Below are 72089 nucleotides of genomic sequence, written 5' to 3' on the forward strand. Positions count from 1 at the left end.
TGTGACCAACTCCCCATTACCACTATCTAGGGGTCCTACATGTTCAGACCTTGGCTTTTTAGCATTTATACACTTAAAGAATTTTTTGGGATTTGTTTTACTATCCTTGGCCACCTGCCTTTCATTTTGTATTTTTGCTAATTTTATTACATTTTTACAGATTTTATTAAGCTCTTTATATTTTACAAAGGCTACAGCTGTGCCCTCAGATTTGTATTTTTTAAATGCCCTTTTTTTGTCATGTATTGCCCCTTTCACAGAAGGTGTAAGCCATGTGGGGTTTAATTTGAGTCGTTTATACTTGTTACCTATAGGAATAAATTTTGCACTATAATAACTCAAAGTAGATTTGAAAATCTCCCATTTATCATTTGTCCCATTATTTGACATTAGTTCTTCCCAGTCTATACCCTGAATTGCAGCCTTCATCCTGGGGAATTTGGCTTTCTTAAAATTAAATGTTTTTGCCCTCCCAGCCTGCGTTTGTTTTTTACAGTATAGGTAAAATTTAACTATATTATGATCACTGTTACCGAGGATTTCACGAACATTGACGTTCCCAACAAGATCTGCATTATTAGAAATGACCAGATCCAACAGAGCTTCACCTCTAGTCGGGTCTTCCACAAACTGGCCGATAAAATTTTCCTGCAACAGGTTGAGGAAATGTCTCCCCTTTGCAGTTGAAGCTGAACCATGACACCAATTAATATCCCGGAAATTAAAATTTCCCATTATCACGACAGTACCCGCCTGTGCAGCCCGCTCCATCTGTTTATATAGCTGACCTTCCATCTCCTCAGTTATATTGGGGGGTCTATAGATTACACCAAAAGTAATTTTTTCAGTGTTTACCTCCCTTTCTAGTTCCACCCACAAGGTTTCAACCTCCTCACAATCTTCACCCACTATTGTCTCTTTCACACTCGCCTTCATATCATTTCTCACATACAGACAAACACCACCGCCTTTCCTATTTGTCCTGTCTTTCCGAAACAGTGTAAAACCCTGTAGATTTACAGCCCAGTCATGTGAAGAGTCCAGCCATGTTTCAGCAACACCAACTATATCTATATTTTCTTACAGTATCAAGGCCTCCAGCTCCCCCATTTTGCTTGCTAGACTTCTGGCATTTGTGAACATACACTTTAACTTGCCTGTCAGTTTTTCACTTTTATCAGAAATGTGATTTGACATTATTTGGGCATTTTTTTTTACACTGCTGTTCTGTAACGAAAGGATCTCCTTATCTTGTTGCCTAGTGCTCTCCCCACATTCTGTTTCTCCCCCCACCAATATAGTCTGACCCCTCTCTAACCTGGCTACCCCTTTTTTTTCTACATTGACCTCGCTCCTCATCCCTAGTTGAAATACTCCGCCACCCCAGCTAGAATTCTCTCCCCCAGCACAGCGGACCCCCTTCCATTTAGGTGCAGTGTGACTCTCAGGGCTGATTCAGACGAACGTGGCGTTTTTGCGCACGCAAAACACGCAGCTTTTTGCCTGCGCAAAAGCCACTTGACAGCTCCGTGTGGCAGCAGCATATGATGCGCGGCTGCGTGGTTTTCGCGCAGCCGCCATCATTATGACACGCCTTTTGGATGTTTGTAAACAGAAAACGTGGTGCTTTTCTGTTTACATTCATCCTTTTGACAGCTGTTGCGCAAAACAGCCAGTTCGCACGGAAGTGCTTCCGTGCGGCATGCGTGGTTTTCACGCACCCATTGATTTAAAAAATAACATGTACCCTAAAATGGTACCAATCAAAACTACAGATTGTTCCACAACAAATAAGCCCTCGCACGGCTCCAGTGGAGAAAAAATAAAAAAGTTCTGGCTCTCAGAATATAGCGACAGAAATTGTGCAGTGTCCAAAAGCGGATAAGATCGGGCGCCATTTATCAGTGCAACATCGGCCACATATCTGTGGATTATTTATTTACCGAATTATTATACTCTCTTATTATGTCCTGATGTACTCCACACAGATTACATATGCCCCCACATTATAAATTGAAATACCAGCAAAACCTCAAACAGAACAGCTACCAAGTAAAATCTGCGCTCCAAAAGCCAAATGGCGTTCCCTCCCTTCTGAGCCCCACAGCGTGCCCAAACACCAGCTTACGTCCGCATGTATGATATTTTATATCCGGGAGAACCTGCCAACATTGTATGAGGTATTTGTCTTCAGTCGCACAAACTGGGCACAACATATTGAGCAATAAAATGGCATATCATTTGAAAATGTTAATTTTCACTTTGAACCATCCGCTGCGCATTAACGCATTCGCGCACCACGACTTAATAGCATGTCGTGGTGCGGGGGGTTATATATGGAGCGGGATCATGTGCTGTGCCCGCTCCATATTCTGAAACCTACAGGGTGTGGGGTTCAATTAACACATAACAATGTTTTTTAGAAAAAATACAAACTTTATTCACAAAATGTAACAAAATTGATTAAAAGATGAGTCATGCAAAGCATGAACAAGGCGTCACTCATTGCAGGAAATGTGTATTGACAAACTATATAACACATGGGCGTGAGTAAAGCACAAGGTGCAGAGTGTTATATGCCAGCAACTGGTCATGAACTATATCAGCTGCTAGTAGCAAATGCAGAGTACAACTGTGCCTGGATATATCAAATATAATAGCATAACATACCCATGTGATTTGTCCTGCAGGAGAGAGACGCCAGGCTTTGCATGACTCATCTTTTAATCAATTTTGTTACATTTTGTGAATAAAGTTTGTATTTTTTCTAAAAAACATTGTTATGTGTTAATTGAACCCCACACCCTGTAGGTTTCATGTTCATTGGTAGGGTCAATGCACCAAGGTTACTTGGCTTACAAATTGTTCTTGTCAATACATGATTTACATATCGATTTTACATGTATTTTGACAGGATTCTCCTGAATGTACCAATAGGTCTGTACCGCTCCATATTCTGCAGGTGTCCGCTGTGTATTACAGATGACACCCGGTACTAATGGACAGGAACAGCGTTCGCGAAATTGTATTATACTGCAATACATTAGTATTGCAGTGTATTGTACCAGCGACCTAATGATCGCTCGTTACAGTCCCCTAAAGGGACTTTTGGGAGGTTTCCACTGTTTTGGTACCTATGGGGCTTTGCAAATGCGACATGACACCCGAAAACCATTCCAGCTAAATTTGAGCTCCAAAAGCCAAATATTGTTCATTCCCTTCTGAGCCCTGCCGTGGGTCCAAACAGCAGTTTATTACAACATATGGCGTATTGCTGTAATCAGGAAAAATTGCTTTACAAATTTTGGGGTGACTTTTCTCCTTTATTCATTGTAAAAATTAAACATTTCTATGTTTTTTCATTTTCACTGCCTAATTCCACTAAATTCAGCAAAAAAAACTGTAGGGTCAAAATGCTAACTGTACCCCTAGAAAATAGCTTGAGGGGTATAGTCTTAAAAACGGGGTCACTTTTGGGGGGTTTCCACTGTCTTGCTCCCTCCAGGGCGTTGCAAACGCGGCATGGCACCTAAAACTAATCCAGCAAAATCTGCGCTTCAAAATCCAAATGGCGCTCCTTCACTTCTGAGCTCTGCCGTGGGTCCAAACAGTAGTTTAGTACCACATATTGGGTATTGCCGTAATCGGGAAAAGTAGCTTTATACGTTTTGGGGTGCTTTTTATTATTTATTCCTTGCAAATATAATTTTTTTTAATATTTACCATAAAAAAAGTAGATTTTCACTTTCACAGACAAACTCCAATAAATATAGCAAAAGACCTGTGGGGTCAAGATGCTAACTGTACCCCTAGATAAATTACTTAGGTGTGTAGTTTCCAAAACCGTGTCACTTTTGGGGGATTTCCACTGTTTTGGCACTACAAGACCTCTTCAAACCTGACATGGTGCCTAAAATATATTCTAAAAAAAAGGAGGCCCCAAAATCCACTAGGTGCTCCTTTGCTTCTGAGGGTATGTTCACACGGCAACGTCCGTAACGGCTGAAATTACGGGGCTGTTTTCAGGAGAAAACAGCTCCGTAATTTCAGCCGTCATGGCATGTTAAGGCGCTTTTCGCTGCGTCAATTACGGACGTAAATGGAGCTGTTTTTCCATGGAGTCAATGGAAAACGTCTCCATTGACGCCTGAAGAAGTGACAGGCACTTCTTTGATGTGGGCGTCTATTTACGCGCCGTCTTTTGACAGCGACGCGTAAATTTACGCCTCGTGGGAACAGACCAATGTAAAACCCATTGCTTTCAATGGGCAGATGTTTGCCGACGCTATCGAGCCGCATTTTCGGACGTAAATCGAGGCGTAAAACGCCCGAATTACGTCCGTAAAGAAGCTGTGTGAACATACCCTGAGGCCAGTGTTTCAGTCCATTATCACATTAGAGCCACATGTGGGATATTTCTAAAAACTGCAGAATCTGGGCAATAAATATTGAGTAACATTTCTCTGGTAAAACCTTCTGTGTTACAGAAAAAAATGTATTACAAATGAATTTCAGCAAAAAAAATAAAATTTGTCAATTTCCCCTCTATTTTGCTTTAATTCCTGTGAAGCGCCTAAAGGGTTAAGAAACTTTCTGAATGCTGTTTTAAATACTTTGAGGGGTGCAGTTTTTTATATGGGATGAGTTATGGGGTCTATCTAGTACATAAGGCCCTCAAAGCCGCTTCAGAACTGAACTGGTCCCTGTAAAAATAGCCTTTTGAAATTTTATTGAAAATGTGAGAAATTGCTGCTAAAGTTCTAAGCCTTGTAACGTCCTACAAAAATAAAATAATGTTCAAAAAACTATGCAAATATAAAGTAGACATATGGAATATGTGAAATAGTAACTATTTTGTGTGGTATTACTATCTGTTTTACAAGCAGATACATTTAAAATTAGAAAAATCATAATTTTTGCAAATTTTCTCTACATTTTGGTGTTTTTCACAAATAAGCAATGAATTTATTGACCACATTTTTCCACTAACATAAAGTACAATATGTCACGAGAAAACAATCTCAGAATCGCTTGGATAGGCAAAAGCATTCCAGAGTTATTACCACATAAATTGACACGTCAGATTTTAAAAAATGGGGCTGGTCCTGAAAGGGTTAAAAAAAAAGTTACAAAAAAATGACCGGAGTTATTTTTCGTTTTAGTTCGTATTTGTAAAATCCCCCAATGTGGCCAGGGGGGCTTTCACAGCTGAGGAAGCATATGAAATGCTCTGCTCCGATATGAACAGCGCAAGCAAAGGTAAAGTGCAATTCGTGCTCTCATCTTCCTAGTATCCAGCGACTCTGAGTCTGCACCCCCATGTCCTGACATGGGTAGCTGCGGATAATTATGCCCCCCAGGTGCCTGAATTTACAGCCACCTCAGGCATTCAAGTTGATAATCTATGGGGTTGAACCCCATACTATTTTAAAAACGTTTATTTTTAAAATATCCTATCTCAAAATCGATTGCGGCATTGTTTTCGTATTGAAAAGAGCTTTTTAAACGATCCCCCACTCTACCCCCCCCCCCCGTGCCAAGGGAGTGGGGGTGTTTTTTTTTTGGCATTAACTGGTAGATTTTATGACCCCATTAAATCCCACCAAATTTCAACCCTCTACAGCGAGCCGTTAATTTTGGTGGGCACTGTATATACACACTGTCACCCTGGACGCTGTGAGCAAAAGAGGGCTATAAGGCTATATTCACACGACGTGGGAAAAAAAGGGCAGTTAACAATGGATCAACTGTCAGTTTTTCAGGGCTGTTTTGCATCAGTTGTGTCTCAAAATTCGAATCCATTTCCCGACCGTCTTTCACCGACATTTGCCATCCATTTTTTATAGACATTAAAAAAATGGATGAATTTTATGGATTAAGGTTTTCTTTGTGGCAGCCACCTGAAAACACCACAGTGCCCATGTAGATAGTGACGCAATACCACTGTAGATAGTGCCACATTGCCCACTGTAGATAGTGCCAGTGCCCACATAGATAGTGCCCACTGTAGGTAGTGCCCATATAATGCCACAGTGCACAAGTAAATAGTGCCACACCCCCTGTATATAGCACCTCCTGTAGACAGCACCACACCCCCTCTAGATAGTGCCACTCCCCCTGTAGATAGAAACATCCCCTCTGTAGATAGCAACATCGCCTGCAGATAGCGCTGTGGCCGGGGATTCCGCACCAGGAGTAGCCTCTGACGTCACTGTCAATATATTGATAGTGACACCAGGGGCTTCTCCAGTAGCGGAATCCCCGGCACAGAGCGATCTGACACCAGGGATTCCGCTCCTAGAGAAAGCCGCTGACGTCACTGTCCATATATGGATAGTGATGCCAGGGGCTCCTCCAGTAGCGGAATCCCAGGTCAGAGTGTCGGCCAGGCATTCCGCTCCTAGAGAGAGAGCCCCTGACGGTGGACAGTGATGTCAGTGGCTCTCTCTAGAAGCGGAATCCCTGACACAGAGCGATCTGACACTGGGAATTTCGCTCCTAGTGGGAGATTTGATGGCTCTATCTACAGGGGGGGTTGGTATCTACAGCAGGGATGGAGGAACGTCGGGGGCTCTCTCTAGGAGGGGAATCCACAGCCAGAGAGCTGGCCGGGGATTCCGCTCCTAGAGGGAGCTTAGGTAGCGCTATCTGCAGTGGGTTGTGGGTGGCACGATCTACAGTGGGGGATGTAGTCCGGGGCTCTTAAAGCCCCGGCAGACATGAGAGTGCAGCGCTGCTCACACTGAAGCAGCACTGCCCTCATTAAGCCTCGTTCAAGGCTGTCATCGTTTATATGCGTGGCAACTGCACGGCGCATCAGCAGTTGGAACATTTATGCCGTGAAGGGGTTAATAGTCCAGCATACCAAACTATATGCAAGTCAGTTCATATCCCAAAACCCTGACTAGTTTCACGCGAGATGCAAAAATTGGGTCCCCACAAATGCAGTGGAATTAGGGAAATTTTGGGGCCTAATTTAAGCTTTGGTCTCGTCAAAAAGCCAAGTATTAGAGACTATTGGTCCCCTGATATTTTAGATAATACCCCCTGTACCGCACAATTATGAGCAGGACACGATTTGAAGCTATCCTGAAGTTCCTGCACTACAACGACAACAGTCACTGACCATCCCCACAGGACCCAAGTTTTGATAGGCTCTATATAATTAGACCATTAATTGCCCACTACTCCCAAAGTTTTCCCCAAGTTTATACCGCCAACAAAACATTGCAGTAGATGAACACCTAGTGAGCTTCATGGGTAGACTGCATTTCAGGCAGTATCTACCCAATAAAAGAGCCCGGTACGGCATTAAACTTTATAAGTTATGTGAAAGTGCCACCGGTTACACCCACTCTTTTAGAGTTTATGAGGGGAAAGACTCCCATATAGATCCCACAGAATGCCCTCCCCCTAGGGATTAGTGGAAAGATCGTATGGGATCTTGTTCAACCTTTGCTCGGCAAAGGATATCATTGATATCTGGACAACTTTTACAACAGTGTCCCATTGTTAAAAGTTCTCTCGTCCAGATCCACATTGGCATGCGGAACAATCTGCAAAAATCAGAATGGCCTCCCCAAAACTTTGCTGGGTAAAATATTAAAGTTAGGAGAGAGCAGAGCTGTCTGCAGCAACGATCTGCTGCTCCTGAAATTTAAGGATAAAAGGGATGTCCTTATATTGACCAGCATTCATGACAGCAGCTGCAGTCTTGTCCCTGTACGCGGATCCACCACCCAAGCCCCCAAACCATTTTGCGTACAGGAGTACAATAAATATATGGGTGGAGTTGACCTGTCTGACCAGGTCATAAAACCATACAGTGCCATGTGCAAGAGAAAGGTGTGGTATAAAAAGCTTTCTGTCCATCTTACACAGATGGCTTTATACAACGTCTTAGTCCACTGCAGATATGCTGGCTGTAGGGACAAGTTCCTGCAATTTCAGGAAAAAGTCATTAAGGTCCTGATATTTGCTGACCAGGAAGGTGAGGGCAGCTCATTTGGTCCTTCCAACAGCAGGATAATTCCCAGCCAGCATTTCCCACAGAAATCCCTAAAAACAGAAGCCCCCCAAAAAAATGTTGCGTGTGCTCCAAGTGAGGTACCACAAGGATACCACATACCAATGTGAGACGTGTCCCACAATGCCCAACCTGTGCATGAAATAATGGTTCAAAATATATCACACCTCCTTGGATTTTTAATTCTATTTATTCTTTATCCAGCTTTTCTGCCGCCCTTACTGGCCATGACAAATAATAATAATTTTTTTTTTACTGATCAGCCCCATTGCTCATTTAAAATTTGTAAAAAAAAAACAAAACTAAAAATTCTCACTGTACCAAGAACACGAGTGAGTGTAAATGCAGATGAGATTGGTTGCCTTTGATTTATTTTTTGGGTTGGATTTTATGGAAAGGTGGGTAGGTTGGTAGTGGGACCTGCCACTCCTTCTCCCTCCATTGCGGGTTTTCCAGGTTGTCCTCGGTTACTGCACAAATTAAAAATTCTTACTATACACCTAAATGAATACCTAAAGGAGTAACACTTCACAAATTAAAAATTCTCACTATATCCTTAGACAAATAAAAAATTTTTGCTGTACCCCTAGATGAATACCTTGAAGGGTGTTACTTTTCAGTGGCCCCGTTGCCACACAGCGCTGACCGCGCTGGTCTCGGTTCCAACTGAATCTGCGTCCGCAGGATGCACATTCAGTTGGGTTCAATGCTGGAGCCTTGCTCCAGCATTCACTGTGCCCCGAGCGGCTCGGCGCAGGCGCGATGTAGTGACATCATCGCGCCTGTCTGCGCCGAGTCACAGTGAAGAGAAGGATCCTCCACTGGGGATAGGTAAGTAACTATGTTGTTTTTCTATTAGGTACATACATGTGGGGGCATTATACTGGGTATGGGAGGGGAGGCTCATATGGTAGCTGCTGAGGGGGCATTATACTGGGTATGGGGCAGCTAAGGGGGGCATTATACTGTATGGGACAGCTATGGGGCATTATACTGTATGGGACAGCTATGGGGGGCCTTATACTGCGTGGGGGGGCATTATACTGTATGGGACAGAAATGGAGGGCATTATACTGTATGGGGGCATTATACTGCATGGGGCAGCTATGGGGGCATTATACTGTATGGGGCATAGTGTATGAGGCAGCTACGGGGGCATTATACTGTATGGGGCAGCTATGGGGTATTCTACTGTATGGGGCATTATTTTGTATGGGGCAGCTATGAGGGGCAAAATACTATGAGGGCAGCTATGGGGGCATTATACTGTGTGGGGGGGAGCTAAGTTGATAATTTTGTACGGCCCACGAATGAAGTTATAAATATCCAAATGGCCCTTGGCAGAAAAAAGGTTCCCCACCCCTGCCCTAGACCCTGTTTTCATGACACAGAAATATCACCATAGTAGGCCTCAAATGTTGTATATAGCCCTGCCATATACTCAAACAGCCGTTTACGACCACATATGGGGTATTGTTTTACTCGGGAGAAATTGCTTTACAAATGTTGTGGTGTTTTTTTTTCTCCTTTAGTCCTTGTGGAAATGAAAAAATTTGCTAAACCTACATTTTCTTTGAAAAAAATTTAGATTTTCATTTTCACGGCCTACTTCCAATAATTTCTGCGAAAAACCTCTGGGGTCACAAGGTTCACTATACCCCTAGATAATTTCCTCAACGGGTGTAGTTCCCAAAATGGGGTCACTTGTGGGGGGGTTTGCACTGTTTTGTTCCCTCAGGGGCTTTGCAAATGCGGCATGGCCTCCGCAAACCATTCCTGCTAACTTTTACAAATGTTGTGGTGCTTTTTCTCCTTTAATCCTTGTGGAAATTAATTTTTTTTTTACATATATTACATATATTACATATATTACAGCCGACACCCCGCTGTAACGACCAGGACTGGAGTTAGCCTCCGATCCGGCCGATTAAACCCTTAGGCTGGATTCACACGAGCATGTTCGGTCTGTAAAGGACGGAACGTATTTCGGCCGCAAGTCCCGGACCCAACACACTGCAGGGAGCCGTGCTCCTAGCATCATAGTTATGTACGACGCTACGAGTCCCTGCCTCTCCGTGGAACTACTGTCCCGTAGTGTAATCATGTTTTCAGTACGGGACAGTAGTTCCACGGAGAGGCAGGGACTCCTAGCGTCGTTCAGTACGGGACATGCGGCCGAAATACGTTCCGTCCTTTACGGAACGAACATGCTTGTGTGAATCCAGCCTTAGATCACCGCGTCCGTAATGACTAATTATAAAAATATCATGGTGAACACGGTACAAAAATAAAATAAAAAACAATTCCAGAATCGCTGTTTTTTGGTCACTACCACTTCCAAAATAGAATTAAAAAAGTGATCTAAAAGTTGCACGTACCCCAAGATTAAACCATTAAAAAACTACAGCCCGTCCTGCAAAAAACAAGCCCTCATAGTTTTGACAGAAAAATACAAGTTATCAGAATATGGCGACACAAAACGTAAATAATTTGAAACAAAAGTGATTTTATTGTGCAGATGCCGCAAACCATAAAAAAAAGATATACATATGGTATCGCCGTAATCGTATCGACCCACAGAATAAAGTCAAATTGTCGTTTATAGTGCACGGTGAACGCTGTTAAAAAAAAAAAAAGAATGAAACATCAGAATTGCTGGTTTTTGGTCACCTTGCTTGTAAAAAAACAAAATAAAAAAGTGATCAAAAAGATCGCATGTACCCCAAAATGGTACCAATGAAAACTACAGATTGTCCCGCAACAAATAAGACCTCACACAGCTCCGGTGGTGAAAAAATAAAAAAAGTTCTGGCTCTCAGAATATGACCACGAAAAATGTGCAGATTGTTCCAAAAGCGGGTAAGATTGGGCGCCATTTATCAGTGCCACACTGGCCACATATCTTCGGATTATTTAATGCATTATTATATCCTATTATGCCCTTATTTCCTCCGCACAGCTTACATATACCCCCACATTATAAACTGAAATTCCAGCAAAACCCCAAACAGAACTACTACCAAGCAAAATCTACGCTTCAAAAGCCAAAATAGCGCTCCCTCCCTTCTGAGCCCTACAGCGTGCCCAAACAGCAGTTTACGTCCACATATATGGCATCGCCATGCCCGAGAGAACCCGCTTAACAATTTAAGGTATTTTTCTTCAGTGGCATGAACTGGACAAAACATATTGTGCGCTAAAATGGCATATCTGTGGAAAATTGCAATTTTCACTCTGCACCATGCACTGAGCGTTCATTTCTAATAAAAAGCAAATAAGCTGTGGGGTCAAAATGCTCACTACACCCCTTAAAAAATGCCTTGAGGGGTGCAGTTTCCAAATGGGGGGGGTCACTACTTGGGGTTTGTTTTACTATTTGAGCCCAGAGCCCTGCCATTATGGGCAAATGCAGCGAAAATCACCAAAATGGGCCTCAAATCCGCATTTGCTCATTCACTCCTCGGCCCGGTGATATGTCCAGGCAAATGATAAATGCCTTGAGGGGTGTAGTTTATAAAATAGGGTCAATTTTCAGAGTTTTCCATTCTATTCTGATACCCATGGAGCTCTGCAAATGTGACATGGCGCCCATACGCCAGTCCAGCAAAATCTGCGCTCTAAATGCCAAATGCCGCTCCTTCCATTTTGAGCTCTGCCATGTGCTCAAACAGCAGTTCAGGGCCACACACAGGGTATTGCCGTACTCTGGAGAAATTGGATAACAAATTGTGTGGTGTTTTTTTCTCCTATAATCCCTTGTGGGAAAAAAAAATTGGGAGCAAATACGACATAATTTAGAATTTTTTATTTTTTTTTCATTTTTACTACATAAGGCCCCATGCACAAGAACGTGCTTTTGCTGCCGCAATTCCCTCGAACATCCACGGGAGAATTGCGGCCAGATTCATTTTTTTGGGCCCATGCACACGACCGTGGTTTCCACGGTCCGTGCATGGCCCAGGAGCCTGGACTGCAGAAAGAACGGACATATCTTATTACGGCCGTGTTCTGCGGTCCAGGCTCATGGGAAATAATGGACGAGGCCTAATTCTAATAAAATCTATGAAACACCTGTGGGATCAAAATGCTCACTGCACCCCTAGATGAATGCCCTGAGGGGTATAGTTTCCAAAATGGTGTCACTTCTCAGGGGTTTCTACTGTACTGGTGCCTCAGGGGGTCTGCAAATGTGACATGGCGCCCAAAAAACAATCAAGCAAAATCTGCATGCCAAGTAGCATTCCTGCCATTCTGGGCCCTGCAGTGTATCCGAACAGCAGTTTACGACCACATATGGGGTATTGCCGTACTCAGGAGAAATTGCTTTACAAGTGTTGGGGTGCTTTTTCTCCTTTATTCCTTTTAAAAAAGTAGATTTTCATTTTTACAAACTAATCCCAATAAGTTTAGCAAAAAACCTGGGGGGTCAAAATTCAAACTTTACCCCTAGATAAATTTGAGGGGTGTAGTTTCCAAAATGGGGTCACTTTTGGGGTGTTTCCATGGTTTTGTCACCACAAGACCTCTTCAAACATGACATGTGCATAAAATATATTCTTAAAAAAATGAGGCCCCAAAATCCACTAGTTGCTCCTTTGCTTCTGAGGCCTGTGCTTCAGTCTATTACCGCACTAAAGCCACATGCGGGATATTTCTAAAAACTGCAGAATCTGGGCAATAAATATTAAGTTGCGTTTCTCTGGTAAAACCTTCTGTGTTACAGAAAAAAAAAAAGTGTATTACAAATGAATAACGGCAAAAAAAAATAATTTGTAAATTTCACATTGCTTTATTTCCTGTGAAATGCCTAAAGGGTTAAGAAACGTTCTGAATGATGTTTTAAATACATTGAGGGGTGCAGTTTTTAAAATGAGTTGATATATGGGGACTTTCTAATATATATATAGGCCCCTCAAAGCCACTTCAGAATTCAACTCGTCCCTAAAGAAAAATAGCCTTTTGAAATTTTCTCGAAAATGTGAGAAATTGCTGCTAAAGTTCTAAGCCTTCTAACGTCATAGAAAAATAAAAGGAAGTTCAAAAAATGATGCAAAGTAGACATATGGGAAATGTTAACTAGTAACTATTTTGTGTGGTATTACTATCTGTTTTGCAAGCAGATAAGTTTAAATTTAGAAAAATTTAATTTTTTTTGCAAATTTTCTCAAAATTTTGGTGCTTTTCACAAATAGTTAATTTATCGACCAAAATTTTTTCACTAATAAAGTACAGTATGTCACGAGAAAACAATCTCAGAATCGTTTGGATAGTTAAAAGCATTCCAAAGTTATTACCACATAAAATGACACGCCAAATTTGGAAAAAAATCGGCTGTGTCCACAAGACCAAAACAGCCTGCGTCCTAAAGGGGTTAAAAGCTATGTAAACCTTTGAAATAAAGTGTAGTTGGTGCAACTTTCTAAATACTTTGTATTAAAAATTATTTGTACTTTTTGAGATACAGCTGGTTTGTATCCTGTATACAGAGAAGCTATGTCTTGCTCGGAGACCTAAAACCGTCAGGTCAGTGGCACTGATGGGTTCAGTGTCAGCGGGTCCTGCATTTCTCTAACATGCAGAATCGAGCTATTACCGATCACATCTAAGTTATGCTGCACAACTACTGGAACACATGAACATACACTAAGATGATGATTACTACACACGTAACAAAATTAGAGAACTAATATATATTTTTTATTTTTAACATAATCACTAAAACAATATTTCTCAATCAACAAAATAAAAAATATATTTTTATTAAGAAAGAATGATTAACAAACTTATTCCAGATCTATTCCAGAAAACGCAGAGCTATATTAGAACATATCCTCACACTACTAGAAGAGAGCTCTCCTAAATCAAGCCTGGATCGTGCGGTATCATTCTCACTTCAGTAACCCTTCCTTCCACGAAAACGTGCTCTGTTGTCCAACTATGAAGAATAGATAAAAATAAAAAAAACAGTCAGTCTGAAACATAAAAGGAACATACTACCCAAAAAGAAAATCTGAAGCACAGAATTTCCTTCATGTGCGGTCTAGGATCGAGCATTGCTCCGAGGGTGGATTCACCCGCAACCGATTTTGTTGCAGGTGAATAAAACTGATTTTCAGTCACAAAAAAAGTCTACAACAAAATCTGCCATGTGTGACTACACCCTGAAATACACTGTGGGCTGAATTAAACAAAAAAAAAAAAAGATTACCATTGGTCCTACATATAGAGGTGCAAGCACTACATGAAGGACATGCTGCACTGGTAAATGGAAAAGTTATGAGACGGACGTCTTACCTAAAGAATCCCATTACTTGATCAAGGTGAATTTTAGGCAGAATAACATACACACAGTTTGGTGCAGTTTTTTGAGCCAAACCAGAAGAGATTCCAAAACAAAGGAAAGGTATAAAGAAAAGACTAATGTATCCCTTTCCTTTTGTGTCAATTTGTGTGTTTGCCTAAAAATAATGAGCTAAAAACGGCATCAAAACGGTTTATGTGATCCAGGATTAAGAAAAACAATCAATAAGGGTTCCAGGACGTAGGAGACACTTACTATTGATCTTTTACACTCAAAGAAGGTGACCTGTAGCGCCCTGCAGTGGCCCTCCCTCAGACACTCCTTAGGGGTCTTTCCTTCCTGCACAAGACAACATTTATCACGATAAGAAAAGTTCCGTACCTGGAACTCAGTGGACCAATCTGCATCTTAAATATAATATATTAGAAGTGTTTTATTTTCTAAAATTGTGGTAACCGCAAAGACCTTCATAAAAGACTGTGGATTAAATAACTCTCACATAGCAATAAAATGGCTACATTTTCTTTCTGGGGTACACAAGCCCCACAAAAAGTGGCAAGTAAATATAAAACAAAATGTAAGGCATCCTTAGTGTGGTTATCCCATCCAGCCAACCCTGTTAGAATTTGTCGCTCCCCCCGGACGATGAGCTTATCACAAAGAACACCTCTGCTGGAACCATCGGGGAAGCAGTCATCACCTGCACATTTCCCCTGCAATGACACTGCAGGTGAGATGTTGTATTACACAGAGCCCATTGAAATCAAAGGGCAACCATGCCATAAATGGCTGCATCACATCTTCCAGGACCAGACCTTGCCTTTGCAGTGGCTCTCCGCTCTGGCTAATACAACGGTCCCAACTCTCTCTATTACAGTTATATGGATCATCGTGATGGGACAACCTGTTTAAAGAAGCACTCCCACAAATCGTTGTTGTCCCCCCCCCCCCCCATTTGTAATCGCTTACCTGATATTGCGGATAAAAATATTTACGGAGCAATTCATCTTCTATTTTCAGCCTCTGTTCAGTCCCCCGCTCTGAATCTTACGGCATCTGCTGTGTGGACCAGACTTAATTCTCTCTGTTTTTATTCCTATGAGAGCCTTGTTGTGAGTCTCATAGGAATAAATAGAGAAACTGACTTCCTGTCCACACCGCAGACGTCGTAAGATTCAGTCAGATCGAGGGTTATGTGGTCCAACGGAGGAATCGAATGGAGGCTGAAAAAGAAGATGAAGCGGTAAGTATTTGGAACCACAGTAATGAAAGTTTTTTTTAAAAAAACCTACAAATATTTGTGGGAACATTTAAGTTTGGGTTTGCATTTCTGGTGCAAATATGGCAGGGTATAATTTAAAGAAACTATCTAAGAACTGCATTGGCAGGATTGTGTGTAAGATGTTTTGTAAGGCTAAAAAGTGCAATAAAATTGAACATCTAGAAAATATTGGGAATTTAAAAACTGCTTCAACGTGTTAAATTTGCTAAGTTTTTATTTACGAACACGGCACATTTTGCCTTTGAGATAACCCCCCCCCCCCCCAAGACAACAGGATCAAAACAAAAAAATGCACCGTGTAAACTTTTTTCCCCTATTTTTTGGACAAAAAGGTCGTTTGCATAAATGACTTCTGTCATTTTTTTTATTGTGCTGAGCCACGTGGAGATTTCCGGGACACCAGAATAGCTTAACCCCTTCCTGCCGCAGCCACTTTTGGACCAAATGACAGTCTCATTTTTAAAATCTGACGTGTCACTTTATGTGGTAGTAACTTTGGAATGCTTTTACCTATACAAGCGATTCTGAAATAGTTGTCTTGTGACATATTGTACTTTGTTTGAGCACATGGCAGGGCTCAGAAGATAAAGAGCACCATGCAACATTTAAGAACTACTATGGTGGGGGCGTGGCCAGCTGCTGATGTGAGAGGACGTGTGTGGCGATAGCTCCGGGCCAGCATCCTGTCTAGAATCCTCCTGACGGTGCTGTAATCCTTGAAATTAGCCAAAATTCCTTACCAGCTGCGTAGGAAGGGAAGGATATCTTCCAGGAAAAAGATGAGCCCGCCTAAAGCGATGGACGCGGCGGAAAAGCTGAAATCATATGCCCGCGTGGTGATCCAAGATGGCGCCGGCGGGAGTTCTTCTGTGCAGACCGCAGCTGTGGCTGGGACATCCAACCATGCTCCCTCGGAACAGGATGCAGGAATCACGCTGCAAGAGGCATCGGATAAGCTGCTAACAGCCATCCTCAAGACACGGACAACTCTGACGGCTAAGATTGATGAGGTGAGAGTGGACGTGGGCCTATTGAGACAGGATTTGCAAAATGTGCGGGAGAGAGTCACGGAGACGGAGGGCATGATATCCACCTTGGAAGATCTTACTGCTACCATGCCGGCGGCTATTCAAGATTTGCACCGTAAAGTCGATCTGTGGCGCCAGAAAGCCGACGATTTGGAAAATAGATCGCGCCGCAACAATCTCCGCATTGTGGGATTGCCGGAGAGGGCAGAGGGGCAGAGGCCTGGAGAATTTGTGGAAAGATGGCTGAAGGAGATGTTTCCAGCTGCCTCCTACTCGTTAGCATATGCGGTGGAAAGGGCGCACAGGGTTCCAGCACGGTTACCAGTTCAAGGTGCTCCCCCAAGACCACTGCTTGCCCGGATGTTGAATTGCAAAGATCGGGACACGGTTCTGTTGGAAGCTCGGAAGGCCGGAGGGATTAATTTGAAAATGCATCTGTGTCCATATATCCGGACCTTTCTCCTGATTTGCAGCGACAAAGGGCGTCATATGTCCCTATCAAGCGCCGACTCCGGGACCTGCAGATTCCATATTCGATGGCCTATCCGGCTAGATTGCGGGTGGTGGATGGAGATCGAGCCATATTTTTTACGGATCCAGCTGAGGCGGAAGAGTGGCTTACGAGCAAGCATAGGCGATCTCCTCGACGCTGATCGTTGTGATTGTGCAGGCTGGGAGGCCATTGTCGATATATGGAACTCATGGATACCCCATATTGTGTGTCGCACAGAAGTTCCAGGGGAAAGTATCCTTATGAGATAATGATGTGATGCTGTAACATGTTATTTGCAACCTGCTATGGGGGGCCTGAGGTCCGTGTTGGAAGCTGGACATTTTAGTCCTTATAATCTCCTCCTTATGTGTTCTGAATAAGAGAGATGGCGGACCGTTAATACAAGTCAGGCTTTAAAATGTTTTATAATATTTGGTGGATGGGATGCTGGTCGGGGGAAACGCTGTACCTATATAGATAGTGTGTGTGCGGCAGAAATACGCTAGCCGTAGACAGTACCCCATTGAGTATTGGCTACAAAGGTTTGTTCCTGTTGAGCAATGTATGTTTTTGATGTTGTTATGGAGAATATTGAGTCAACTCACACTACCGCAGAAACTGGCATAAATATTGTACACCTACGAGACATAGAGGGAACTGCAGATGGGGTTGGGATAATTGTCACTCAGGAGCTTGTGGATGGGATCCTGGGCTACAGCGCTCCAACATGTGTTAACAGTACGAAATGGCAGGATTACGGTTAATGTCCTGGAATGTCCGGGGAATGGGGGCTCCTGAAAAGAGGCATATGATATTTGCGGCTGTGCAGAGACAGCGTCCACATTTAACGTGTCTACAGGAAACACACATGACACCTGATACTATGAGGAGTTTGAGTAAGCCCTGGGTGCAGTGGGTGGGACATGCCTCACACACCTCGTACTCTAGAGGGGTGGCCATCTTAGTGCATGTGGAGCTCCGTTGGAAATTGCTACAATCCAACATGGACCCAGAGGGGCGGTACATTTTTCTACATGCGGTTCTTGATGAATGTCCATATGTGATCTTGGGGGTGTATAATCCTCCACCAGCTTCAATTGCAATAATGCAGGGAGCCGTCCGATTTGTGTCAGCATACCCGGGGGCCCGGGTGATAATGATGGGAGATTTCAACATGGTCATGGACTCTGGAATTGATAGATTTCAGGGGAATGGGAGTAGAGGTCCTGGAAGCCCCTCACAGTTAAGTCTCCTTGTACAGGAAATGGGATGGATTGATTTGTGGAGAGCGACACATAGAGGGATCAGAGAGTACACATGTCACACCCCACAATACAATGCACTGTCCAGAATTGATTATATATTTGGATCGCCTGCGGTTTTCCAGGAGGTAGACTCTGTGGATCATTTACCGAGGGGGATTTCGGATCACAGTCCGGTCTTACTGACATTTAAAAGGCCACAGGTAGGCAGAAGGGGTATGGGTAAAATTCACCCGTTTTGGCTTCAGCTAGTTCAACAAAACGATCGTATACCGGATCAGCTATCAATATTTATAGAAGCACATGCGCAGATGGAAAATCGGTCGCTGGTGTGGGATACCCTCAAAGCCTATTTGAGGGGATGTCTCCGATCCTCCATATCCTATGTAAAACGTGCTTCCGCCCTGCATGAAGAGGAATTAGCATATAAATGTTCACAGGCGGAAGGGGCATTTGTTCAGGATCCCACACCAGCTAACCGAAATGCTTGGCTGGACTTGGGTAGACAGTATCTACAAGTCCTGAGGGATAAGACTTCGCGTAGTCTATTCTTTAGTAAACAATCTCATTTTGAATTGGGCAATCAATCGGGTAAAATTCTGGCTCATATGGTGCGGAACAGTTCAAGATCCCCCCCGGTGATGGGTATAGTGGGGCCTGGCGATAGAATCTACACTTCCTCGAGGGATGTTCTCGAACAATTCACACAGTTCTATGATCAGTTGTATGCTTCAAAAATAGATTATAGGAGGGAGGAGATGGAGAAGTATTTAGATGGAATATCGTTTCCTACGTTGTCAGCCGAGCGGGTGGCAATGCTTGATGCTCCATTTACGGTAGACGAGATCTTGGAGGGAATGGCGTCTATGGCCAAGGGGAAAGCCTCAGGGCCGGATGGTATCCCCCTTGAGGTATATCTACAGTATGGGGAGCTGCTAGCCCCCCAATTGCTGGCCCTGTTTGAGCATAGCTATCGGAGCTCTACTCTTCCGGAATCCATGTGTGACGCCACCATTATTGTACTGCTGAAACCAGGCAAAAATCCAGATGAATGTGGGTCATATAGACCGATATCACTACTGACAGTGGATTACAAAATTTTGACTAAAATGCTAGCCAATAGGTTATGTAATGTGATAAAGGAGATCATTCACCCAGACCAGTGTGGCTTTATACCCGGCAAGTCCACCTCAGAGAATATTCGACGGGTACAGGTGGTGGCGCAGATTGGATGGGAGGAGCAGTAGGACTGGGCTGTGGCATCTTTGGATGCGGCCAAGGCATTTGACTCGGTAGAATGGCCTTATTTGCTGGCAGTGCTGCGAAGATTTGGGTTTGGGGATAGATTCATTAATTGGGTCTCCTTGTTATATAAATCTCCGCGAGCGCAGGTGTTGGTGAACGGGGTCCTGTCCCCTTCCTTTGGCCTCCATAGGGGCACAAGGCAGGGGTACCCACTTTCGCCACTTCTTTTCGCATTGGCCATTGAACCACTGGCTCTGAACATTAGGAGGGATCATGCATATATGGGAATTAGAATAGGGGACAGAGAGGACCGGATAGGATTATATGCGGATGACATGGCGTTGTTTATGGCAAACCCCAATGCCACACTTCCCAGGGCCATATCCCTCATTAATGCTTTTGGAAGGTATTCCGGGTTACTAATTAATTGGGCCAAATCGTATTTGATGCCTTTGAGGCAGGATAACTGTGGATGGGACACCCAGTTCCGCAGACTGTCAGTACAACCAGAGTTCAAATATTTGGGAATTAATATTGCTAGGGATAGTTCTAGATCGTATGGGTTAAATGTAGCGCCCTTGGTTGCGTACCTAAGGGATAAAATTCAGGTGTGGAAAGGTCTGCCTCTGTCAGTGGCAGGACGCGTGAATCTATTAAAAATGATAGTACTGCCGAAGTTTTTGTATGTGTTGGAGCATGTGGATGTGTTGGTGCCTAAAAGGTTCTTTAAAATAATAAACTCTCTATTCGCGCCGTTTGTATGGGGGGGGGGGGGAGATCTAAACTCAAGCTGTCGATTCTACAGTGGTCTAAAGATGAGGCCGGAGCTGCGTTACCGGATGTTTTTCTATATTATTTGGCGGGTCAGCTCAGATACTTGACTTCTTGGGTCTCCCCCCCCCCCCCTAACGACCAATGCTGAGTGTCATCTAGCCAGGGTGTTGGGCTTAAAAAACCTTTGGCCGATATTGGAGCCGCATGATTTTAGACACCGCTCCCTGTTACCCTTGCATAAGTTGGCCAGACGAGTTTGGCAACAGGCTAAAGAGCTCTTGGGGGTTGTGGCGGTGGTGGGGGAGAACCCGCTGTGGGACAATCCAAGTTTTTCACATTTGCACGGGATGGTGGGAAAACGTTACTGGTCCTCTAGAGGGGTAGTTGCTCTGTCACAGTTACTAACGGAAGACGGGATGGTCATGACGGTGAGTGAGATTCGGGCAGCATTCAATATACCACCGGGGAATGAATTATATTGCATACAACTCCATCATGCTCTATTAGCACAATTTCCACTGAACTCCGTGACGTATTCTAGCTGTGATTTGGTGGTGAGGTTGAACACGCCGTCTACACGTGGAGCCATTTCTCAAATGTATTCTTTTCTACTGGAGGCTAAAATGCGAGTGGAGCCCCTGGGGGCGGAGGATAAGTGGCGTGCACGAATTCCTCAACTCACAGCGGAGGAATGGAGAGAGGCTCAGGGTTCCCATTTGCTGGTTTCACAAGCGGCAAACAATAAATTAGTGCAACTGTTCATTATCCACCAATGTTATTTGACACCCATAAGACTACATCGTATGGGAAGAATGGCGTCCTCACAATGTCATAGGTGCGGAGAGACACGGGCTGATTTTATTCACCTAATATGGGGTTGTCACTGGATTCTTAGCTTTTGGGAGGAGGTGGTTGCATTATTGACAGCAGTATTGGGGAGGACGATACCTTGCAGGCCAGAGGTGTGTCTGCTGGGACTGCTCAATGAGGAACAATGGTCGATATATGAGAGAACTTTCTTTAGAGAAACACTATTCATGGCAAGAAAGGCGGTGGCCATGAGATGGATGGCAGATAGGGCCCCGACAGTAGCGCAATGGCGTAAATTAGTCAATTACATACTTCCATTTGAGAAAATAGTGTATAAACACCGGGGGAAACCGGCTAAATTTGATTTGATCTGGAATGGGTGGTGCTCATCGAACCTCACTCACTGTACAGTCCAAGGGCTATCAGCTGCTCTGATTCAAGCTGGGGGCGGGAGCGGGTAAAGAGGTCGGGAGGAGGACACTTCCAGGTGCTTCGTTTTAGGCCATACAAGGAGGATGGGCGCGTTAGGGTAGAATATCGAACTGGGGGCATATTCATACTATTGTGATGTACAAGATTAAAAGTTTTGATAGAATGTTTGATTGATCTGTATTATGTATATGTGGTCTGCGAATCACGGTTTAACACCATGGGTACCTGCGAGTATCCCTTATGTATGTAATGATGTTTCTGACATATGTACTATTGAGTGTATAATGTTATCCTGATGTATGTGATGGTTTGACTCTGACAGTTACTTTTAATAAAACGAGTTTAAAAAAAAAAAAGAACTACTATGGTGTCATTTACTGCCCTGTGTCATGAAAACAGGCGCTCTGGGGGGGGCTAAATATTAGAAACCTCATTACAGTGACCCCATTTTGGAAACAAAACCAATCAAAGCATTCATCTAGCGGTATAGTGAGAAATTTTAGATTGTAATGTAACACCTTTCAAGGTGATCGTCTAGGGGTATAGTGAGAATTTTTAGATTGTAATGTAACACCTTTTAAGGTATTCATCTAGGGGTATAGTGATAATTTTTAATTTGTGAAGTGACACCCCTCTAGGTATTCATCTAGGGGGTATAGTAAGATTATTTTAAATTACTTTAATTTAAGTAACGGAGGACAACCTGGAAAATCCGAAATGGGGGGGAGAGGGAATGGCAGGTCCCAAAACCAATCTACCCACCATTCCATAAAAATCCAGCCCAAAAAATTAAACAAAGGCCTTAGCACAAAAGATTTGCGGACACAACCAATCTCATGTGGATTTATTCTTCTCACCCAGATTTGCAACCTAGGTGAGATAGACACTCCCTCAAGATCTTGGTATAATGAGAATTTTTAGCTTTGTTTTAAGTTTTTTTTACAAATTTTAAATGAGCAAATTTTAAATGGGGCTGGTCAGTAAAAAAAAAAACAAAAACAATTGTCATGGCCAATATGGGAGACACAGGCTGGGTTTTGTGGGTCACGTCTCATATTGGTATGTGGTGTCCTTACGAATGCACACCTGACACCTTTTTTGGGGTTTCTGTGGAGAAATGTTGACCGGGAATTATCCTGCTGACGGAAGGACGAGATGAACTGCCCTCTCCTACCTGGTCAGCAAATATCAGGGTCTCAATTACTTTTTCCCTGATATTGCAGTAAAGTGTCCCTACAGCCAGCATATCTGCAGAGGACAAAGGCGTTGTATGAAGCAATCTGTGTAAGATGGACAGAAAGCTTTTTATACCACACCTTTGTCTTGCGCATGGTGCTGTATGGTTTTATGACCTGGTCAGACAGGTCAACGCCACCCATATATTTATTGTACTCCTGTACACAAAATGGTTTGGGGACTTGGGTGGTTGATCCGCGTACAGGGACAAGGCTGCCTCTGCTGTCGTGAATGCTGGTCAGTATAAGGATGTCCCTTTTATCCCTATATTTGAGGAGCAGCAGATTGCCGCTGCAGACAGCTCTGCGCTCTCCTAATTTTAGTGTCTGACCCAGCAAAATTTTTGGGAGGCCCTTCTGATTTTTGTGGATTGTACCACATGCCAATGTGGATCTGGACGACAGATCTTTTAGCAGTGGGACACTGTTATAAAAGTTGTCCAGATAAAGATGATATCCTTTGCAAAACAAAATATGTTGAAGGAAAAAAAGGACCAAAAACGGCGCTGCTACTCAATAAAAGTAAATATGATGATCAATGATAATGATGTTTTATTACAATCCAGGCTACGTGTTTCAATGCCGCACCGGCATCTTCATCAGGCCATATAAAATAACTGTACAGACACCAATGTTTAAATACACCACGCAGTAAGAAAAAAACCGCCAATGTGATCGGGGTCAAAGTACCCTGGTGACGTCATCACAGGTCAAAGTTTAAGAGCTAAAATGTAATTATCAGTCAAAAGGGTAAAATAAATAAAAAACTATACTTTGACCCCGATTTGGTCCTTTTTTCCTTCAACATATATTGTCTCTATTGCGGTGGCCAATTGGCCTCACCGGTTGGGATCTCGGCAGCAGCACTCACTCCATACAGCAATTTCAAAGCGAATATCCTTCTGCCCTGTGGTGAGCATTCACTTGTATTTACTGACTGCTACTCTTGGGATTTACTTACACTATGTGGCGCCGTGCTCTTTTTCTGGATTTCTATATTCTTTGCAAAACAAAGGATCAACAAGATCCCATACAATCTCTCCACTAATCCCAAGGAAGGGGGGGGGGGCATTCTGGGGGATCTATATGGGAGTCTTTACCCTCATAAACAATAAGAGTAGGTGTAACCGGTGGCACTTTCATATAGTTTATACATTTTAATGCCGTACTGGGCCCTTTTATTGGGTAGATACTGCCTGAAGTGCAGTCTACCTTTGAAGCTCACTAATGAATAATCCAGCGCAATGTTTTGTTGGGATTATAAACTTGGGAAAAACTTTGGGAGAAGTGGGCAATTAATGGTCTAATTTTATAGAACCAAAACTTGGGTCCTGTGGAGTTGGGCAGTGACTATTGTCATTATAGCGCAGGAACTTTATGATAGCTTCAAATCGCATCCTTGTCATAACTGTGCGATAAATAGTCTCTAATGCTTGGCTTTTTGAGGAGACCAAAGCTTAAATATAAGCCCCAAAACTTTCCTAATTCCACCGCATTTGTGGGGGTCAAATTTTGGCCATAAAACTGGTCAACTGATCAACTGGTCCACATATATGTTGGTCTGCTGGACCATTAACCCCTTCCCGACATCTGCCGTATATATATATGGCGCTGTCGGGCAGAGATTCCCGCAAAGTGTAGTACCATTACGTCGCGGTGATAGTGCAGGTTCAGGAGTGGAGCCCGCACAATCACCGCCTGGTGGCACCCCGCCAGGACAGGAGCTAGGATCCGATCTGGACAATTAACCCCTTAGATGATGCGTTCAATAGAGATCAAAGCATGAGGGGTTTTTAGCCACCGGCACCCCAGCAACATGATCGCTGGGTTGCCAATGGCTGCAATGGTAACCGGAGGCCTAATACTGGCCTCCCGTTCTGCCAGCAACGGAAGCCTCCTATGCCCCGCTCGGAGGCGGGGCCGAAAAGGCTCCTGGTACCATCTGCAAGATGGCGCCGGCTCAGCCTCCAGCTCAGAAGCCGAGCCGGCGTCATCGGCAGTGGGTGTCCGCTGTATGTTACAGCGGGGACACCCTGCTGTAACGGCAGAAGCCGGAGCAAGCTCCGATTCCTGCCATTAACCCCTTAGATGCAGCGATCGCTGCATCTTAGTGGTTTGTAGCAAACGGGCAGCCCTGCTATTATGGCAACAGGAGGCCTAACAATGGCCTCCTGTCTGCCATTACGGAAGCCGATTAGGCACCGACCGAAGGCGGAGCCTGATCAGCTTGCTGTCAGTGAACAACTGACAGTTCTAATATATTGCACCACATAGGTAGTGCAATGTATTAGGACATCAAACAAACAGTTGGACCTTCAAGTCCCCTAGTGGGTCTAAAGTGTTAAAAAACAAAAAATAAAACCTAAAAATAAAAGTTGTAAAAAAAAAAAAAAGTTTCAAGTAATAAATTAAAACTCAATTGCCTTTTTACCCTTATCAAGTCATTTATTATTGAAAAAAAATAAAACCATACATATTTGGTATCGCCGCGTCCGTAACAGCCTAAACTATAAAAATATTGTTATTTGTCCCGCGCAGTGAACGCCTTTAAGAAAACAAAAAATTACTTTGAATTCCAAAAATTTAAATAGTGATCAAAAAGTCGGACACATCCAAAAATGGTACCTATAACCATGGCTCGTCTCGCAAAAAAACAAGCCCTCATACAGCTCCATCGATGAAAAAATTAAAACGTTATGGCTCTTACAACATGGTGACAGAAAAAATACATTCTTTTTACAAAAGTAATTTTATTTTGCAAAAGTTGTAAAACATAAAAAAGTGCTATAAGTTTGGTATCGCCGGAATCTCACTGACCCGCAGAATAAAGTTAACATGCAATTTATAAAGCGTGATGAACGCTATATAAAAAAACTATACCAGAATTGCTGTTTTCTGGTTACCTGGCCTCCAAAAAAAACAAAAAAGGATAAAAAGTGATCAAAAAGTCGCATGTACCCCAAAATGGTACCAATAATAACTATAGCTCGTCCCGCAAAAAAAACAACCACTACGTCTATGAAAAAATAAAATTAGTTAAGGTTCCAATAAGTCAGGAAATAAAAAATATGCAGTTGTGCAGGCCCAAGGGGAACATTTCTTATCAAGGTCCTAAATTTAGGGAACCAGAAAGGGGAGGGCCCAAACATATCTGCTGGAAGTGAGGGTGCCCGTATTATACCGTTGCAACACTTCACAGCAAAACTCCCCAAACTGCAAAGGTGCGGAGTGTGGACCTAAAGGGGCATAAGAAAAGATGCCATATATCAGTGCGACACCGGCCTGTCCAGAAAGGATTGCTTCACAGCATAACACACATCTATGGATTATTTTATTTACCCCATTATTATACCACCTGACTATGCCCCACCATACTCCACCCAGCTTACATGTACCCCCACATTATAAACTGAAATACCAGTAATACTCAAAACACTACTACCAAGCAAAATCCATGCTCCAAAAGCCAAATGGCGCTCCCTCCCTTCTGAGCAATACAGTGTGCCAAAACAGCAGTTTACTTCCACATATATGGCATCGCCAAACCCGGGAGAACCCTTTTAACAATTTTTTGGGTGTGTGTCTCCAGTGGCATAAGCTGGGTACGACATATTTCCCACTGAAATGTCACATCTAGGGAAAAATTAAAATGTTTACTTTGCACCATCCGCAGCGCAATCATTTATGGAAAAGACCTGTGGTGTGAAAATGCTCACTACACTCCTTAATAAATGCCTTGAGGGCTGTAGTTTCCAAAATGGAGTCACTTCTCAGGGGTTTCTTTTATTATATCACATCAGAGCCTCTGCAATTGTGAACCAATACTTTGTAAATTGCCAAATTGGGCCTCAACTTCGAATGGTATTCTTTCACTCCTGAGCCCGGTCGATAGTCCAGGCAAAAGATTAGGGCCACATGTAGGGTGTTTCTAAAACCGAGAAACACAGAATAATAATTAGAGAGCTGTCTTGTTATGGTGGCACAAGCTGGGCACCACATATTGGCATATCTATGGAAAAAATCCCATTTTCACTCTGCAACATCGAGTGCACACTAATTTCTGCAAAACACCTGCGGGGTTAACATGCTCACTACAACCCTAGGTGAATACCTTGAGGGGTGTAATTTGCAAAATGGGGTCACTTCTGGGAGGTTTCTACTGTTTTTCCAAAAGCAAAATGCCACTCCTTCCCTTCTGAGCCCTGCCGTGTGCCCAAGCAGCAGTTTATAGCCACATATGGGGTATTGCCGTACTCAGTAGAAATTGCTTTACAAATGTTGGGGTTCTTTTTTTTCTTTTATTTGTTGAGAAAATGAACAATTTTGAGCTAAAGCTACGTCTTATTGAAGAAAAGGGATTGTTTTTATTTTCACTGCCCAATTCTAATAAAATCTATGAAACACCTGTGGGGGTCAAAATGCTCACTACACCCCTAGATGAATTCCTCAAGGGGTGTAGTTTTCTAAAACGGAGTCATTTTTTGGCCGTTTTCTCTGTTTTGGTCCTTCAGGGGCTTTTCAAATGCGACATTGCCTCCACAAATCATTCCTGCTAAATTTGAGCTCTAAAAGCAAAATGGCGCTCTTTCCCTTCTAAGCACTGCTGTGTGTCCAAACAGCCGTTTCTGATCACATGTGGGGTATTGTTTTACTCGGGAGAAATTTCTTTACAAATGTTGTGGTTCTTTTTTTATTTTAGTCCTTGTAGAAATGAGAAAAAATTAGATCAAACCTAAATTTTCTTTGAAAGCATGTAGAATTTCATTTTCACGGCCTACTTCCAATAATTTCTGCAAAAAACCTGTGGGGTCAAAATGCTCACTATACACCTAAATAATATCTTCAAGGGGTGTTTCAAAAATGGGGTCACTTGTGGAGGGTTTCCACTACTTTGTCCCTTTGGGCGCTTTGCAAATGCGATATGGCCTCTGCAAATCATTCCTGCTAAATTTGAGCTCCAAAAGCCAAATGGCGCTCTTTCCCTTCTAAGCCCTGCCGTCAATGTTCCCTCTAAGTCTTGGCAGCTCCTGAGTGGGGCAGTTAGGTAGCAGGGCGAGTCTCCATCAATGGTGAGCGATCTGATGACCAAAAGTAATACCCCCAGTAAACGCTAATATAGGCGACTAAATAAGAGAATAAGAAAACTTATTTTAAATTAGTTTTAAATGACTTTAACCCCTTCCCTCTTTGGCCGCTTTTGACCTTCCTGACAGAGCCTCATTTTTCAAATCTGACATGTTTCACTTTATGTGGTAATAACTCCGGAATGCTTTTACCTATCCAAGTGATTCTGAGACTGTTTTCTCGTGACACATTGGACTTTATGTTACTGGCAAAATTTGCCCGATACATTCAGTATTTAATTGTGAAAAACACCAAAATTTAGCAAAAAATTGCAAAAATTTGCATTTTTCTCAATTTAAATGTATCTGCTTGTAAGACAGGCAGTTATACCACACAAAAATGTTGCTAACTAACATCCCCCATTTGTCTACTTTAGATTGGCATCGTTTTTTGAACATCATTTTATTTTTCTAGGACGTTACAAGGCTTAGAACTTTAGCAGCAATTTCTCACATTTTCAAGAAAATTTCAAAATGCTATTTTTACAGGGGCCAGTTCAGTTGTGAAGTGGCTTTGAGGTCCTTAGATATTAGAAACCCCCAATAAGTCACCCCATTTTAAAAACAGCATTTAGAAAGTTTCTTAACCCTTTAGACATTGCGCAGGAATTAATGCAAAGTAGAGGTGAAATTTAAAAAGTTCATTATTTTTTTCCAGAAATTCATTTTGAATCCATTTTTTTGTACCACAGAATGTTTTACCCAAGAAATGCAACTCAATATTTATTGCCCAGGTTCTGCAGTTTTAGGAAATATCCCACATGTGGCTTTAGTGTGCTACTGGACAGAAGCACCGGCCTCAGAAGCAAAGGAGCACCTGGTGGATTTTGGGCCTCCTTATTATTAGAATATATTTTAGGCACCATGTCAGCTTTGAACAGGTCTTGTGGAACTAAAACAGTGGAAACCCCCTAAAAGTGACCCCATTTGCGAAACTACACCCCTCGAGGAATTTATCTAGGGGTGTAGCAAGCATTTTGACCGGCCAGTTTTTTTGCAAAAATTTTTGGAACTAGGCCATGAAAATGTAAATCTAAATTTTTTCAAATAAAATGTAGGTTTAGCTAATTTTTTTTCATTTCCAAAAGAACTAAAGTAGAAAAAGCACCACAACATTTGTAGAGCAATTTCTCCCGAGTAAAACAATACCCCACATGTGGTAATAAATGGATATTTGGACACACGGCAGGGTTTAGAATGGAAAGAGCGCCATTTGGCTCTTGGAGCTCAAATTTAGCAGGAATGGTTTGCGGAGGCCATGTCGCATTTGCAAAGCCCCCTAGGGGACAAAACAGTGGAAACCCCCAACAAGTGACCCCATTTTGGAAACTATACCCTTCAAGGAATTTATCTAGGGGTGTAGCAAGCATTTTGACCGGCCAGTTTTTTTGCAAAAATTTTTGGAACTAGGCCATGAAAATGAAAATCTACATTTTTTTCAAATAAAATGTAGGTTTAGCTCATTTTTTTTCATTTCCAAAAGAACTAAAGTAGAAAAAGCACCACAACATTTGTAGAGCAATTTCACCCGAGTAAAACAATACCCCACATGTGGTAATAAACGGTTGTTTGGACACACGGCAGGGCTTAGAAGGGAAAGAGCGCCATTTGGCTCTTGGAACTCAAATTTAGCAGGAATGGTTTGCGGAGGCCATGTCGCATTTGCAAAGCTCCTGAGGGGACAAAACAGTGGAAACCCCCAACAAGTGACCCCATTTTGGAAACTACACCCCATGAGGAAATTATCTTGGGGTACAGTGAGCAGTTTGACCCCACAGGTGTCTTACAGAACTTATTGGAAGTAGGCCGTAAAAATGAAAATCTACATTTTTTCAAAGAAAATGTAGGTTTAGGTATTTTTTTTTCATTTCCACAAGGACTGAAGGAGAAAAAGCACCGCAAAATTTGTAAAGCAACTTCTCCCGAGTAAAACAATACCCCACATGTGGTCACAAACATCTGTTTGGACACACGGTAGGGCTCAGAATGGAATAAGCACCATTTGGATTTTGGAATGGTTTCTGGGCGCCATGTCTCATTTGCTGAGCCCCTGTAGTACTAGTACAAGGCAAAACACCCCAAAATTGACTCCATTTGGGAAACTGCACCCCCTGAGGAATCATCTAGGGGTATAGTGAAAATTTTGATCCCAAAGGTTTTTTGCTGAATTAATTAGAATTAAGCCATGAAAATGAAAAAAATTTTTTTTTTCCAACAAGATGTCGTTTTAGATACACATTTTTCATTTTTACAAGGAATAGAGAAGAAAAAGCACCCCAACATTTGTAAAGTAATTTCTCCCGAGTACGGTAACACCCCATATGTGGTTATAATCAGCTGTTTACGTATATGGGAGCATTCAGAAGAAAAGGAGCGGTATTTATCTTTTGGAGCGTAGATTTTTCTGGAATGGTTTGCGGACGCCATGTTGCATTTGCAAAACCCCTGATGTACCAAACAAAAGTGACCCCGTTTTAGAAACTACACCCCTAAAGGCATTTATCAAGGGGTGTAGTGAGAATTTAGACTCCACAGGTGTTTTTCAGAAATGAATACGCAGTGGATTGTGCAAAGTGAAAATTGCAATTTCTCCACTGATCTGCCCATTCACCGCACAAGATGTTGTGCCTCTAGAGAATCTTACCCCATAAATTGTTAAGCGGGTTCTCCCGGGTATGGTAATGCCTTACTTGTGGCCATAAATTTCTGTTTGGGCACACTCTAGGGCTAAGAAGGGAAAGACCGCCATTTTGAGCATGGATTTTTCTTGGTAGTAGTTCTGTTTGGGGTATTGCTGGTATTTCAGTTTATAATGTGGGGGTATACGTAATCTGTGCGGAGAACATCAGGGCATAATAAGAGGGTATAATCATGGGGTAAATAATACAATTATCCATAGATGTGTGTTACGATGTGAAGCGATCCGTTATGCACAGGCCAGTATCACACTGATAAACGGTTTTCTTTCTTATCCCCCTTTTGTAACGCTCTGCACCTTTTGGGGACTTTTTCTCCTTCGTAGTTTGGGAAATTTTGCTGGGAAAGTTTTGCGCTGGTATAATACGGCCACTCTCGCTTCCAGCGGATGTGCTATGTTCCTTCCCTTTTCTAGTTCCTAAATACTATGGCCCTGAAACTGAAGGAATGCTCCCCTCCGGCCTGCGCATTGAGATGTTTTTTCATCACCGCATTACTAGTGCCATAACTTTTTTATTTTTCAGTTGATTGAGCGGTGTGCGGGCTTGTTTTTTGCGAGACGGGCTGTAGATTTTATTGATACCATTTTAGAACACATACGACTTTTTTATCACTTTTTATTTCATTTTTTGGTAAAGGAAATTACCAAAAACAAGCAATTCTGGAATAGTTTTTTATTGTTTTTTTTATCGGCATCCACAGTGCACCCTAAATTACATTAGCTTTATTCTGCGGGTCGATACGATTACGGCGATACCAAATTTATATAGTTTTTTTTATGTATTGCAGCTTTTGCACAATAAAATCACTTTTTTTATAAAATCATTTGTTTTCTGTCGCCAAATTCTAAGACCCATAACTTTTTTATTTTTGCGTGCACAAAGCGGTGTCAGGGATTATTTTTTGCGGGACGGATTGTCGTTTTTATTAGTACTATTTTGGAGTAAATGTGACTTTTTGATCACTTTTTATAGCATTTTTTGGAAGGAGATGTGACCTAAAAACAAAGATTCTGGCGTTGTTTTTCATGTTTTGTTTTTTTACGGCGTTCACCGTGCGGGATAAATTACATAATAGTTTTGTAGTTTGGGTCGTTACGGACGCGGCGATACCAATTATGTATAGTTTTTTTACATTTTTACGGTTTTTCCTATAATAAAAGACTTACTATGGGAAAAAAGTCAGTTTAGCTTTATTTTTATTTGAAATGTGTGTGTTTTTATTGTTTTACCACATTTTTATTATCTTTTTTTTACTTTTCTGACTTGTCCCACTAGGGGACATGAGGGCCTGATGCCCCGATCGCTACTCTAATACACTGCACTACATAGTAGTGCAGTGTATTAGCGCTGTCAGTTATTCACTGACAGCAAGCCTATGAGGACACGCCGCAGGCGGGTCCTCATCGGCTCCCGTACAAGGCAGACTCAGACGCCATCTTCTGGCATCCGATTGCCACAGCAACCCAGCGATTGCATCACTGGGTTGCCGGTCGGGTGAAAAACCTATCAGATGCTGCGCTCTATTGAGCGCAGCATCTGAGGGGTTAATCTGCCGGATCGGAGAATAGCTCCGGTCCTGGCAGTTACAGGAGGGTGCCAGCTGTATAATACAGCTGTCACCCCGCGGTGATGGTGTCGGCTCTGCTTCTGAGCCCGCACCATCACTGCGCCGTACATATACGGCGCTTTGCGGGAAGCACCTCCCGACAGCGCCGTACATGTACGGCGGATGTCGGGAAGGGGTTAAATACTATAATATTACAAGTACAGCAGTAAAATAGACGACAGTCATAAACACCAATTATAGGCATCAATGAAAGAATCCTTTATTACACCACTGCGCCTATAGATAGCGCCACACATACTGCCTGTAGATAGCGACTCACACACACACACGCCCTGTAGATAGTGCCACAGACCCTATGTAGATAGTACCACACAGCCCCTGTAGATAGCGCTACACACATCTCCCTGTAGAAAGCTTCACCCCCCCCCCCCTGTAGATAGCGGCACACACAGCCCCCCCTGTAGATAGCGTCACATGCATCACACGCAGCCCCCTGCAAATCGTGCCAAACTAATCCACCTGCAGATCACGTCACACACAAAGCCCCCTGTAGATAGTGCCACACAGACCCCCCCCTGTAGACAGTGCCACACAGACCCACCTGTAGACAGTGCCACACAGACCCCCCATGTAGACAGTGCCACACAGACCCCCCATGTAGACAGTGCCACACAGACCCCCCATGTAGATAGCACTACACAGTCCCCCTCCCCCTGTATATACTGCCCCACAGTCCCTTAAAAAAATATATATATATATTGTAATTACCTTGTCCTGTTCCAGTGACAGACAGAGCGCTACACTGCCTCTGCGGCGGGACGCTTGCTCAGACCGGCGTGATGATGTGACGTCATCACCCCGGCCTGCGAGACTCCTAGCGCCTTATAGGCTGCAGGCCTAACGTGACCTGCAGCCCATAGTATTCATTTGTATGTGCGTCCCGAGGACGCAGATACAAGTGAATGTGGCTGTCGCTAGCACCGGAGCCCCCTCCAGTGCTAGCGACGCCACTGCATCCGCCCGCCGCCTGTTGGTGAGCGGGCCTTAAAGATTAGTGAGCGCGTGTGTCCAAACAGCCATCTAGGACCATATGTGGGGTATTGTTTAAAGCCCCATGCACACGGCAGTATTTTCATCTAGCCCGAAATACTGTCCGTAAATACGGCTCCGTAGGCTCTATAATATTTTCAGCACGGACACCCATCAGTAAAAATACTGAAAGGTGTCCGTGGCCAATAGTATTTTTCATCAGTAATTACTGACAATAATTACGGACCCATTCATTTCTGTTACGTGCATGGCCCTCCACGTGGGGGGGGGGGTCGGCATTTGCCGTAGCAGCAGTTTGTGTGTGTGGGGGGGTGTTTGTTTGTGTGTGGGGGCCTGTGCGTGTGGCACGGTTGCATGTGTGTGTGTGGGGGGGGGGTGCTCGCTGCTGCTCGATGGAGCAGTGGTGGCACACACAAACATGTAGGTAAGGTGTGGTGTGTGTGGTTTTCTGTGTGGGGGTCTGTGTGTGGCGCGGTTGTATGTTTCGGGTGTGTGTGTGCACGCCGCTGTTACTTCAAAACAGCTGACTGGCGGCAGTTTTGAAGGATCAGTGGCGAGCAACGCTGCTCTGTCATTCCTTGCCCCTTCTGTGTACCGCCGTGTAACTACATGGCGATTCACAGTAGAAGGAATGAAAAAGCAGCGGCATATTACTAACTTTTATTTTTTTTGTTTTGCAGGTTCCACTGGACCGTTTGGACTACGTCGTAGATTCGTTGGACGACTTCGATGATCTACTTTTTTTTCTTTTAAATAAAACGATGAGAGGGTTATATGAGGGAGTTTTTATTTCAATAAACATTATTTTCTTATGTCTGTTTTTTTAATACTTTATTACCACCGCAGTAATGGCAGTCGTCTGTTTGATGACGTCCATTACTAAGGTGGGGCTTAGTGTTAGCCAGTAAAAAAGCTATCACTAACCCCCTATTATTACCTCGGTACCCACCATAACCAGCCAGATACAATAAAACAGCCGCAGCCTAGCATTACTAGTGTGGGAAGGGTCACAGTTTTTGGCCCTTCCCAGCCTCATAATACCAGCCTGCGGCTGCCCCACTGCCCGACCATCACTACAGATGGTCGAGTATTGAAACGTTCCCGGCTCTTCCCGATATCCCTGGTGGCGGTGGGTACCGGGGTAATAATGGGAGGTTAGTTGGAGCCTTTTTACTGCCTAAGACTAAGCCCGGCCTTAGTAATAGAGTCGTCAAACACACAACTGCCATTACTGAAGTGGTAATATAGTATTAAAAAACAGAGATATAACTCCCTCTTCACACAGAGCTTGCTGGCGCTGATTTTGATGCGTAAATCACATCGGAATCAGCACCATAAAACCCACGAAATCTCCCCGCATTGATTTCAATGGGAGGCAGAGGCAGTAGTTTTTTCCAGGGTGGCCTCTGACCTCTGAAATCTTTTTGGAGGCATTTTTCATGGCATTTTTGCCCATTGTTCCTGCATTAGCTTCAATGGCCGCAGACTAAAACTGCCACGAAACCAGCGGAAAAAAAGTGCAAGAAGTTTAAAATCGGCTTCAAAATTCCTGAAGGAATTCTGAGGCACATTTTTTTTTCTACCTGCAAAAAAACTCTGTGTGAACAGGGCCTAAGGGTGTATTCACACAGTGCAGTTTTGGCCGAAAACCACAATGAATAGCGCATGCGTTTTAAATCACAATTTGTTCAATGCGGTTTTCAGCTGCGTGGCAAAATACAATCTAAGAAAATATTTTTTTATTCAAATAAAAACTCCCTTGCACAACCCTCGTTAACCGTTTTATTTTTAAAAAAACAAAACGTAGATCGAAGTAGTCCAACGTATCTACGACTTAGTCCAAACGGTCAAGCAGAACCTGCAAAATTAAAAAATAAAGTTAGTAATATAAAAAATAAAAATCTTTTCACCTACAGCGACTTCTGTCTTCTCCCTGCACCGCAATAGAAACTACAGGCCAATGAAAAAGAATTCTCTTGGGGCATGTTCACATACCGCTCAAAAAAAACCTGACGTGTAGAAGTGTAAAATACACTTGCATTTCTTGTGAAACGCCTTTCAAAATACAGGCGTGTTTTGACGCATTTTGCGTAATTAGGATTCCCATTTACTATGGGAACATTTGGCGCTCTTTATGTGTCAAAGAATTGACAAGACGCTTCTTTTTTTCCGCAACGCATTTTTAAAAAACGGTCGCATAAAAAATTGTGTTGTATGTACGAATGGCGCGCTTTCCCATTGATGTAAATGGGAAGCTTAATCAAGTGTTTTTTTAAGCATCTTCAAGGAGCTTTTTGTGCGTGCTTTTTGCACTTTTTTTAGCGTGTAATTAGGAGTCCCATTGACTATGGGAACATGTGGCGCGCTTTACGTGGCAAAGAATTGACAAGACGCTTTTTTACGCAATGCGTTTTTTTTAAAACGCTTGGGAAGCTTGACACGTGACAGTTTAATGCTAGAACGTGACTCCCGCAAAAGCACGTAGAAAGTACTTGCAATCCCGACGTACAGTCACGTCCATTTGCGGGAAGGGGTTAAAGAGGTTCTGTCACCACAATGTGCTGCCTTAGGTAAGGGTGGCTTATCACAGGTCCATTCTCCTTTTTAGTATAATAATTAATATTTAGAACAGAAAAAGAGAACATTAACTTTACCGAGGTGTCGGGAGTGTGAATAGACATCGCGTCTGTAAAGTTAATGTGTGAGTGACCGCACATTGTGATCTCACGAGATCACGCTGTTCAGTGAAACAAGCCAAACATGAATGGAGGGGTGTATGATGCGGATTGGCCACTGATTGGTCAGCGTCATACACTTGTCTTTACAACGCCCAGTTGGTAAAAACGTAAAAAACGCCCAGTTGTCTAATAAGAAACTAATTAGCATAAATCTAAAATTTTGCATAACTTAATCAAAATTGATTGTTTTTCAAAATAAAAACCACTGTTTTCTACATTACAGCACCAATCAGATTATGTAGGAGACAGGGCATTTATAATCTGGTGACAGAGCCTCTTTAAGCAGTGTCCCTTCAGGATCCATGTTGATAATTGAAGTTTCTGGAGACTTTGGTGCCATTAGGCCCTTGTACCAGTAGATCCTGTTTTAAAGGAAGTTCTATAGGATCTTCCAGTGCGAATTCTTTTAGAATTGGCAACCAGGCCTTTTTTGGCCAGAATGGGACAATCAAAATGAGTTTTAGATTTTCCCAGTAAAGCTTTTGAAGGACTCTTGATATCAGCGGGAATTGTAGAAAGGCATATGCTAGATCCATGTCCCAAGGCTGGGATAGAGCATCTATGCCTAGGGGACCATCCTGGGTGTTTAGAGCAAAGAAAACAGGTCTACTTGGCGTGTGATCTAAAGAAAGACTTCTTGATTTAGAGACCATTTGCCCGGATCTAGGTTTTCCCTGCTGAGAAAATCTCATATTCTCTGAAACTTTCAGGTGGATGGCTGTTAGAGAAAGCAGATTTTCCTCTGCCCAACAAAATATTCTATGAGATAGTGAGAGCAGGGTGCGAGACCTGGTACCCCCCCCCCTGGTGTCGTAGAAAAGCCACTGTCGTCATGTTGTCCGATAGTACTTTGACATGGTTATTTTGAAGAGCGAAGGAACCTGACTTCAGTGTCTCCCAGACTGCTCTGAGTTCTTGGGAATTTGAGGATCAAGCAGCTATGGTCAGTGGCCAAGTTCCCTGAATATATATGCCTGGGAGTTTGGCTCCCCAACCTTATTTGCTTGCATCTGTTAGAATTACGATTGCTGGGAACGGATGCAAAGTTACACCCCTCTCGAGATTTGAGTGTTCCGACCACCAATATAAGGACGTTTTTACCATCTGGGGTATTTTTATCTTTTGATCCAGGGATGACTGTTTTCTGTCCCATGAGGAGAGTATCCATATTTGAAGTATACGGGAATGGTTCTGGCCTTAGGCGACTGCCTGAATGCAAGCGGTCATCTGGCCTTGCATACTCATTGCCGCTCTTATTTTGATATTGGAAATTAGATTCATTCTTTTTTCCCGTGGTAGTAAGGATATCTGGAAGATAGAGTCCAGTAGAACACCTAGAAATGTAGTCAGACTGCGCGGAATCGGGATCCAGCTCAGCTGGAAAGAATCTCTCGGGTGTTTGCGGTAATTAGAAAGTCGTCCAGATAGGGGACTATAATAATTCACTGTCTGCGAAATGATGCGATCATTTCTATCATTATTCTTGTGAATACCCTTGAGGCAAATGCAATCCCGAAAGGGACGGCTGTAAACTGGTAATGAACCGCCTGCCGAGTATTTTACTGCAAATCTTAGGGTGGTAGTAAGCATCCTTTAAATCTAGGGTGCACATGTAAGCCCCTTTCTTTAATAAGGGAGTGGTAGATGCTACCGATTCCATCTTGAACCTCCTGTAAGTTATCCAATTGTTGAGAGGTATCAGGTTTATTATTAGCCTGTATGAATTGTCGGCTATTTTTATGAGAAATAGAGAGCAGTAGTAACCTTCTCCCCACTGATCCTGTGGTACTTTACATATTACCCCTCCCTGGTGTAAGTTTTGGATGTTGTCCAACATCTTTTTCAGGAACTGTTATGGCTGTGTGGTCAGAATAAATCTCTTTGGAGGAAAGGTTGAAAATTCAATCCGATAGCCGATTTTTATTATGTCTAGGACACATTTGTTTTGGGTGATGTTGTTCCAGAGACTGTAAAATTTTAACAACCTTCCTCCGACCCTGGCGTCATGGTCTGTTTTCTGGTCTATAATTATTTGGGTTGAGAAAGAAGCCTCTACCCCTCCCTCCTTTAGGGTAACTCCAACGACCTGTCTTTCCCTTCCCTCTATAGTTCTCACTCTGAGGTCTCTGGGAACGAAAGGGATATTTTCTTTTCGTTAGATTTATTCTCTGGAAATCCCTTCTTTCGGACACCTTCTCTAGCATTTAGTCTAGGTCTGGGCCGAAAACATATTCCCCCTGGAACGGAATGTTAAAAAGCCTATTTTAGAACGAGTGTCCCCCTTTTGCCAGTATCTTAACCAGAGAGACATTCTTGCGGCATTGGTAAGGGCCCCATCATTGGCCGCGAATCTGATACATTCCGCCGAGGCATCTGCTATTAAACATGTTGCTGCTTTTAGGAGAGGAATTGACTCTGCTAATTGGTCCCTAGGTGTTTTTACCTTTACGGTGGTTTTCTAGCTCCCCTAACCAGTTAAAGAGGGTTCTATCTACTAAAGTGGCTGCTATGTTAGACTTCATGCTAAACATTGATGCTTCCCAAGCCTTTTTTAGAAGACAATCAGACTTCCGATCCATGGAGTCCGTTAATGGAGCTGAATATTCAAATGGCAAGGATGTTTGTTTAACTACCTTTGCCATCTGGATAGCGTCCCAGATACCTGTATCCTCTTCACTAAAAAGAAGGCGATTTTTAAATTCACGGGAGACCCCCAGCCTGTTTTCTGGGTCTTTCCATTCGTCATTTATTAATTCATTCAGATTTTCATTAATAGGAAACACGCATTTTTTTCTTTGATTTTAGACCACTAAACATCTCATCTTGGATAGTTTTTCGTTTTTTAACTTCCTCAATATTCATCGAACCCCTGATTTCTTTTAGTAAATCATCTAAATCCTCAGAGGAAAAGTAATATTTCTTATTATCGTCCTGACCTCCCTGGGGATTTATTGACCAATTCATCCATCTCCTCAGGAACTTTTAAGCTCCCCATGCTTAAGTTTCTGGGATCGCTCTTTCTCAACCTAATGAACGAGAGGGAGAGAGAGGGAGACCCAGCTAGTACAGCTTACAGTAATATATCATGTATTATCCCCATGGGGAAAACTCACGGGAGTGGATGGGCAGGAGACCTCAGATTCTTGCAACTGGGACCCCACCAGATTGGCACCAGGAAAGGACATGCTTGAAAACAGAGACCTCACAGAAGGATGCCCATGGCAAGTACATGGAACACTCCGGTTTACTTACCTGCTCCACGTTCCCGATGCAGTCCCCGCTTGTGACATCACTTCCGTCCGTGCGGTCGTCTGACGGCACTTCCGCCAGAACTTGTTTGCTTGCATAGCCGTAGCCCCACGTGGGTCGGGACGCCGGTGGAAGTGCTACACTCCATCCTGCTTTAGTCTCAAAAGACAACAGGTGGACCGGTGGTTTCTACAAAAGGGGGAGGGAAAATCGGCAGGTACGCTTCCCCCCAATGGAACACCGGTCGGAAGGAGGGAAGCCCCTGATCATTACCTCCATTTTAAGGTTAGGAAAAAGTTTTTTCTTCAATCCTCCACCCTTAGGGGAAGAGGATCCTCTCTTTATCCTGACTCCTGTAGGTACAGGAAATAAACTGGCGGGAGGCTGAGGGTGGGGCCCTTTGAACCTCGCTCAGTTCCAGTCCCTACAGGGGTCAAGGGATCATCCTCCTAGTGTGCCGTCATGGGGGACGAAATGGAAACAATCGATATCCATAAATGAAATAACACACTTGTAAACATATATAGCGGTCCTGGAGTCACTACAAACACATTGATCACAACCCTATAAGAAATGTAGAAGAAATGCCTCCCGATCTGACCCCCTTAGACTTTTATCTTTGGGGTCATCTGAAGGAAATTGTCTATGCTGTGAAGATACGAGATGTGCAGCAACTGAAACTACGGATACTGGAAGCCTGTGCTAGCATTTCTTCTGCGGTGTTGCTATCAGTGTGTGAAGAGTGGGAGAAGAGGGTTGCATTGACAATCCAACACAATGGGCAGCACTTTGAACACATTTTATAAGTGGTCAGAAACTTGTAAATAACTCATGAAAGAATAAAGTAACGTTAAAACCAAGCACACCATTGTTTTTCTTGTGAAATTCTCGATAAGTTTGATGTGTCACATGACCCTCTTCCCATTGAAAAAACTAAAGTTGGATACAAAATGGTCAACTTCAAAATGGCCGCCATGGTCAACACCCAGCTTGAAAAGTTTCCCCCCTCCCATATACTAAATGTGCCACAAACAGGAAGTTAATATCACCAATCATTCCCATTTTATTTAGGTGTATCCATATAAATGGCCCACCCTGTATATACACTACCGTTGAAAAGTTTGGGGTCACCCAGACAATTTTGTGTTTTCCATGAAAACTCACACTTATATTTATCAAATGAGTTGCAAAATGACTAGAAAATATAGTCAAGACATTGACAAGGTTAGAAATGATGATTTTTATTTGAATTAATAATTTTCACCTTCAAACTTTGCTTTCGTCAAAGAATGCTCCATTTGCAGCAATTACAGCATTGCAGACCTTTGGCATTCTAGCTGTGTATTTGCTGAGGTAATCGGGAGAAATTTCACCCCATGCTTCCAGAAGGCCCTCCCACAAGTTGGATTGGCTTGATGGGCACTTCTTGCGTACCATACGGTCAAGCTGCTCCCACAACAGCTCTATGGGGTTGAGATCTGGTGACTGCGCTGGCCACTCCATTACAGATAGAATAACAGCTGCCTGCTTCTTCCCTAAATAGTTCTTGCATAATTTGGAGGTGTGCTTTGGGTCATTGTCCTGTTGTAGGATGAAATTGGCTCCAATCAAGCGCTGTCCACAGGGTATGGCATGGCGTTGCAAAATGGAGTGATAGCCTTCCTTATTCAAAATCCCTTTTACAAATCTCCCACTTTACCAGCACCAAAGCAACCCCAGACCATCACATTACCTCCACCATGCTTGACAGATGGCGTCAGGCACTCTTCCAGCATCTTTTCAGTTGTTCTGCATCTCACAAATGTTCTTCTGTGTGATCCAAACACCTCAAACTTCGATTCGTCTGTCCATAACACTTTTTTCCAATCTTCCTCTGTCCAATGTCTGTGTGCCTTTGCCCATATTAATCTTTTCCTTTTATTAGCCAGTCTCAGATATGGCTTTTTCTTTGCCACTCTGCCCTGAAGGCCAGCATCCCGGAGTCGCCTCTTCACTGTAGACGTTGACATTGGCGTTTTGCGGGTACTATTTAATGAAGCTGCCAGTTGAGGACCTGTGAGGCGTCTATTTCTCAAACTAGAGACTCTAATGTACTTGTCTTGTTGCTCAGTTGTGCAGCGGGGCCTCCCACTTCTCTTTCTACTCTGGTTAGAGCCTGTGTGTGCTGTCCTCTGAAGGGAGTAGTACACACCGTTGTAGGAAATCTTCAGTTTCTTGGCAATTTCTCACATGGAATAGCCTTCATTTCTAAGAACAAGAATAGACTGTCGAGTTTCACATGAAAGCTCTCTTTTTCTAGCCATTTGGAGAGTTTAATCGAACCCACAAATGTAATGCTCCAGATTCTCAACTAGCACAAAGGAAGGTCAGTTTTATAGCTCCTCTAAACAGCAAAACTATTTACAGCGGTGCTAACATAATTGCACAAGGGTTTTCAAGTGTTTTCTAATCATCCATTAGCCTTCTAACACAGTTAGCAAACACAATGTACCATTAGAACACTGGAGTGATGGTTGCTGGAAATGGGCCTCTATACACCTATTTCTTAACAGGCATGCATCTCTTAATAAATTATGCACATCTTACTCCAGTACTCTTCAGATTAACACTGGTGTCTGAAATATATCCCCCCCATGAGTCCAGTGTATTCATGAGGAAAGAGCTCCCCCCGCCCCTCTCCCTAATGATTGATGAGATGCGGTGTATGCAGATACACCGCAGCCTGTCAATCTCTGTGAGGAGGTGTGAAGAGGTGGGGAAAATGCTCTCCTCATTAATACACCGGACATATAACTACGAGTCTGGTCTATTCTTTGATCGATTCTATTAGCCAAATGGAACAATATATTTTGTGTTGTTTTGGCTAATAGAAGAATGGATCTCTCCCTGTAATTACCTAGGGTAGAATATTGAGGTGAGAGGTCTGCTTTAATGTGTTGTCCAAATTGGAAATCCCATTCTCAAAAGATAGCCGTTTTGGTGACCAGCTGTTCACCCTAGGACCAGCTGCTAAAACCCTGGCGATCAGTTGTTATTCCCATAGTACATTTTGGGCAACCAAACATTGCCAGTCTGCCAAAGCGAAGGCTTCTGATTGGCTACAGAAAGTAAATGGATAGAAAGAACAGGGTGACTTTTAAAAGAATGGAAAAGGCTCATAATCAGAAATATAAAGTATAAATATTATAGAAATAAAAAAGTTGACCAGATTCTGGCAAATATGAATCCCACGGATATGATCCATGTTGATTCAAGAGAGAATGTTATTGGATAACAAAATTAGATAAGAGGGACATAAGGGATAAAATGGCTACTATATTTCTGGGACATATCTTTGTACTTAGGTACTCTTTGTTTTACATTGGTGATATAAATAAAAAATATAGAAGGAGCATTCAGCCCACTGACTACTTCATAGCCCCCTCCACATAAAAAAAACTCCTTGAAATGGTATCCAGTAAACATAAAACATGATGATCTCCTATGAGAAGTGTCCACCAAGTAAAAATATGAACCATATAATAAGCTAGGTGGAAAACACTATTATAACGCACATGCTGGAACTGCAGTAAATAATAATAGTCCTTTCAGAAGTAATAAATACAGACTATTTATCCACCACTACCGGAATAAGAGCCCACAAGGTGGTAGTGCCATAAAGAAATGAAAGTTTACAAAAGCAGAAGTGCTTAACAATAGACACTAAGGAGTTGAGGAGTTAGTTGACAATTTAAGTCACAGCCATCAATGGAGAAGTGGCCGTGTATGTACAGTCATTCTCCATTGTGCTGAATGAGAAGTGCACAACTTTATTAATTAGCAAAAGGGGGCATTGTCTAAAGAACACACTCTGGCAAGCACTGTTTATTGGTGCAATGATTATGGGGGCACACTGTAGCAGGCACTGTTTATGGATGCAATGATTATAGGAGAACACTCTGGCAGGCACTGTTTATGGGTGCAATGATTATAGGAGAACACTCTGGCAGGCACTGTTTATGGGTGCAATGATTATGGGGGCACACTGTAGCAGGCACTGTTTATGGGTGCAATGATTATGGGGGCACACTGTAGCAGGCACTGTTTATGGATGCAATGATTATAGGGGCACACTCTGGCAGGCACTGTTTATTGGTGCAATGATTATAGGAGCACACTCTGGCAGGCACTGTTTATTGGTGCAATGATTATAGCGGCACACTCTGGCAGGCACAGTTTATGGGTGCAATGATTATAGGGGCACACTCTGGCAGGCACTGTTTATGGGTGCAATGATTATAGGGGCACACTCTGGCAGGCACTGTTTATGGGTGCAATGATTATAGGGGCACACTCTGGCAGGCACTGTTTATTGGTGCAATGATTATAGGGGCACACTCTGGCAGGCACTGTTTATTGGTGCAATGATTATGGGGGCACACTCTGGCAGGCACTGTTTATTGGTGCAATGATTATAGGGGCACACTCTGGCAGGCACTGTTTATGGGTGCAATGCTTATAGGGGCACACTCTGGCAGGCACTGTTTATGGGTGTAATGATTATAGGGGCACACTCTGGCAGGCACTGTTTATGGGTGTAATGATTATAGGGGCACACTCTGGCAGGCACTGTTTATGGGTGTAATGATTATAGGGGCACACTGGCAGGCACTGTTTATGGGTGCAATGCTTATAGGGGCACACTCTGGCAAAGACTGTTTATGGGTGCTACCATTATGTGGAACAAGCAGGAGCTGTTTACGGGGGCACCCACTGCTTAAGGGTGCTCTGAAAGTTTTAAAAAAAAAAAACAGCAAGCTTTCTGATTGCGTATTATTGTGAGAAAAACTAATAATACATATTTTACATGTTACTATGGACTGGTACGATAGAGCCAGCGATGACATACCAGTACACAGGCACTCTCCAGCAGGCAACTCTTAAGATCCTCCTTCACCCCAGCACAAGGATGATTATCCTCCACTTTCTCCTCAAAATATTTAGGCATGGCTACCTGTCGCGGTATGCTGTTACACCTGATACTTTACTGAAACCTTTACAGGGGCAGCGCCATCTTTCTCCCAAAATGCAATGCGAAATTTTCAGTCGCAATACAACATCATTAGTGAGAAGCGTCCATATACGTCATTACTGTGCGCAACGACATAGGAACGTTCCATTTACTGTGCGCAGAACAAAATCAAGCAGGAAGAACTACATTTCCCGTGAGGCCTCGCCTCGGCAGCTTCCGTCGCTACACTTCCGCTTGCTCATGACGTCACTGGGCACTACGTGTTCTGCCCTGTGTTGCAGGAAGCTGTCAAGGTGCGGAGCTTATCAGGTGAGATGTGGAATGCGGTGCCCACCACAGCAATGACGTCTTATTGCTTTTATACCTGTACCCTTATGGCGTGTATTGTAATAGGTTCTTGATGTAATGCTAACATGGGCAGATTGTATCACCCAGGGGTGTTTGCAGTGTCACTAAGCCATGGCAATATAACAGTGATGTGCTGCTGTACAACATCCAGGGCGGTCTGACGTCATCGTTGGTTTTCATTTCAGTATTCTTCATTTTGTGTTTTTTGTAATGATGGTGTATTTGTCAGGCACATTGGACGTGTTTAACCACGTAGAAAATTACTAATGAACGTTTTATTACGCTGACACTTGTATTTTCAATTAACTCCCGGGCTGATCAAAAATGTCTGAATTCTGTGGCCATCTTTAGGCCAGGGCTTCTGGGGCACAAGTTTCTCCTAGTTTAAAGGGGCTCTGTACTTCATCAGAATGTGATCAACACCTTGTCTTATGTTTCTCCTCCACAGTAATGTCAATATGGTGCTTGCTCTGGGGTTGTCATGGTAGCATCAACTGACTTCCTGTCTTGTGACCTGTACTCTTATGAATGTGGACAGAGCGTTAGACATTTTTTGGGTGCGTTGGGTATCTGGTTCGTAGGACATGTCCATTCGAGCGATAAAGCAACTTTGAAAATAGTCTGATTAATTTTCTACCGTTTAGTGTCCACAGCTTCCGTGCAGAGCTCCGTTATTACAGATCACTACAAACCTTTGTGTTCTGGTCCTGCAGTCACATGTCACGCATGGTACTCGCTCCCATCTACACCTTTAATAGCAGACATAAGAGGGGCCAGAAGGAAACTCCTAACTGTAGGATCAAGCTACACAAGGTTTGTTTATAGTATGTAATCTGGCTCACATGATCTACATGGGAGCTGCATACACAGTAGGATACATAGAATTAAAATTACTAAAGAGTTGCTATCCGAGATTTTTCAAAATTTCAGGACCAGCAGTGAAAGTTATTCACCTTTGAAATCTCCCCTGTCACTCCAGCACTGATGCTTCGATGGTCCCTGCCGGTTCTGCAGCAATTATGTCATGTCCATCATTCATGTGACTGCTGCAGCCAATCACAGGCCTCAGTGGTCACGTGCCGTACATGCAGGCATCACCACTGAGGTCAGTGATTGGCTGCAGGTCATGTAAATGATGAACGTGACATCATCACTGCAGTCGCAGGGGGAGCTAAAATGTTAGTAACTTTATTTTTTTTTTTAATTTTATTTTTAACATTCACTGCAGGTCCTGAATTTTTTTTTAAATCTCAGACAAAACCTTTAAAGACCACTGTGAAACCTTTAACCTCTTCTTATATAGGCACATATTCAAGTTTTAGCCATCTGCCACTTTAGTAGCAAATTGTTCTATTCCTCTGCCAACCTACATGTATTTGCTTTTATTTTTAAGATATAAGACTTTGCTGCTGTGTGATAAAATAAGTGATATATTTAACTTTTTTTTAACACGTCTTTGCAGAGATCGGTGTGGACAGCCAGGAGGTTTGTAGCCTATGGGCAGTCAGCAATAGTGAATAGGAGATCTGAAAACATATGCCGTATTGTTCTCTTCCTGCTACAAATCAGGACAAGTAGCAAAATAGCTGTGGTTTCTTTACACAGGCTTCATATAGTGCCCTCTTTGAGGGGGCAAGATGGAGATCTGACAAGGGAGATGATGCCATTCCACTGGGGTTTCCATTAAAGGGGTTCCTAGATTTTGCCTCGTGAAGCCGCGATCAGTCAGGCATTGCTTTACGTAGCGGCCAGACACATGGATGGCTTGAGTCCACCAGAAACTCATCCTAAGCGGGAGCCTACCCTTCTGTGATTTCTCCATGAGGCAACCCCTTTAAGTGCAGGGTATTTTAGGTTTGTAGTCATTTCTTAGGCCCTAACTCAGGAGCAGCTATTTACGGTATCTCTACAGATCACATACTACATAGCATGTACCATGACCAATTTTGGTTAGGCCTCATGCATACGACCGTAAAAATCGCCCGTAGCTGTGGACCGCAATTTCGGTCTGCAATTACGGACGCATTCACTTCTATTGTTCATGGACACCTTCCCGTTTATTTACGAGAAGGTGTCCGGGCCATAGAAGTGTACCGCAAAAGATAGGACATGTCCTATCTTTTTTGCTTTTTACAGTCCATGCTCCCATACTTTTTATGGGAGCACGGGCCGAGAATGCGGGCTGCTGTCCGCGGCCGTCCCCACGATTGCGGCCCATGATAACAGGCACGGCCGTGTGCAATGAGGCCTTACTACTTTTTAAATAACTTTCCACTTTTTACATTGATTAGAATTACAGCTCATGACTTTCCTCTGAGACGTGCCAGGAGTTGTTGTTCTAAATACTTTAACAGGTAAATTACGATAAGCCGGCATGTTTGGTGGTTGGTGCGATCTTGGAGTAATGTGTTTTTCTTAAAGTGTACAAATTCTACATGGTAGTGCTTACAATAGGCTTTAATCGTTGAAATGTAGTTCATTATCAGAGTCCTCCATACGGCATGCCTGGGGCATATGAATGCCTGAGCACCTGATGCCCATGCGAAATGCGTTTGTGTCATGCAGTATGTCAAATATTGCTGCGTGTGGGTTCGGAGAGGTGTGTACTTTTTGGGCAAAGAAAAGGGCTATTTTTAATTAAAAGTTTTTTGTTTATTTCTTTGTTTTCTTATTCTCAGTCTAAACAATTTTTTACATTTTACTGAACTTATTCATTTATTTTATTACTTTACTATTGGGCCCCAGGTTAGCATGAGCTATGTGTTCCCCGATGTCACCTTTAGATCACTGTAAATTTAAAAAATGTGTTTTCTAGAATTAAACTACTAAAAAACTTTAATTCACAAAATAGCTAATAAAAACCATTCCTCTGAATTGTACAGGAACCACTGATAAAAGACTTGTATAGATGGAGATTATCCAGATTTGGTGTCTGTCTCCATCAGTGCCACCTCTGTTACCAGTGATCTGTAAACACTGATATGCAGAGAAGACGCAGATCACGTCACCTTTGCACAGGGAATCTGGTGACATCCATTCATTTATGTGGCGTGGGCGAGAAGGGTCTAAGTTAATAAAATGAATAGCAAAAACTTGAAGTTCATACAAAGTTGAGGTGGTCCTATGGATGGTATTGTCTATAGTAACTAAACCATGTCCATTTCCCTGTTCCCTTATCCTTCCTCACTGTTTACGGCCTGTTCTATGTGCCCGGTTTTCTAATACCAGTTTTCTTGTTCACCTCCAGGCTTTATGTGAAGCCATTTCGTTGCCCTCAAGATGCTGCCTACCACATCAGTGAATTCTCGGGCACAAGGCAATGGCACGATAAATTCTTGGGATGCAGCAAGGCACACAGCCGGAGCCAAGCGCTATAAGTACCTGCGGAGACTTGTTCACTTCAGACACATGGACTTTGAATTTGCGCTCTGGCAGATGCTTTATCTTTTTACTTCACCACAGAAAGTGTACAGAAACTTCCAATACAGAAAACAGACAAAAGACCAATGGGCGAGAGATGACCCTGCATTCCTAGTCCTTCTCAGTATTTGGTTATGTGGTAAGTTGTATTAATATGTGAAGCTGGGAATTTTATTATGTGTTCGCCATTTGTCTAAACTTCCATAAATAGCCTTAGACTTCGTTCACATCTGCGTTGGTGTCCCGTTCTGATGTTCCGTCGGAGGTTTCCGTCAGAACGAGACCCTCAGCAGACACAAACTGACACCGACAGAAACCAGGGGTTTCCATCACCATTGATTTCAATTGTTTGTTTTAAATAACACTTGTACTAAGACTAAATCCTGCGTTTGTTTTTCTTTTTGCACAGTGTCCACATTAATGTTTGGGTTTGTTTTGCAAATTGGATTTGTGGAAACCCTGAAGCTTCTCCTCTGGATTGTGTTTATTGACTGTGTTGGTGTAGGGCTACTGATCGCAACCTTTATGTGGTAAGTGAGTCACCGACTATAATGTAGTATATATGCACGCGTATCACACTCCACATTGAGTTACAAAGCCATTGTTTGCTTCAAAATAAAGTTAGGCATCAAGCAATAGTAGCCAAACTGTACAACGGCATAAAGTGCTACGTCGGGGACTGTATGGATTTACTTGTATAGGTGAATTATGGTTCCATACAATGCAGAGGTTGTATGGAGCCATAATACAGCCATGTGCATGAAATTTCACTGTACGTAACAACGAAGAAGCCTTGCGCTTGGCCTTTATTTATGTAGTGAGAAAATACACTTTTTTTTTCAGTCATGTGAAGTACACATTGGGTACAACAGTTTGCCAGTATTTATATTGCAAGGCAATATAAGATTTCCGTTTAAGGTGGAGCTAGTATTAGTTTAAAGGCTATGTACACCTTTTAAAAACTTTTTTTTTCAATAGAAATGTATATCTGTGCAATTGGTGCACCTTTGTAATTATATTATCAAAAAATATTTTTACTTTTTGAACTACAGCTGCTCTGTATACAGAGCAGCTGTATCTAACGCTGAAACCTGTAGCCACCAGGTCAGCGGGACTGATGGGTTCAGTGACAGCAGGTCCTGCTTTGTCTTTCCGTTCATGGGTTCCTACGACGGAAAGGTTGAACGAAACCTAACGCTGAGGTGAACGGGGCCTAAGATTGACAATGTCGTTGCCGGAATAAGGTCTCATTCACATCACGTGTTTTACGTACGTGCAGCGTACATGTTAAACGTAAGCTGTGATGGATGCCTAACAGTGGAATCTGTCACCCATAGGTTATTAGATACAGATACGTCATGAACTCTCATGACATTTTCATGACGTATCGATTAAATGGATCCCATAATAGTGGCATCCGTCACCCATAGGTTATTATGACATCCATTTAATGTATCAGGGTGCCTGTTATGTATACCATAAACTGGCATACGTCACCGATAGGCTTCTTAATGAATATAAAAAAAATATATATATGTATGTGTGTGTGTGTGTGTGTGTGTGTGTGTATATATATATATATATATATATATATATATATATATATATATACACGGCGCAGTATTGGTTTGTTTTTTGCGGGATCTTTGTTGGATGGAATAGCGTAGTCTACTACACTATTCCATACCTTAAAAAAAGGTGTACTGACATATACCCGCCGGAGGGAGGCTAGAGACACCTCTTTTTGACCTCCATTGGGCTAGTGGAGCCCTATGGAAATGATCCACATGTACGCCGGGAGCTTTCCATGCTAAAAGTACATTACAAACATAATGTGAACAGGGCCTATGAGAAATCTTCAATCCCGGATGTTTAACCTTTAAAATACTGCAATTAATACTGTTTGTGATATAAACAAAAGGAGAGGACTCCCTTTGTTGGATTACTGTCAATCCTGGTGACACAATCATCAGTGTTTACCTATACATTCAGAATGCCGGACCCTTTCCTAATGCCTTGCATGTTATTATGTACTGGCATATAGCGTTAATCCATTAACCCCTTCCCGCTCCTTGACGTACTATTACGTCATGGCAGCTGTATCGTTCGCGCTCCATGCCGTAATAGTACGTCTCGGGAGTAACGGCCGTTTCGGCCGTCCTCCCGACACATACAGGAGCTGTGACGCTGCTGTCTTGTTCAGCAGCTGTCACAGCTCCTACAGCGGGGACCGATCGCTGTGTCCCCGCTGATTAACCCCTTAAAAGCCGCGTTCTATAGAGATCGCGGCTTTTTAGGGGTTAAGCTGCCATCGCCGGCCTGCTACGCGATAGCGGCCGGCGATGGTGACTATGGCAACCGGACACCAAACAATGGCGTCCGGCTATGCCATAGACGGAAGCCTAGTGAGTCCTGACAACGTCAGGACCCACTATGCTTGCTGTCAGTGAGTAGCTGACAGTTCTAATACACTGCACTACGCATGTAGTGCAGTGTATTAGAATAGCGATCAGGGCCTCCTGCCCTCATGTCCCCTAGTGGGACAAAGTAATAAAGTGAAAAAAAAGTTAAAAAAAGATGTGTAAAAATTAGAAAATAAAAGATTTAAAAGTAATAAAAGTAAAAATCCCACCTTTTCCCTTATCAGTCCTTTATTATTAATAAAAAAATATAAACAAACAAATAAACTATACATAATTGGTATCGCCGCGTCCGTAACGGCCTGAACTACAAAATTATTTCATTATTTATCCCGCACGGTGAACGCCGTAAAATAAAATAATAATAAACCGAACCACAATCACAATTCTTTGGTCACTTCACCTCCCAAAAAAAGGAATAAAAAGAGATCAAAAAGTCGCATGTACCTAAAAATGGTAATGATTGAAACTACAGTTCGTTACGCAAAAAATAAGTCCTTGCACGGCTTTATTGATTGAAAAATAAAAACGTTATGGCTCTTAGAATAAGGTAACACAAAAAGTGAATGATTGTTTACAAAACGTATTTTATTGTGCAAACGCCATAAGACATAAAAAAAAACTATAAACATCTGGTATCGCCGTAATCGTATCGCCCCGCAGAATAAAGTGAATATGTCATTTATAGCGCACGGTGAACGCTGTAAAAAAAAACGAAAAAAAGACAATAGTAGAATTGCTGTTTTTTAGTCACCACGCCACCTAAAAATAGAATAAAAACTGATCAAAAAGCCGCATGCACCCCAAGAAAACTACAATGGATTCCTCAAGGGGTCTAGTTTCCAAATTGGGGTCACTTTTGGGGCGTTCCCAATGTTTTGGCACCACAAGACCTCTTCAAACCGGACATGGTGCCTAATAAAAAAGAGGCCTCAAAATCCACTGGGTGCTCCTTTGCTTCGGAGGCCGGGGCTTCAGTCCATTACCGCCCGAGGGCCACATGTGGGATATTTCTCTAAACTGCAGAATCTGGGCAATACGTATTAAGTTGCGTTTCTGTGATAAATCCTTTTGTGTTATAAAAAAAATGGTATAAAGAGGATTTTCTGACCAAAAAAAAATGTAAATTTCACCTCTACTTTGCTCTAAATTTTTGTGAAACACCTAAAGGGTTCATAAACTTTCTACATGCTGTTGTGAATACTTTGAGGGGTCTAGTTTCTAAAATGGGGTATTTGATAGGGGTTTCTAATATATGGGCCCCTCAAAGCAACTTCAGAACTGAACTGGAACCTAAAAAAATAAATAAATGAGGCAATACTTCGCTTCTTACATTATACTGATAATGAGCCGTGCCCACCCCGAGATTACCCCAGTTTTGACCGTTTGTCTAAACGGAGACCCCTATTAGACCGTTCCAGTGCCCGGTTTTCCCAAGCATACACCCCCGAGAAGTGTATTTCTATTGATGAGTCCCTGGTACATTTTAAAGGGAGGGTTCAATTCCGCGAGTACCTGCCGGGTAAGAGGGCAAGGTATGGCGTGAAGATGTATAAGCTGTGAGAGTGCATCAGGGTATACCTACAGGTTTAGGATATATGAAGGAAAGGCCACCCCCAAACCAGACTGCATCCTGGACTACAATAGGTACATGGGAGTGATGGACTTGTAAGATCAAGCCCTGAAGCCCTGCAGCGCCATGCGGTGTGGTATAAGAAGCTGGCCGGGAACATCATATAGATGGCTTTGTACAATGCGTACGTGCTACGTCGATGTGCAGGCCAGACGGGAACTTTCCTGGAATTTCAAGAGGTGATTATCAAGAACCTAATCTTTAGGGACCAAGAAGGGGGGGCACCCAGTACTTCTGGAAGCGAGCCCACACGCATCGTACCAGGGCAACACTTTCCAGGGGAAGTTCCCCAAACTGGCAAGAAGGGAAAAAGTCAAAAGAGGTGCAAAGTCTGCTATAAGAGGGGGATAAGGGAGGACACAATATATCAATGTGACACGTGTCCCGAATAACCAGAGCTCTGTATGAAAGTGTTTTAAAATTTATCATACATCCCTTGGTTTATAATTTACCCCAATTTTACTTACCCTGATGCACTCCGCACAGCTTATCCCCCCTCGTCTTTCCCCTCTGGGCCCTGCTGTGTGTCCAGGCAGCTGATAACAGCCACATGTAGGGTATTGCCATACCCGGGAGAACCCAAATTACAGTTTATGGGGTGTAGGTCTCCGGTCAAAATGGTCACTACACCTCTAGATGAATGCCTTAAGGGTGTAGTTTTTAAAACGGGGTCACTTCTTGCGGGTTTCAACTGTACTGGTACCTCAGGGGCTTCTGCATACATGACTTCGCACTAGAAAATCCTGAGTAGGCCAAATGGTGGTCCTTTCCTTCTGAGCCCTCCCATGGGCCCAAACGGCAGTTTATCACAACAAATGGGGTATTGCGGCACTCAGAACAAATTGCGCAACAGAATGGGGTATTTTGTTTCTTGTGAAAATAAGAAATTTTCAGCCAAAACTACATATTATTTGACAAAAATAATTTTGTTTTCATTCCCAGCCCAATTCAAATAAGTTCTGTGAAGAAACTATGGGGTCTAAATGGTCACATTACCCATAAATGAATTCCTTGAGGGGTGTAGTTTCCAAAATGGGGTCACTTCTGGTGGGTTTCCATTGCTTTGATACCTCTGGGGCTCTGCAAATGTGACATGGCACCCGAAAACCAATCCAACAAAATCTGTACTCCAAAGAACACACAGCGCTCCTTCCCTTCTGAGGCCTCCCATGGGCCCAAACGGCAGTTTATCACCACAAATGGGGTATTGCCGCACTCAGGACAAATTGGGCAACAAAATTGAGTATTTTATTTCTTGTGAAAATAAGAATTTTTGAGCTAAAATGACATATTATTGGAAAAAATATATTTTTTTTAAATTCCCAGCCCAATTCAAATAAGTTCTGTGAAGAAACTATGGGGTCTAAATGGTCACATTACCCATAAATGAATTCCTTGAGGGGTGTAGTTTCCAAAATGGGGTCACTTCTGGTGGGTTTCCATTGCTTTGATACCTGTGAGGCTCTGCAAATGCGACATGGCACCCGAAAACCAATCCAACAAAATCTGGACTCCAACAAACCTATAGCGCTCCTTTCCTTCTGAGCCCTCCCATAGGCCCAAACGGCAGTTTATCACCACAAATGGGGTACTGCCACACTAAGGACAAATTGGGCAACAAAATGGGGTATTTTGTTCCCTGTGAAAATAAGAAATTTTGATCACAAATGACATTTTATTGGAAAAAATGAAATTTTTTTCATTTCAGAGCCCAATTCAAATACGTGCTGTGAAAAAAATGTGCGGTCAAAATGGTAACAACAACCCTAAATGAATTCCTTGAGGGGTGTAGTTTACAAAATGGGGTCACTATTGGGGGATTCCTACTGTTTTGACACCTCAACACCTCTTCAAACCTGGCATGCTGCCTAAAATATATTCTAATAAAAAAGAGGACTCAAAATGCACTAGGTGCTTCTTTGCTTCTAGGGCTTGTCTTTTAGTCCACGAGCGCAGTAGGGCCACATGTGGGACATTTCTAAAAACTGCAGAATCTGGAAAATACATATTTAGTAGTGTTTCTCTGGTAAAACCTTCTGTGTTACAGAAAAAAAAATGAATAAAATTGAAATTCAGCAAGAAAAATGAAATTTGCAAATTTCACCTCCACTTTGCTTTAATTCCTGTGAAATGCCTGAAGGGTTAAAAAACTTTATAACTGCTGTTTTGAATACTTTGAGGGGTCTAGTTTTTAAAATGGGGTGTTTTATCAGGGTTTCTAATACATATGCCCCACAAAGCCACTTCAGAACTCAAGAGGTACCTTAAAAAAAAGGCTTTTTAAATTTTCTTAAAAATATGAGAAATTGCTGTTTATGTTCTAAGCCTTGTAACGTCCAAGAAAAATAAAAGAATGTTCAAAAAACGATGCCAATCTAAAGTAGACATATGGGAAATGTGAACTAGTAACTATTTTGGGTGGTATAACCATCTGTTTTACAAGCAGATGCATTTAAATTCTGAAAAATGCAATTTTTTCAAAATTTTCGCTAAATTTTGCAATTTTTCACCAATAAACACTGAATATATCGACCAAATTTTACCACGAACATGAAGCCCAATGTGTCACGAGAAAACAATCTCAGAATCGCTTGGGTAGGTTTAAGCATTCTGACGTTATTACCACATAAAGTGAAATATGTCAGATTTGAAAAATGGGCTCTGAGCCTTAAGGCCAAAACTAGGCTGCGTCCTTAAGGGGTTAAAAGAAAAATAAAGAAATCCCTTAAAATGAAAAAGAGAAAAATAATAAACAATTACAATGAACAGGGTTTTTGTTTTTTTTACTAACAAAGAAATAATATATGGAACAGTGATGTGAATGGTAGTAATCTCTGTACAGCACTAAATAATGGCATAAACTAAATCGATGTCTAAAAAAACCTCACAATTCATTCATTAAAAAATAAATAAAAATAAGGCCTCTAACAGCTACGTTGACGCAAAAATAAATGTGACTGTCAAGCTACGGAGGAACAGAAATTAAGATACATTTGTGTTTTAAAGGCCATATCAAGGGGTTAAGCCAGCATTAAAGCTTTAGTCCCTTTGGATAGAATGTGTGATGGTAATTCAGTCATAATTTAACGTGTATCTTGTGCTTTGTGTTTCAGGTTTATTTCTAACAAGTACCTGGTAAAAGATCAGGGAAGGGATTATGATGTGGAATGGGGTTATGCATTTGATGTCCACTTGAATGCATTCTATCCACTTCTGGTCATCCTGCATTTTATCCAGTTGTTCTTCATCAAATGTAAGGAAATGGCGTGTGTTTAGAAAGCACCTTTTACTGGACATTACCTGTCATTATTGACGAATGTTTTCTAAAACAAATCCCAAAATGAAACAATCACAATGATTTGTATATCCAAACCAGATCAGTGATGTGTCAGGTACTTTATATAAGTGCCGCTCTTCTGTGATCCCTTGGTTGGCAGATATCATCATCGCCTCCCAATGATTGTACTGTCCGTTTATTACTAGTTCCGTGTCAGTTGCCACGCAAAGCCAAAGGGGTTTAAGAGCTCTACAGAGTGCTGTGGTCCATTCACTATGGAAATAAGGGGGGTCCCTGCTCATGGATCCTCAGTATGGTGAAGTATTAAAATAGTCCTAGTAGATTAAGATCGTTACTCTGCCAGTAGCTGAATGGGCTTAAAAATTGCCAAACATTTTTAGGAGCGGAATAAAACAAACTTGAAAGTTTATCTTAAGACATAATAAAATTTCAGTGAAATTCTGAGTTCGTTAGAGAAGTTACTTTATACCTACATGGAAATTTGCATTACATACTTTTTTCTTAAGTTCTATTAACAAATAAAAAAATCCTGAAACCTAGGCCTCTTTTAGATAATGAACATGTAGTAATCTCATTCCTTGTACAATCGATGTGTAATCGCATTCCCATATTATGTTTTGCAGATGTCGTTTTGTCAGACTGGTTTATTGGATACTTTGTTGGGAACACATTCTGGTTAATTGCAATTGGCTATTACATCTATATAACGTTCCTTGGATATAGTGGTAAGTTACGGGGTCAGGTTTTTAATTCACCGTATTTGGTGCCAAATCAACTAGGGGTGTAGAAGGGGGGGCGTGTAGAAAGGTGACAGCGGTAGCAAGGTGAGACTGCTGGTTCACTTTCCATGGCCTAGTGACAGGTCCTCTTTAAATGAAGAATATAAAGATGGAAACTGCATATTCATGTTTTGTTTGTTGGGTCCTCAGGCTGCGGAGCTGGTGGTTACCAGGAAATTTATTACCACTAAAAAGAATTGCTCTGCAGAATATATATATATATATATATATATATATATATATAGCTATTTTGTTAGGTAGTTTAATAAAACCACTGGTGACCGCCAGCTCCACAAATAAATCCTCATATTTCAGCTTCCTGGATCCCTGTGACTATGACACGAAGTGTGGGGGGAGGGGGTACTAGGTTTTAAGTGTAGTTGGAAAAATTAATATGTAAAATGATGTGAAAGAATATTACTTATTTAGAGAATAAATGTTGTGTTGGTTACACTTTTCTGTTTTTTCTCTTGTCAGCGCTGCCATTCTTGAAAAACACAGTCATATTACTTTACCCATTTGCTGCTTTGGTATTACTCTATACTTTGTCATTGGCTCTGGGTTGGAACTTCACAGCAATGCTTTATGCTTTCTACAAGTACCGAGTGGACTGAACATCATGCGGCTTTATTGTTGCTTTTGTATAATTGTAAATAACTCTTTATTGTAGAATATAATTTGTCTCTGGTTTAAGAAAATAACGAGTTTGTTTTGTTTTTTTTCAATGGCGATGGAATATTTTGTTTTTACGTACAGCAGCCCGGATTAGTTGGAAAGGATCCACCATTTCAGTTTTTATTATGAGATCCACACACCTTTTATACTACAGCAACAGAGAGGCAATCTATTATACTTTATATATGACAAACATTACACAGGATTGTATATTTCATAATGGATTGAAGTTCCAAACCTGAACATAAAGAGATGCAAAAGGAGCCAAACCCAACTTTTTTCCTTTATATTTTAAAAATAGGGTATAGATCTACAGTGTGTATATATATATATATATATATATATATATATATATATATATATATATATCGTTAATAAAATGTCAAGTTGTATACAGAATGTGCAAACCATGTCCTTTAGAGACATGTCAAATATTACGTTGCTGCTGGTTATCATTGCTCCACTGGGTCAGTCTGTCACGTTTCTTTCCCTTGTCACCTGATCTCATCACCCCTGCCCTCGTTAGTACAAATTCAATTTATTATTTTACATAAGATGACAGTAATGCATTTAATTTCAGGATCTGAACATACAGGTTATGACTAACTTATAGCTTGAAGGACTCCCTTACCCAAAAGTAAAAGGTGGCAAATGTCCATGTATACACCAACTTGCCCATAGACTTTAAAATATTTCATTAGGGTATCCTTTTGGCATACATTTGGTTGTGTTGTGTCAGGTTCTCTTGGCCTACTTTTTTTTTAAAAGCGCAATCAATTGTTAATTATTAAAAAAATAAAAAAGATATTGTGTGGTATATCTTTTCAAACAGTCCTGCCGAAAGCAAACCCTGAATACGGTGTGAAACGTGCAGATTGCAATTGTTTAATTGGAATATAACCCATTTTTAGTTTCAAACAGTACCCACGCAGGAGGATATAGTGAAGAGCAATTGTACCAAATGGGGATATGGATATGGAGGAAAAGGGATGTGGAGGGACATAGGGCAGGAATATAGAAACCAAACATCAGAGCCATTAAATTAAAATTTACATATTAGCCACATAAATCTAGAAAGAGCAAAGTATCTCTTTATCAAAAGCATACATCGCATTAGCACAAAAAAAATAAATAAATAAGGAAACCACATATTATAATTAATGGTATATTGAAAGTCAGGCGAATGAGGGGAGGAAAGCCATGGGTCCCACACCGCACGATAAAGGTGAAGTGAGTCAGTTCTCATAGCCTCTAACTTCTCAAAGATAGCTATATGATTAACTGTATTATTAACCATAGAGAAATCAAGATCTAGTGTACGCCACTTTGAGGCTACATAAATTCGAGCTGCCAGGAAGATAAACTGGGCAAGTTTAAATTTGGAATTTGACATTCTCGGAGGAATAGCCCCCAATAAGCACGTGGGTAGTCGTTTCGGGACGGAAAACTGACATACATTGGAGATTAAAATACAGACTTCTGTCCAGAAAGTTAATACTCGAGGGCAAGACCACCAAGTATAATACATAGTAACCTCAAGGCTACAGCCTCTAAAACAACTGGCAGAAACCGTAGGATAGATGGCGTGAAGCGCTGCTGGAACATAGTAAGCTCTATGGAGCAATTTTGTGGATGTCTCCACCAATGATACCTGCCAGCTACCCCTACCTATCGTGTCACAGCATTGTCTCCACTGTGCAGGCGAGTTCGTGGCACCCATGTCCTCTACCCACTTCAGCATATATGGCAATTTGGTATCAGGATGTGGTGTATTAAAAATACTGTACAATATAGACAACAAACCTAGTCGAGAAGGTGATTAAAGTAATTCTACAGTGGTGTAAGACATACTAAATTGGGCAGGAACTAACCTTTGCAAAAAAGAGAACAGCTGGATAGCCCTGTATTGCTCAGATACAGGGGGGACACAGGCGTCAGTAAAATGAACGTATGAAATGAAACGTCCCTCCTTAATGAAGTCATGGACTTTGGTCAATTGTTAAGAATACCACCAATGAAAATTAGAGCACTGTAGACCCGAGGGGAACACTGGATTCCCAAAAACAGACGTCAGCGGGGAGTGATGAAATTGGAAACCATGCTTAAATCTAACTAAACGCATTAATAATAATAATAAATGGTATGAGAGGAGAGAGAGATTCTTCAGAGTAGTCGGTAGGGGTGAAACCATCCACATCAGTGCGCCCCAAGGATATGGCGCAAACTGTGCCATTTCCAAGGAAGCCCATATTGGCGCCCTAGCCGGGGGAAGATGTGTCAACAATAGTTGAGCTGCCTTTATAGTATTTGAGCAGATTAGGGACTGAAAGACCCCCGATTTTCTTATGATACATCATGATACGTGTCGATATTCTGGGACATTTATTGTTCCAAATGAATCTAAAAATGTCCTTCTTGAGGGCTTGTAAATTGCCCTTCTGAAGGGGGATGGGGAGGGTTCTAAATAGATAAAGCAGTCTGGGGAGGGTAACCATTTTAATCGTGTTAATTCTGCCCACCCATTAAATCAGCCCTAATGGCCTTAAACAACGGAGGATAATTATTTTTATAAAGGGAGTCAGGGCTATGCCTAAATAGGGAAGACAATATTCTTGGGTGTGAAAACCAAAGTTTAGCTCCACTAGTTTTTGTAGAGAACGTGGGACGTTACAATAAAGGGCCTCTGACTTGGATTGATTTACATGAAGACCTGAGACTGCGGAGAAGGAGTCAAGAGCCACCAACAAATTTGGAAGGGAAGTCAATGGTTTGGTAAGAGTGAGGATCAGATCATCAGCAAAGAGACTTAATTTTTGTTCCCTGTTCCCAACATGTAGACCTGAAATATCTGGATTGCATCTAATTACTTCCGCTAAGGGTTGAATAATGCTGGAGAAAGGGGGCAGCCCTGCCTAGTGCCTCTCCGAATATGTATAGGATGAAGTTTGGTGGCCGGTAATTTGAGGTGCACCTCAGGATTTTTATAAATAGTCTTCACAGCTTGAAGAAAAGGACCCCTGATACCTACTCTTTCCAGCACTTTAAATAGGTATGCCCATGAAAGGATATCAAAAGCTTTTTCGATATCTAAAGCGAGAAGGACCATTTAGAATTTAGAGGTATTAGCAGAATGAATAAGAACATTTTCCTAACATTATCAGGGGCTTCACGTCCCGTGATAAATCCTACCTGATCTCTATGAACTAATTGAGATAAATACCTGTTCAACCGCCTGGCTGAAATTGAAGTAAATATTTTAGTATATATGTTAAATAAGGAGATCGGCCTATAGTTACCTGACATCAAGGGGTCCCTTTTGGGTTTCGGAATAACTCTTATCATTGCGGAGAGGAATTCAGTAGGCATGGGCTGACTCCTCAATAAATCCATACAGAAATTCAAAATATGGGGAGCCAACTGTTGGAATAATTTTTTTTATAATATAGAGCTATGAACCCATCTGGTCCCGGGGCTTTTCCCAATTTCAACTCTATAATTGTGACCTCCATGTCCTCAATCATAATCTCATTATTCAGTGAATTAATATCCGTTTGGGAGAGTTGAGGGATATTGATAGTAGCCAAAAAGTCCGTCACCGCAGCCTCAGAAAGGGGAGAGGGATTGGCATATAAAGATTGGTAAAAAGTGGTAAAGGCATCATGAATACGATCTGGATTAATCGTGGTCTGTCCCGGGCGTGACTCAATAAGAAACACCTGATTCATTCTCTGTCGAGCCTTAAGCTACTGGGCCATAAGTTTATCAGGCTTATTAGCCCATTTATAATATTTTGATTGTGTCCATCTAAGGGCCTTTTCTGTCCTATGGGTTAACAACATATCAATCTGAAATTTGGTATCTTTAATAGCACGAATAAGATAAAAGGAAGGACTACTTTGATTGGCCGCCACTAAACGGGCAAGCTTGGCTTCAAGAGCAGTCGGGGCCTGGGATCGTTCTTTTTTAAACTTCAAAGCCAATGCTATTATCCTACCCCTTATAAATGCTTTATGGGCAAGCCACACAGTATGGGAATTAACATCAGGAGTGGCATTATCGAGAGAGCTCAGTCTGAATCTGTGACTGAACAGTAGGGTTGGCTAAGAGTGATTTGTTAAGTCTCCAGGAGAAGGGCATGGCACCTCGTTTGGAGAAATCAAATTCAGCTAAGACTATATCATGATCAAACCAGACAGACAGTATGTGTCTAGAATAAGCCAAAAAGGGAAGGGAGTTAGTAGAGGCAAGGATCATATCTATGCGGGTATGTAGATGATGGGCCGGGGAAAAATACGTATAACCCCTTCTCGATCCATTATGTTCTCTCCAAGTATCCGCAATAGATAGAGAGCCCATAACCTTAGTGAGCAAAGCAGATTGACTACGTGTGCGTCTGTAGGGGGCAGGTGAGGAGCGATCCAATGTAATGTTCAATACAAAATTAAAATCTCCACTCCATATTAAATGTTCGGTACTGTAATGTGAGTAAGATATCATCTAAACATTCAAAAAACAGAATCGGATCATCATTTGGAGCATATGAGTTCACAATAGTTTACTTTATCATACAACAATCCGAGTAGGATCACAAACCTGCCTTGAGGATCTAATCTAGTGTCAGTTACCTGAAAAGGGAAAGTATTCCTAAGTAGAGGAGTGCCATCTGTCAGGCAATTATACAGACAAGAGAGGTACTAGGTATACAGTAGAGCGTGTATAAATGACTTGTACTGTTCCCATAAAGGCTCATAAGTGAAGGGTTAAACTTAACAAACAAATAACAATGAACAAGTGTCCAAAAAATCTTTGGAGTATTCAGTAAGCAGATAGTGCCCCTAGGGGTGCACATCTCTGCCACAGTGATTCTCAAATATAAGGCTAGCATGATTGCCGGCAACAACAAGCCTGGAAGAAAGACATAGCCTTATAGTCCTCCTAAAGAACAAGGAATAGCATAGGTGGCTTAGGAAAGGCATAACGTACTGGAAAAAAAGAGTCCCGTATAGGGCAAAATACTAATCTGAGTGCCATGAAAAATGTGAGGACCCTTTAGGATGCGTCTTCAGGTCATAAGAGGGTCAGGCTGCACAATAGGTGCTTTCGAGGTTCTTGGTCCAGGTATCCAATTCCTAGCCGGACGTGGAGGTCGAGGCGGGAGAGCTGAGGTGGAATCCGCTGAAATACCAGCACTACGTAAGGCATCTCGACCCTCTGCAGGCGATTTAACCACATAGTTTCTGTTGTTCACCTGAAAGTTGAGTGAAAAAGGGAAGCCCCATCGGTAACGGACATGAGCCGTTTGTAGAGCTTGAGTGATTTCTCGCATGTCCCTTCTACGTTTGAGTGTAGAGGGTGCTAAATCTGCATAATGGTTGACAGAGGGTGGAATTCCCGGTAAAGGTGAGAGGTTCCGTGCCGCCATAAGTATTTTATTTCTAGCCTCTGGATAATGAAATTTCAATATCACATCTCGCGGCAAATCCTGATTCCTCGGTCGTGTCAGGGCTCTATGCACCCTGTCCATTTGAAATAAAGCAATGTCTTCTTGAATCACAAGGGTACGGAAAAGTGTGGTAAGAGTGGATTCCAAGTCCACAATGGTCTCCAGCAGGCCTCTGACCCGTAAATTCCCCCTCCGAGATCTGACTCTAGATCCTCTCATTTTTCACGTGCCTCCAACTAAGCTGCATGGGAGTCTATATCCATGTCAGAGACCCTTTGACCCACTTCATGAATTTGGCGGGAAAATTCTGCCACCGCTTGTGATAGTTCTGTTTGGAATAGTTTTGAAATATTCCTGAACAAATCATCAGTATCATTGTGGGTCGTTGCTGCTGGAGGCGAGGGTGGTGGGGATGTTTCCACCGGAGAAGAACTCTCACTGGCCTGAGCCGCGTCCTGGCCGACCATGACGGATTGCCTCGTGGCGCGGAAGATCTCTGGAATTGTTTGAGAAGGGGCTGGGGTCGCCGGACCTCTAGGCTTGAATCTGTTGGTCCGGGTCATACTGAGCCTTACCGGACACTTTGGCTGCTGAGGAGCTGTTGAAAACAGCGCAAAGGCGGCTTAAGCTGTGCTGCCGGAGCGTAGCTCACATCAGGTGCGTCCTGTCTCTTGAGCTTCGCACATGCACCCCTCAATATAATCAATTTTTAATACCAAACAGTAATACTGCTACAAAACCAAATTTTCTGAGGACTTTCTGTACCCTTGAGATCTGCCATAAAGTTCTGTATGCAGTCCCATTAAATGCGTAGTCCAACCATGCAGCAAAACTTCTAAAGCATGAGGGTACGTCCACACGTAGTATAAACACTGCGGAAATTCCACACAGAAAACCCGGTTGGAAATTTTGCAGTGTTTACACTACATGTGAAGGTACCCTTATTGCTTTGATCTATGAAACCTTATTTGTTCACTCACCCACCCCCTCCGAGGCAGGAACTGGAAATACAACTATGGACCTTTGTATCCTTTGCCTTAAAACAGAAGTAATGCAGAACCTTGGATGCCCTGTTTATAAATATGCACAGTGTTTCCATTGGGCAGTAGATTAGTTTCTCCAGTCACGTAATGGTGTATCACTCCAAGTCGTACTAATTTGCACATGCAGCTCACTTCCTCTCTCACACTACGGGAAATGACAGTTGCTGCTATAAAAATACTACATTAACAATTACATATTTACTATGTTCCCTAAACATCAAACCACAATATTGGGCAGCATTTACAACAAATAAAAGCGATGGAACATCTATTTCTCAGAAGGATACCTCTGGGGAATTAGATTTGGAGCTACCCTTGTCTTCCACGTGGAGACTGAGGGATTTGCCCTGGCCTCCACCCCTGCCCTCTGATGTGAGGCCTCCATTCCTGACTGGACAGGTGCCTCAACCCCATGTCACCAAGAGATCAGCACCCTCACAGATTGTCGAGACAAACAGCTTCACCTCTTTGAAGGCTATAGCGTTACTGACTGCATCAGATATGATGCTGGGTGTCTGTTTATCAATACATTAAAGGGAGTTTGTAATGAGATTTTAGGCTAACAAATGTCTGATGCCGCTAGTTAGCTATAGGGTAAAAGAGTAGGACCATACCAGTGTGGAAGAGTTTACGCTTTGCAAAAGGGTAAAATAGTTTTATTCTGCCGAGCGCCATTTGCAAATTAGGTTTCGTGTCCACCAGACCAAGAAGTGTCTGGGGTCTAGTGCTTTAGGGTAAAAAATAAGTTTTATTCCACTGCGCGCCCTATGCAAATTAGCTTTGCTTAGCTCCAAACACTCCCCTCTGCAGTTTATTGACGTCTCCGCTTCTCTTCATCGTCATATAAGCAGAGCCATCAATTAACTGGAAAGAGGAGAGGAGTGGTTGGAGCTCTAGGCGCCAGACACTTCTTGGTCCGGTGGACACTAAACCTAATTTGAAAATGGCGCTCGGCAGAATAAAAGTTATTTTTTTTACCCTGATGCAAGACCTAAGATCTTCATCACTGGTATGTTCCTACTCCTTTACCCTATCACTAACTAGCGGTGTCAGCCATTTGTTAACCTAAAATCTCAAGACAGACTCCCTTTAACATTGACTTGATGTTTCGTTTGTTTTCTGCCACAAAGGGACTAGATGACCAGATGCAACCGCATCTGCTGATATCATACAAAATTGTTGGGACTCTGTTTTACCTAATGGGACATGTCCTCGCTGTTGCACTTTAATCTGTCTGTTACTAAGGGTAACACCACAATTACATGATCTACCTTTCGATCTGTAGGAAAAAAGTGAAGTTCATTGGGGAAATGGTGGGTCACAACAAGAAAGAAATGGAAGATAACTTTTTGCTTAGTTAAACATTTTGTCTCCGTTATTATGTTTAGGTGATTATGGTTGTTTATGGGGTGGGTGAAGGGTTCCTGGATGTCTTAGGGTATGTTCACACAGCCTATTTTAGGCAGTTTTTCGGGCTGTAAACGCCTCCAAACATCTGCCCATTGATTTCAATGGGAAAACGGCATTCTGTTCCAATGGGCCATTTTTTTACGCCCCCGTTTTGAAAAACGGCCGCGTAAAAAAAACGGCCGCGAAAAAGAAGTGCATGTCACTTCTTGGGACGTTTTTTGAGCCATTTTTCATAGACTCTATAGAAAACAGCTCCAAAAACGGCCGCAAAAAATGCAGCGAAAATCGCGAGTGGCTTAAAAAACGTCTGAAAATCAGGAGCTGTTTTCCCTTGAAAACAGCTCCGTATTTTGAGACGTTTTTGGTTAAGCATGCCCTAACAATGACTAGAATATGCTGTTCATTGTACATATCTTTTATTTCCCATTATGCGGGTTGTTTCCTGAAATCAGAAGAGACTGCTTTCCCCCCATAAACCTAACATTATACTCTGACGCCTACGTTAATTGGTAGAATCTGATTTTTGGCGTATGCAAAAACTTTGGGTAAGAAAGGTACTTGGATCACGGGCAGAGGCCAACAAGGCTGGTGTAATGATCCTAAAAAATATTTCTCCTGTACAATACTTAATTACGAGAATGATTACAAGGGACCTTGTAATCATTCTCGTAATTAAGGGGGTACACAACACAGGTTAAGATATGATTTTAAATCTATGAAACAGTGAGGAGGACAAAAGGGGACCCGCGAAAAGGGCCACAGTAACCAGAACCAGGAATAACATGTTTCCGGTTTTGCACCTTGCAGGCCTTTAGGACCCATGGCGACTCATCCAGAGGGTAGGAAAATGTAAACATTTTACACATGCTCATAACTCCTGGTCATGTATGGATTATATGTATTTGTAGTGCAGTCCCTGCTTCAAAAGGTGAAGAAGGAGAAGATAGTAGATCTAATCATCTCTGATCGTGCGCCAGTTATTCATGACATATACCCTAGGGCAACTGACTGTCTGTGGCGATTTCCTTTCTTTTCTGGCAACTAATGAACATTTCCAGACCTTACTAAAGGAATAGTTACTAGAATATGAAGATAATATAATAAGTCATGCTAAGAATCCATTGTTCTTCTGGGAAACCACCATGGCGATGTTTAGGGGAGCCTGATATCTTATAAGGCCAATCTATAAATAATCTCAACTGCGAAACTCAATAAACTTACACAGATCTCCAAAGGGATCCTGTTGAGAAACAGTATCGAAAAAGGAGCCAATGGCTGCTGAACAGGAATTAGAACTTTGGTGTGAGAGGAGTGAAAGTTTTAGGGTATGTTCACACGGCCAAATTTCAGACGTATACGAGGCGTATTATGCCTCGTTTTACGTCTGAAAATATGGCTACAATACGTTGGCAAACATCTGCCCATTCATTTGAATGGGTTTGCCGACGTACTGTGCAGACGACCTGTTATTTACGCGTCGTCGTTTGACACTTTTTGACAAGTGCAGGACACTTCTTTGGACGTTTTTGGAGCTGTTTTCTCATAGACTCCAATGAAAACAGCTCCAAAAACGGACGTAAAAAACGCCGCGAAAACGGCGTGAAAAATGCGAGTTGGTAAAAAAACGTCTGAAAAGCAGGGTCTGTTTTCCCTTGAAAACAGCTCTGGATTTTCAGACGTTTTTGTTGACTACGTGTGAACATACCCTTAGAAGCACAGAGTAGGAAGCATCACTGTTTGGAAACAAAGCAGGCAGGTTGCTGGCACACTTAGCGAAGGGAGTCTACACAGTGTCTTATATCCCAGGGGAATATCTATACTGCCTTTTGGAAAATTCTGAATATCCTCCATGAATTTTATAGTCAATCTGAGATTGACTTCTGGAAGCTATCAAAGATTCTAAACTTCCCCAACTATCAGAGGAACAGTTAATGCTCCTATGAATTGGAATATGTCAGCAGTTTTGACGCCTCAAAACTTCTGACAGCGCAATTTAGTGGAGGGGGAGGGCTTCCTAACCATACCTTTTGACCTGGTAATTCAAGTTGCATGATCGAGAAATCGATGTTTATTTCCCCTGTAGCAAGTGCAAGAGGTGGGCACTTGATGTGAAAGTGTTTCCTGGATGGAGCCAGCCCCTTCCCCATTGGCTGCTAGAGCTACTCAGAGCACAGAGTGGCAACTGCAACATCGGGGGATTAAATGTTGGTTTCTCGATCATGCAACTTGCATGACTGAGACAAAAGTTATCGATACAATGCCCTCCCCTATATAGCAATGTCCCCAGTTTTGAGGCCTCAAGACTGCTGCCAGGTTCCTTTTAAGAAGGAAAATTTTTACTGGGCCATTACGTTTCTTAAGGCTAGGGCTACACGGTGACTTTGGCCGCAGCACAGGTCGCATTGCCAAAGATCGCTGTGCTTTTCGCAATGTCATGCTGGCTGCATCGCAGGAATGAAAGTGAATGTGGCCGTGTTGCGACCCGCAGGTTGCTGCAAGTCACAAGAAATCCGAACTTAAATAGATTTCTTGCAAATGTCTTGTCAAGGTTGCAGCAACTGATTTGCGGATCACAATGCTGCAACATTTACTTTCATTACTGAAATGCAGCCAGACCGACACTGCGATAACACAGTGACCTAGGCCGTGCTATTTGCGACAAAGCCAAAGTTGCCGAATAGCCCTAACCTAAAGGAAACAAAGCCCGTGACCCAGATGGGTATTCTGGGGAGTTCTAAAATAAACCCTCTGTAATCAGTTGTCCCCTTTATGTATCAAATTGATGTCAAAGATTATGGCAGACCGTCTAGCTGAGTTCATGCCATCTCTCTTAGTTCCTTCACAACTTGGCTTCATTAAGGGTCGGTCTACTGTGCCAATATATGAAAGGTAGTGATCCTGCATAGCATAGGGATAACCACCTCTTCTCACCATCTTTCCTGACAATTGATGCCGAGAAAGCTTTTAAAACGTTACCTGGAGATGGTTGGGAAGAGTGATAGACGGATGAACGTTGATCTTATCTAGCCTCCTAGTACTGAACAACCGTCATCAAAATCTATACTGGACACTTGCCTACTGCCTTCCCCCACAAAAGTGGACATAAGGGTGGAGAATCTGAGGATAAAAGCCGCTTTATTGGTGGATGATGTACATTTATTTTCTGCATATATGTAATGGGACCTGCCCAAGATTTTTGACGCCCCGCGCACATTTTGAAAGGAGTCTGGTTTTAAGGTACAGTAGTGTTAAAAAAAAAAATCATTATCCTGATAAATCAATGTTTTTGGTATGAGTGATATATCTACATAGCAAAAAATTTACTTGTAAGTGTAGTAGAGTAGTAGAAAAAAAACAGAGCCAACAATTAGGACATGCATGCTGCTCATTCTGAGTGATTGAATCATTAATTGAAAGAGGCTTGGTCAAAATAATTGCAGCGAGGAGTTAAATTGGTGAAGTAATTAATTCTGTGGAATAACAGGTGTCAATTTTGGCCCTTATTTAAGGTAGGATGGTGGCAAATGTTGCACATGGTGATTATACTGCATTTCTTTCTGAAATACTGGGGAAAATGGGTCGTTCCAGACATTGTTCTGATGAAAAACGTACTTTGATTAAAAAGTTGATTGTAGAGACAAAAACATATAGAGAAGTGCAGCAAATTATAGGCTGCTCAGCTAAAATGATCTCAAATGCCTTGAAGTAGCAACCAAAACCTGAAAAGACGCGGAAGGAAGCAGGGGAACTACTGATTGAAGAGTAGCCAAAATGGCAATGGCTCAGCCAATGATCACCTCCGGAAAGATTAAAGAAGATCTGAAGTTACCAGCGAGTACTGCTACAATAAGAAGACGATTAAGTGAAGCCAAGTTACCAGCAAGAACTCCCCGCAAGCTCCTGTTGTTGAAAAAAAGACGTCTTGAATAGGTTAAAATTTGCCAAGGAACACATTGAATTGCCCAAAGAGAAATGGCTTAATATATTGTGGTCTGATGAAAGCAAAATTGTCCTCAGGGTCTAGTGGCCGCAGACAGTATGTCAGACAACCCCCGAGCACTGAATTCAAGCCACAGTACACTGAAGACAGTAAAGCATGGTGCTGCAAAACTCATGATATGGGGATGTTTCTCATACCATGGTGTTGGGCCTATTTATTGCATACAGGGGATCATGGATCAGTTTTATATCAAAATACTTGAGGGGATCATATTACCCTATGCCGAAGAAGAAATGCCCTTGAAATGGGTGTTTCAACATGACAATGACCCAAAACACATCAGTAAGCGAACAACATCTTGGTTACAGACAAATAGGATTGAGGTAATGGAGTGGCCAGCCCAATTCCCTGACCCCAATCTCATAGAGAAATTGTGTGGTGTCACTTAAAAAATGCGGTTTATGAGGCAAAACCCAAAAATGCAGAAGAACTGTGTCCAATCTTCCTGGACTGGAATACCTGTTCAAAGGTGCCAGAAGTTGGTAGACTCCATGAAGCATACAGTGGATATAAAAAGTTTACACACCACTGTTAAAATGGCAGGTTTTTGTCATGTTACAAAATCAGTCCAAGATGAATCACTTCAGAACTTTTTCCACCTTAAATGTCACCTATAATCTGTACAATTCCATTGAAAACCAAACTGAAATCTTTAAGGGTGGAAAAATAAAAACCAAAAATAATATGGTTCCATAAATCTGCACACCCTTAACCCCTTCCCGCGATTGGGCGTGACTGTACGTCCGGAATCAAAGTGATTTCCTGCATTTGGACGTAAAGTTACGCCCAAGCTACAAACAGTCACCATGTCAACAGACATGGTGACAGCGTCCCGATCGCAACTGTCATAGACAATTGCCGAGCAGGACTCGCGGCACAGGACCAATCAGAGTGGTCCCATGCTGGCACGAGCTGTGATTGGCCAGTCAGTACTGACAGGCCAATCACAGCGCAGAAGAGCCGTAGGTCCTGCTCTGTCTGAGCTGACCTGGGAAGCTGCGGACAATTATACCCCCCAGGTGCCTGAATTTACAGCCTCCTCAGGCATTCAAATTGAAACAACTGGTTTCAGCCCCATTGATTATTTGAAACTTTTTTTTTCAGACACCCTTTTAGAATTAATTGTCCAGCAGACCAACATTTATGCGGAACAATTTATTGCCCGGAATCCCGACTCATTTTATGGGAGAGGCCAAAATTGGACCCCCACGAACCCAGTGGAATTGCGGAAGTTTTGGGGCTTATTTTTAAGTTTTGCTCTCATAAAAAAGCCCAGTATTAGAGACTATTGGTCCCCTGATATTTTATACAATACCCCCCTTTACCACACAGTAATGACAAGGAAGCGATTCGAAACCATCCTAAAGTTCCTGCATTACAATGACAATAGTCAGTGCCCACCCCCACAGGACCCAAATTTTGATAGGCTATGTAAAATAAGACCATTAATTGCCCACTACTCCCAAATTTTTTCCCAAGTTTATACCCCCCAACAAAATATTTCGGTGGATGAATCACTAGTGAGCTTCAAGAGTATACTGCACTTCAGGCAGTATCTACCCAATAAAAGAGCCCGGTATGGCATAAAACTCTACAAGCTATGTGAAAGTGCCACCGGTTACACCTACTCTTTTAGGGTCTATGAGGGAAAAGACTCCCATATAGATCCCCCAGAATGCCCCCCCTTCCTAGGAATTAGTGGAAAGATCGTATTGGTTCTTATCCATCCTTTACTTGGCAAAGGATATCATCTTTATCAGGACAACTTTTACAACAGTGTCCCATTGTTAAAAGTTCTCTCGTCCAGATCCACCTTGGCGTGCGGAACAATCCGCAAAAATCAGAAGGGCCTCCCGAAAACTTTGCTGGGTCAGATCCTAAAATTAGGAGAGAGCAGAGCTGTCTGCAGCGACGATCTGCTCCTCCTGAAATATAAGGATAAAAGGGACGTCCTTATACAGAGCAGCATTCACGACAGCAGAGGCAGCCTTGTCCCTGTACGCGGATCCACCACCCAAGTTCCCAAACCATATTGTGTACAGGAGTACAACAAATATATGGGTGGCGTTGACCTGTCTGACCAGGTTATAAAACCATACAGCGCCATGCGCAAGACCAGGGTATGATATAAAAAGCTGTCTGTGCATCTTACACAGATGGCTTTATACAACGCCTTTGTCCTCTACAGATACGCTGGCAGTGGGGATACGTTCCTGCAATTTCAGGAAAAGGTCATCAAGTCCCTGATATTTGGTGACCAGGAAGGGGAGGGCAGTTCATCCGGTTCTTCCATCAGCAGGATAAGTCCCAGTCAGCATTTTCCCACAGAAATCCCCCCCACTGAAAAAAAACAGAAGCCCCAAAAAAAAAAGCTGTGTGTGCGCCAAGCGAGGCATCCGTAAGGACACCACTTACCAATGTGAGACGTGTCCCACAAATCCCGGCCTATGCATGAAACAATGTTTCAAAATATACCACACCTCCTTGGATTTTTAATTTATTTATTCTTCATTCACCTTTTCTGTCTCCCATATTGGCCATGACCAATTATTCATTTTTTTTACTGACCAGCCCCATTTAAAATTTGATCATTTAAAATATGTAAAAACCCACCGAAAACAAAACTAAAAACTCTCACTATACCAAGAACCCGAGGGAGTGTCTGTCTCATCCAGGTTGCAAATCTGGGTGAGAGGAATAAATCCAGATGAGATTGGTTGTCTCAGCAAATCTTTTTTTGCTGAGGCCTTTGATTTATTTTTTGGGCTGGATTTTATGGAATGGTGGGTAGGTTGGTAGTGGGACCTGCCATTCCCTCTCTCTCCATTGCGGGTTTTCCAAGTTGTCCTCCTTATTTACTAAAATTAAAGTATTTCTTATTATACCCCTAGATCAGGGGTCTCAAACTCGGCCGGGTAAGTGGGCCGCATATAGAAAAAATGGGAAGTTGACGGGCCGCATTACTTTCAAATTTGATACAATACAAAATTATTGTTAATCAATTAGTTATTTGAACTACTATAACACTATATTACTAGAATAATAATACTACATTACTATAATAATACCGCTAGGTTTAAAATTTGAGATATTTCTCCACGTGCTTATTTCAACAATCCAGCTTTCCAGTTTGTGTCGCCAAATGCAGTCCGGCGGCTCAGTTAGCACACATGTCAAGATTGGGCAGCGCCTTTTTAGATGCTGTCGCAGTGCCCTCTGTGGATGCTGCCGCAGTGCCCTCTGTGGATGCTGCCGCAGTGCCCTCTGTGGATGCTGCCGCAGTGCCATCTGTGGA

At 42.4% G+C, this 72089-nt stretch overlaps 2 protein-coding genes across 4 annotated transcripts; one reads left to right on the forward strand and one right to left on the reverse strand.

The window, feature by feature from the left end:
- Positions 1-13701: 13701 nt before the first annotated feature.
- COA5 (cytochrome c oxidase assembly factor 5) lies at positions 13702-44483 on the reverse strand. The gene is made up of 3 exons (XM_075852617.1): positions 44203-44483; positions 14583-14666; positions 13702-13961 (listed from the first exon to the last, which is right to left on the reverse strand). The coding sequence occupies exons 1-3, from the start codon at positions 44299-44301 to the stop codon at positions 13920-13922; spliced, it is 225 nt and encodes a 74-aa protein (XP_075708732.1). The 5' UTR covers positions 44302-44483; the 3' UTR covers positions 13702-13919.
- Positions 44484-44509: 26 nt separating this feature from the next.
- Positions 44510-56924, forward strand: UNC50 (unc-50 inner nuclear membrane RNA binding protein). Of its 3 annotated transcripts, XM_075852616.1 has the most exons (8): positions 44510-44634; positions 45318-45486; positions 46965-47027; positions 47921-48232; positions 48503-48623; positions 55260-55399; positions 56068-56169; positions 56701-56924. In XM_075852616.1, exons 4-8 carry the CDS (start codon positions 47953-47955, stop codon positions 56835-56837), a joined length of 780 nt encoding a protein of 259 aa, XP_075708731.1. In that variant the 5' UTR covers positions 44510-44634; positions 45318-45486; positions 46965-47027; positions 47921-47952; the 3' UTR covers positions 56838-56924. The 3 variants fall into 3 exon arrangements, with proteins under 3 accessions (XP_075708731.1, XP_075708730.1, XP_075708729.1); XM_075852615.1 differs by lacking the exon at positions 46965-47027; XM_075852614.1 differs by lacking the exons at positions 45318-45486; positions 46965-47027 and having other exon boundaries at positions 44511-44634.
- The last annotated feature ends 15165 nt before the right edge of the window (positions 56925-72089 follow it).

Source organism: Rhinoderma darwinii, chromosome 2 (assembly GCF_050947455.1).
Source record: "Rhinoderma darwinii isolate aRhiDar2 chromosome 2, aRhiDar2.hap1, whole genome shotgun sequence".
In the NCBI taxonomy this organism is placed as follows: domain Eukaryota; kingdom Metazoa; phylum Chordata; class Amphibia; order Anura; family Rhinodermatidae; genus Rhinoderma; species Rhinoderma darwinii.

Bases quoted from the DNA above. Each gene is read 5' to 3' on its own strand.
- COA5 (XM_075852617.1), bottom strand. From the start codon at position 44,301: ATGCCTAAATATTTTGAGGAGAAAGTGGAGGATAATCATCCTTGTGCT. The intron at 14,667-44,202 runs GTATGTCATCGC...TGTCTTGTGCAG, and splicing joins TGGAGAGTGCCTGTGTACTG to GAAGGAAAGACCCCTAAGGA. The intron at 13,962-14,582 runs GTAAGTGTCTCC...TATTCTTCATAG, and splicing joins TTGAGTGTAAAAGATCAATA to TTGGACAACAGAGCACGTTT.
- UNC50 (XM_075852616.1), top strand. From the start codon at position 47,953: ATGCTGCCTACCACATCAGTGAATTCTCGGGCACAAGGCAATGGCACG. The intron at 48,624-55,259 runs GTAAGTGAGTCA...TTTGTGTTTCAG, and splicing joins CTGATCGCAACCTTTATGTG to GTTTATTTCTAACAAGTACC. The intron at 56,170-56,700 runs GTAAGTTACGGG...TTCTCTTGTCAG, and splicing joins AACGTTCCTTGGATATAGTG to CGCTGCCATTCTTGAAAAAC.